This window comes from Biomphalaria glabrata, chromosome 9 (genome assembly GCF_947242115.1).
Source record: "Biomphalaria glabrata chromosome 9, xgBioGlab47.1, whole genome shotgun sequence".
Lineage (NCBI taxonomy): Eukaryota > Metazoa > Mollusca > Gastropoda > Planorbidae > Biomphalaria > Biomphalaria glabrata.
The window spans coordinates 6,428,108-6,482,990 of NC_074719.1; the positions used below are offsets into that span (position 1 = coordinate 6,428,108).

General features: G+C 33.9%; 3 protein-coding genes across 5 annotated transcripts; 1 reads left to right on the forward strand and 2 right to left on the reverse strand.

Annotated features, from left to right (window-relative positions):
- Nucleotides 1-3,185: 3,185 nt before the first annotated feature.
- On the reverse strand, nt 3,186-15,487 carry LOC106079032 (protein FAM78B-like). The gene is made up of 4 exons (XM_056042760.1): nt 15,258-15,487; nt 5,123-5,236; nt 3,858-4,158; nt 3,186-3,677 (listed from the first exon to the last, which is right to left on the reverse strand). Exons 1-4 carry the CDS (start codon nt 15,485-15,487, stop codon nt 3,411-3,413), a joined length of 912 nt encoding a protein of 303 aa, XP_055898735.1. The 3' UTR covers nt 3,186-3,410.
- Nucleotides 9,864-23,021, forward strand: LOC106059353 (polyisoprenoid diphosphate/phosphate phosphohydrolase PLPP6-like). 3 transcript variants are annotated; one of them, XM_056042768.1, is made up of 3 exons: nt 9,864-9,884; nt 21,220-21,537; nt 22,203-23,021. In XM_056042768.1, exons 2-3 carry the CDS (start codon nt 21,234-21,236, stop codon nt 22,583-22,585), a joined length of 687 nt encoding a protein of 228 aa, XP_055898743.1. In that variant the 5' UTR covers nt 9,864-9,884; nt 21,220-21,233; the 3' UTR covers nt 22,586-23,021. The 3 variants fall into 3 exon arrangements, with proteins under 3 accessions (XP_055898743.1, XP_055898742.1, XP_055898741.1); XM_056042767.1 differs by lacking the exon at nt 9,864-9,884 and adding an exon at nt 15,535-15,660; XM_056042766.1 differs by lacking the exon at nt 9,864-9,884 and adding an exon at nt 15,731-15,892 and having other exon boundaries at nt 21,218-21,537.
- A 5,954-nt stretch (nt 23,022-28,975) lies between these two features.
- On the reverse strand, nt 28,976-48,694 carry LOC106059355 (alpha-tubulin N-acetyltransferase-like). The gene is made up of 12 exons (XM_056042769.1): nt 48,606-48,694; nt 43,258-43,379; nt 42,289-42,358; nt 40,762-40,853; nt 40,429-40,600; nt 39,225-39,372; nt 38,389-38,436; nt 37,650-37,741; nt 36,464-36,519; nt 35,464-35,894; nt 34,842-34,950; nt 28,976-31,500 (listed from the first exon to the last, which is right to left on the reverse strand). The coding sequence occupies exons 2-12, from the start codon at nt 43,350-43,352 to the stop codon at nt 31,344-31,346; spliced, it is 1,470 nt and encodes a 489-aa protein (XP_055898744.1). The 5' UTR covers nt 43,353-43,379; nt 48,606-48,694; the 3' UTR covers nt 28,976-31,343.
- Nucleotides 48,695-54,883: the final 6,189 nt, after the last annotated feature.

Here is a 54,883-nt window from a genome sequence, read left to right on the forward strand (position 1 = left end):
GTCTGGTCATTGTAGATGCCCGATCTGTGAACGCAGTTGTGTATCAATGGTTCACCTCTTTAGTCACACAGGAAGTTGTCACACTGGAAGTTGTCAAGGGAAAGAATTGTCTCTGCAAACGTATATGCCAGATTTCTTTGAGTTTATGTCTGAATTACTGAATGATGTCCAACTTGGTTGAAAAGAAAATGAATGCAAAACTTTTCTTTGTATCATCAGAAGCTTTCCCACTTTAAGATATGTGATAGTTTAGACATTACAGGCGTTATTATATAGTTTAGACATTACAGGCGTTATTATATAGTTTAGACATTACAGACGTTATTATATAGTTTATACATTACAGACGTTATTATATATAGTTTATACATTACAGACGTTATTATATATAGTTTATACATTACAGACGTTCCTTCACAAAAGAAGATAATTACGTTCTACGCGTTTAGTTTATCTAGTCGTGTTTGTTAATAAAAAGTTCCTTTCAGACCTCGTCTATAGGGCAGATGATGTAAAGGTAATCTGTTACTGAGGCCTACGGTTAACGAGGGTGTCATGTGGCCAGCACAACGACCAACCGCCTTTACTTTTCCCTAACTGATGTCAGGTACCCATTAGAGTCCAAAGATCCCGAAATTAAAAACCCCAGTCTTCACCAGGATTCGAACCCCGGCCACCGAGCCTCTGTGTTTGTAAATTAGAGACTTAAAACTTAAAAGTAGCTTGTTTTTTCTGGTCGATTCAGGCAACCCATTCCATGCTCCACGGAACTGAAAGAAGCAGCACTTGCATGAATTGGTCCTAGCATATGGAATAAGTAATGACTTTGAATAGTTAAGCTCTTTTTTTTTTCATGCATGCGCTTTGTTTACTTTTAATAATCACTGTTGACCTGGCCATCAGTCCTGGAATAACTATGGGTTGAGAGAACGGGTTGGAGTTCATGGTTGGAGCCTTGCCAACCACAAAGCAGCTCTCTAGCTCATCTACACAGGGTTAAATAAAGATAAGTATCTGGCTGCCTGGTCGTGCGGTTTGCGCGCTGGACTGTCGTTCAGATTTATCGATGGTCCAGGGTTCAAACTCTGCCCGCTCCCATCCCCCGTCGTCCTGCGGGAGGTTTGACTAGGAAGTAATTATCTTCAACTCTGAAGGAACATCCGAAACATGTAAAACATTTTACAAACATCTGTTTTAAGGTTTTTGTTAAGTCCTATCATTTTCTTTCAGATGATTTGTATAGTTAGATCTTAAAATAACAATATATTGGTATTTACCATTTTCTCAAAAATCAAACAAATCCAATACTAATGATTGCTATACTGAGATTTTATTTTTAAAAATAATCCAGACATAGTGGACGGATCTAGTAGACTGATTAAGACTATCACAGTTTCCTTGGGAAATGAACAACATAATACAGAGAATTATCATGGAGAAAACAATGTCCTATTTGTGAACACATGAGGCTTTTATGTTAGTCTGAAATAACTAACAAATTCAAAACTTGAAAGACAAGAATATTAAAATGTTGTTTTTTTAAAGTAAAGCTAATTTTGTTTAACAGAGCAACAGTTTTTTTTTATATCAAAATAATTCAAGGGAATAAAAAAAAAAACCTTGCATCATAATAAAAAAAAAATAAAAAAAATAAAGTTGCAAGGAAATGTGTTGACAAGGTACAACAATAGACAGACATGGGGGGGGGGGGGGCGGGGGGGGGGGAGATAAACACAAATGACAGAATAGATAGTCACAATAGTAGATCAGAAATGATAGACAGAAAAAGAGTGTAGGGCTAAATATACACAATATACTGAATAGATAAGAGGTCACAGAAACAAACACAGGACTACTTTCAATTTTTTCCACATAAAAACACAAAAAAAAAAAAAAAACACTCGGTTCAGATGTACCATTAGCAGACTGGGACAGACTATAAAAGGAAGGTTTACAACACAACTCCTGGCAATATATTCTAGGCATAGCAAGATGTTCATCTTATCAATTTCTTAAACAATATTTTGAAACATCTAGATATATTATGTTTACACAATATAATATAGTTTGAATTAGAAAAAACCTTTTAAGTTACAAATAACCCCTAGGACTAAAGTCAAAATAAACATTGAGTGACTTCCCCTTCTTTAATTCTACTAATGTTTCTAGGTTCACAGCTGACAGAATACTTCCATAGGATGGACACATCATGCACAATAAGTCATCACTGATATATATATATAGATCTCTCTTTGAAAACATAAGGCATCACTGACATATATATATATATATATAGATAGATAGATCTCTCTTTGAAAACATAAGGCATCACTGATACATAGATCTTTCTTTAAAAACATTTCAAAAATGAAACTAAAAAAAAAAAGCTATTCATCTTTGTCTCACAAGTATGCGTAGTTATAAATCTCTTAAATGCAAAAGTGTAGAAAAATGGAATAATATAAATATCTAAAAGAAATACTCGGGTAGAAAAATTCTTACAGAAAAATGCCCAAAAATGTGTATATAAAAGTTGAATTACCTCGTAAAAAATGAATACAATTCAACTCTCAATTCAGTTGATAACCCGTTTCAAAAGGCAAAGGCAGGTAATAAATAAAGATCAACTGAATAGAATGTATATAAGATAAGGCCATACAAATTTAAAGTACATGCATACAAATACTCAAATTAAATCTGTGCAATAGCTTAAAATAAACAAACCCTCGATAAATACACACGATTGGTTTCAAACATTTTTTTTTTTACAAAATGGCTGGTTAACAATGGCCTTGATCTTAACAATACATAAATTTTCTTTTTTTTTTTCAATACAGATTTATACACTATTGAGATGGCAAAGACATGTATATAGTTAAACATAAGACAAGACATAGTGCTCAATACAAGTGAATGTCAATTCTCAATTTGCTATTTAAAAGAGATGTTATAGCTTGTAAACTCTAAAATGTCAAGATTATTTTTGAATGATGATGGTGGACTGACATTGAATCTTTTTTTTTTTTTTAATAATACTACAAATGAAAAAAAGAAGAAAAAAAACAAAACAAAGAGAACATAGTACTTATACAATTCAGTTTTAAAACTATTTCCTTACTAAATATTTCAAGCATATTAAAAACAAGTACACAATTTTTGAAATATTTAACTAGTTCTCATTATACTGTTTATATTTTAGCAACTTACTAAATATATTATTTTTCTATTGTTCACATATTTAATCATTTCTTCACATCTAAATGTATAGGGCCTTGTTATGCTCAATGGTAGGTCTTGTGCTAAAAAAAAGAAGTTACCGAAAAGATTCTGACATTCATGCTCAGTATCACCATTACAATATGTAAGAACAATGTTACCCTTTCCTTCAAGACAACATGTGACAGGTTCTATCACAACTTGCTGTCCCGCTTTGGACTGCGGCTCTGGCTCTTCCAAACTGGAGGAATGACACACACAGGCTTTCCTCTGCGTGGGTGCCAGACCAGCATTTGTGCAGAGTTGGCACAGGGCGGTGTCAGAGCACAGCGGGGGATAGGCACATTGTAGTCCAGGATGATAGGCTGGCGAGGCACAGGGTTGCTGATCAAAGTAGCTCTCTCTCCTAGTTGCCGCCGTGGATCTATTGAGATCTCGAGCTGCATGCACCAAGATATTGTCTGAAATAAAAAAAAAAAGATTTTAAGGGTTTATTAGAATGACTAATATTGAACATTAATTACAGCAAAGATTTAGTAGGTTTTGATAAGAACAGTCCCGTTGAAAAGTAGCATAACCCTAAAGGACCTAATCATTACTGAAAGGTCTGTCCTATCAATCACAAGTATATCACCACACACCTGCATCACAAAGCTCTTCATTGTAACCATATTCCATGCCACAAGCCAGACATAAAAGCTTTGATCTCTTATGATGTGTGTGAGATTAGGCTCCAGCTGATGTCGATTAGCAGGATTCCTCCAGGTCACATGTGGATGGAAGTTGTCGTTCATATACACTGTTGCTGTTTGGTAACGATCGCAAGGCCCTTTAAAAATCACAGTCTCGTTACGGGAACCATACCAAGGGTAATGTCGACCATCACAATCAGATATCATTGTCTGCTTCCCTGAAGTAAGTTCAGGAAACTCCCAACTTGTGCTGTGAAAAATGAAACCAACAAAATAAGTAGTGAAAATAAAAAAATAGTAGACAATGCATATAAAATCAATAATGGTTCTTATATGGACCTTTTTCTTTATAATTTACTAAGCCAAAAAAAGGTTTACAAATCTTTGTTAAATGGGTATATTTATTATAAAGGTGTTTGTTTTGTCCACACAATGATCATTGCTTCTACTTTACCAAAATATGTGAAGTAGAGATACAACTGAAGTCTCCAACTGAAACATGAACAGAGAACTTCACACGACTGTCACCTTTTATTTACATTGAGAGAAGAAACCGAGGTCATCAGTCAAGGCCTTCAAACTTAAGAAAATATACACCTATTTTTTTTAACTGGATGTTTCAAACTGCTCAGTCACTGACCACTTCTATGCATTAAAATTAAAACTACAAATCTCACATAAGGACATCTCTGTACATACCATTATAATTGTCATCATATTTATACAAATTATTCTATACTATAATAATATTTATTAAATTAGATATATTTTAATTATTTAAATTCCAATAAAAATTTGATAATATCAAACTGCCTGAGAAAGAGTAAAAGAAAAATCAAAAACAATAAATTTTAATGTAAAGATTTACAATAGCTCTATGTCACTTAAAGCCAATAGAACTTAAAGCCTTCCAATGTTATATCTGTATGTTGTAACCAGACTCTTTAACAAGTCTTTCAATAGTATAGAGATGGCAAAAAAGATTAACAACCTTTACTGATAGCTAATAAGTCATTTTTTTTCCTTCAGAGAGCTACAGCTCTAAGTAAACTTTTAAGTAATTTGTAACAAACAAAATGCAAAATTTCAACAAGTAAAAGACACATAACCAAAGTTTATCTTTTGGAAAAATATACTATAAAAATAAACTGAAACTTGGAGCCATCAAAATTTCAATTTGTTTAGAACTTCAAATGTTCAGGCTTTGAACTCACTATCCCTCTTTCCCGTAAGTATTGTGAAATGTCATATCGGTACATGCTTGAATCCAGCCCACTTTCCATGCTTCATTGTCGGAAAATGGTGAAATTTCCACAGTGGCACTTGCCCTAAACAAATGTCAATAAATAGTGAAGACAAACAAGTCGCAAAACTACGAAGCAGGACGTTTTGGCGACGCCGTTTTGGCGCGAAGGTCGTTTTGGCGCGAGCCGTTTTGGCGACGGGACGTTTTGGCGCGAAATACATTATGTACGTTGATTGTATTATTTCTTTTAAAGAATTATTCATATCTATGTTTTGCATGAGTGTTTGTGTTAAGACATATTTTTCAAGTACTAAATGTAAATGTGTGTTTGTGTTTCACATCATTTTCTTTAATAAACATTTTGGCTTGTGTATGTGTGTTTATTTAGAGTCACACTTTTTTTTTCAATAAAAAGGTTTTTAAGATATTACTTTAAAATTAAAAACAAAATGAAACGATGATAGACTAAAAATTGATGCAATTATTTGTTTACATTAACATTGGTTTATTTAATGACTGTATGGTATCTCCAGCTATACATACCAAACACTTGCTAATAATAAGTAAAAATATAATACATGTACTATGTTTATCAAAATACTTTAAGTTAAGTATACATAGACACCATGGTTATTTGCCTAAGTCGCTGGAATTCAAGCGTTCATTAAAAAAAAGCTACGTGCTTATTAAATTATCGTCAAATGATATCTCGCGCCAAAACGTCCCGTCGCCAGAACGGCTCGCGCCAAAACGTCCCGTCGCCAAAACGGCGGCGCCAAAACGTCACGTACCGGCAAAACTAGAATGATAAAGCTTTGTGTAAGTTTGAGTAATTTGACTCTTTCAATATTTTTTTTTTAAGCACAGAAATTCGAAAGACATGGGATGCCAATGGCATTTGAAGATATTTGATACTGAAAATGAATTGCCTTTCAAATGCTATATTAACTCCAGACCTGCCTACCAAAAAAAGTCCAAATGCGTAAGGTCAAAATGCGTATTTTGTTTTGGCACCAGAATGCGTAACACTTACGTGATCCTCTATTTTGTCATATATATATATATATATATATATATATATATATATATATATATATATATATATATATATATATACATGTCATGATTAGATCTACAATCTAAATCTAGATCAATAGAGATGATATCTAGACTAGATCTGGATCTGTGTCTATATAATGAATATAATCTACTCTAGATCTGGGCTCAAAAAGTGTTACCGATGCCGTGGATCCACTATATATACACACGTAGGTCTACTCCAAACTTTCGTAGGCCTACCTTCATACCACTGGCGGATCCAGGGGGGGGGGCGGTAGGGGCGATCGCCCCCCCCCCCCACTCGGCCGACCCCCCCCCCCCCCCGAAGGGGGGGGGCGGACGAACTTTAGTATAGCATTCACACAATTTGTATACGAATTTATTACTTATGTTAAAAATATATACTAATTATTTATATTTCAACCTATTTTTAGATTATTTCGCCCCCCTCTCTAGTATGTTGGCCGATTTTGTGGGGTCGGGAGGGGGCGATAATATCAATCCCGCCCCCCCCCCTTAAATTTCGAGTGGGGGGGGGGGCGGTCCAATTTATTGGTAGAAATCACAGCCTGCTAACAAAATCAATTAAATATCTATATCCTTGTAACTTGTTATTGATATTTTAACCGATCTTTATATTATGTCGTTCCCTGTTTGCCGATTGGTGGGGGGAGGGGACGAATACCTCTTCTGCCCTTCCCACCTAAACCCTTTGAGTGGGGGGGGGGGGCGGTCCGTTTTTATTGAGAAATCATAGTTTGTGAACAAAATTAGTTGAATTAATATATAAATTTTATATTATGTCGCTCCCTTTCTGGTATTTTGCCGATTCGGTGGGGTGAGGGGGGGGCAATTGCATGTACTGCCCTCCCCACTCTAGCCCTTTGAGTGCTGGGGGGGGGGGCGGTCCTATTTTTGTGGAGAATCATAGTTTGTGAATAAAATTAGTTGAATATCTAAATAATATAAACTACGTATTGATATGTGACCCATTGTAAATATGTCGTACCACACTCTAATCTCAAATTGTATCATTAGAAAATTTAAATGAAAAAGGGTTGTACCAGGTGGGAGGGGCGATACATGCAATCGCATTTCCCCCATCGGACAAATCAATACTTTTTCTTTTTGTATTATAGTTAAGAAATTACAAAATTAAAAAAATCTGTCACTAATATAATTTATATATACTATAAATTAAATTCTTATATCGAGTCGCCCCATACCTATTCTTTAATGCCAAATGCAATCTTTAGCAGAAATTAGTAAAGGAGCGAGGATTAATCGTTTTCACTCTACCGTCATTCCCATTTCCAGACAGAGTTTTTGTAATTTCACATGAAGTTATCATAAGTATTTTAAGAAAAACTTTGCATTGGAAAAGTTAGAATTCAAACGAAATTTTTCAGTATAAGAGTCATGATTGAGATGAGTTCTAAACCGAAAAAAATGCATTTATAGTCGCCTTTTCCCAACCTTTACTCAATCTGATATTTTTCTAGCTAAATAAATTTGGGACTATAACTCACAATTTATGCTAGAGTTTTCGTGAATACTATTTATCGAATAAGTTTTTTTTCGGCGGCGATCCTCAAAGCAAAAATCTAAATACGTGGGGTATCCTATCTTTTCAAGGAACAAATCGGTTTTATTTGCAATGTATTATGGGTCTATAAATTCAAATTAGAATATTTTTCAAGTACAACATTATTCGAAAGGTCGTTTTTTAATAGTATGAATAATGAGCTTTAGGTCAGGAGAATGCGTTTCTGCAGTGAAGAATGCAAGAAAACGCTTTTGGCGTCGGGGCTTCGCCCCGAACTACATTTATGAGTAATGAGTTGTAGATGTCAGGAGAATACGTTTCTGCAGAGAAGAATGCAAGAAAACGCTTTTGGCGTCGGGGCTTCGCCCCGAACTTCATTTATGGGTAATGAGTTGTAGATGTCAGGAGAATGCGTATCTGCAGTCAAAAAAGCAAGAAAACGCTTATGGCGTGGGGGCTTCACCCCGAACTCCATTGATGAATAATGAGATGTACTTGTCAGGAGAATGCGTTTCTGCAGTCAAAAAAGCAAGAAAACGCTTATGGCGTCGGGGCTTCGCCCCGAACTCCATTGATGAATAATGAGCTGTACTTGTCAGGAGAATGCGTTTCTGCAGTGAAAAAAAGCAAGAAAACGCTTTTGGCGTCAGGGCTTCGCCCCGAACTACATTGTGAAGAATGAGCTGTACTTGTCAGGAGAATGCGTATCTGCATTCAAAAAAGCAAGAAAACGCTTATGGCGTTGGGGCTTCGCCCCGAACTCCATTGATGAATAATGAGCTGTACTTGTCAGGAGAATGCGTTTCTGCAGTGAAAAAAGCAAGAAAACGCTTATGGCGTCGGGGCTTCGCCCCGAACTCCATTGATGAATAATGAGCTGTACTTGTCAGGAGAATGCGTTTCTGCAGTCAAAAAAGCAAGAAAACGCTTATGGCGTCGGGGCTTCGCCCCGAACTCCATTGATGAATAATGAGCTGTACTTGTCAGGAGAATGCGTTTCTGCAGTGAAAAAAGCAAGAAAACGCTTTTGGCGTCGGGGCTTCGCCCCGAACTTCACCAGAGAACCTTATAGCGCTGCGCCAGTTGTTTTGGTTTTCGCCGAAGGTTGAGAAATGCTGCTTTTTTTATTCTCATATTTATATATATATATATATATATATATATATATATATATATATATATATATATATATATATATATATATATATTTATATATATATATATATATATATATATATATATATATATATACATATATATGTGTGTGCGTGTGTGTGTGCGTGTGTGTGTGTGCGCGCGCGCGCTGTATGCACGTTTATGCGTAGGGTTAGGGTTTACTGGGCGTTAGGGTTAGGGTTTGGAAAAAAATCGCCCCCCCCCCACTCCAAAGTTCTGGATCCGCTAGTGCTTCATACTTGATCTATTCTATACTAAGACTAAGAATCTAGTCTAGATCTAGACTAGATGGTAGTAGATGTTATCGATCTAGATCTAGTCAATCTAAATTCTAAATCATACTAGATCTATACTACTATAACTAGATTGTAGGGTAATGTAGAGAATCATAACGTAATGACTAGCTAGACTCCTATTCCTGTTATCTAGATTCTAGAATCCAGATCTAGATCTAGACTAGATATATAGGCCTACAATGTCACTCAATGTGTTTTGAATCGATAGCTCTTCGATTTTTTTTTCTATACAAATGAATACGAGAATCAGGAATGCACCAACAGTTGAGACCAACATAATTAATTTCTACTCATGAACTTACACAAAAAAAAAGTCACGTTGGTGAATCAGCTAACTGACGGTACCAAACTGGTACCAGCCCGCCACTCCCTCACTCACGCATTCTTCATTTCTAGATATCTAATTGCTATTAAGTACCAATCAACGTATAGATCTGGGCACATTGTGTTCACCCCACCTTTTCTGTTTCGCCCCTCTCCCCACAGGTGGGCTTAGCGTGACCTCCGTGACCGCTTGTAAGCTAGTCTAGAGAGGAGAAAAAAAAAGCATACGAAATGCGTAACGCGACGGGTTAAATGCGTATTTGCGTACTGGCGGTCATTTTTTGGGAGATTTTGCGTAACGAATACGCATTTTGCGTAACGGTAGGCAGGTCTGTAACTCTATATAGTAATATAGTTAGACAAGTTATCTAAATCAGATTTTTTCTAATGATCTAAATCTCTATGTCTTAGACATCTGTATTATCTGTATATGACTGATGATCTTAATTAAGATTTCTTCTGCTAATTTTGTACTCCTAATACAAACCTTATAACTAGATATAGAGTACTTTATTTATTCTGGACATTACATGAATCCGTACAACTCGCTGTTTTTTTGTGTTTTTTTTTTGTGGCCATTACATCATTATTTTGATATTTAATATGAAACTAGTGAGCTGTATAATGTGCAGGGCCGGTCTAGAAATTGCGGGGCCCTATGCGAAACGGATTGCGCGGGGCCTAATCTGGGTAGGGATAAGGATAATAAGTGAAAATCAAGATTTTGTATTAAAAAATAAATTCGTCTTTGCATTTGATACATTCTTAACTAAGTACAAAATCACGATCAAATAAACTTTACTTTACGAGCCTTGTGTGTAGCGAAGTCATAGAGTAGATAATCGAAATTCTGTTTCCTACATAGATCACGCTCAATAGCAAGAATTGCCACAAAGTTCAATCTCTCTTCGTGAATTGTTGACCTTAAGTAATTCTTGATTAGTTTAAGACGCGAGAAACTTCTTTCACAAGATGTTACAGTTCACATCTCAGCTGCAAGGAGTAAATTGCTGTGGTCACAATTCTGCTGAAGCATTTTATCCTGTAGCCATCTTCAGCTTTTCGATGTGTGAAGTTTTCCACAGATTAATCATACTGCCTTTTCCTTTGACGTTTGGCTGGAAAGATTGCAACTACATCCATTTTTCCAGCCAACTTCTTTTTGCTGTCACAAGAAGAAACAACAGGAAGAAACTTAAAAGGTGCATACACAACCACAAGCTCTTTCACATTAACCCTTATCTGAGAGATACCGATAACATCTGCTCGTTGTGACTTATGTCTAGAGTACAATCCAATATCACTGCATTCTTAATGTCTCGAAGGATAGAATTCACAACAGCATCAGCTACTACAGTAATGAGTTTTGTTTTGAATCTTCTTTCCCAGGTAACGATCATGAATTTCTGCATTGGTAAAACGTCGAAGATGTTCCCATTAATTGGCTCTTTAAGTCTTTCAATGGTCCCTCTGAAAGCTAAATTGTGCTCCGCTAGAAATTGTACAATTGCAGCTAGTCCAACGTTTAGTTTCAGAATAAAGCATCTCCTGGTGAACTTTGTCAATGCCTGTTGTTGTTTTTTTTACTTAGTCTTGCTCCAGCTTCACAGCAACTGGTCATGGCGTCTTTTTTCATGCTCTGCTAGCCTTGTGGTACAGCTTTGCCACTGGTCAAATCCTTCATTTAAAAAGGATTTTTTTTGTTTTTCCAGTAGACGACAGTAGAAACAATAGATCTTGTCTGCTGACACAGAATATATCAGCCAAGGACGCAAAACACTTTCACCATTACTCAGGTTTGGTTTGCAATGCACTTAAGAGAAATGTCTACCATCCTTATTTTTCGGAAAATTCTCCAAAGTAATCTCAGGTGGACCTTTTGTAATAAATAGTCAATACAAGATCTTTCCATTTTTTCTAGACACATGGCAAGATAATCCAGATTTCTCAATGAATCGACCACATTTAGCTCATTATCTATAACTACATGTTGATCAGTTATTACATTATTGCCTTCATTCCTTACGACATTCCCCACGGCACTTTTTGCATTCTTCATAGAATCTGTTTCAGCTGTCTCACTAAAAGTGATTATGTTCTCATTTTCGGGTTTTGATGGTTTTAAAAACGTATTCTAATTCTATTGGAACTTTCGTTTCGGTTAAAATTCGCACTATTATAATATTTTTATTTAAATATGAAAGCTGACAATGCTTTTTTTTTCTTCGCGTAAGATTTGTGTTTTCCATATAACAATTTTGTCTAACTTTCAGGAGATTTTAAAAATAATTACCACGACTTTTTCGTATATTTTGCATCATTATGCAATTACAGATATTCTTAGCGCGGGGCCTATGAAAGCGCGGCCGCATAGGTTGCAGTGGCTTAAGACCGGCCCTGATAATGTGCTTGTCCAATGATTCTGACCCAATTTCCTTCCATTTAGCTGTCTTTTTATGTAAGAAAAAAGAATATGTAAGTCCGGTTGTTGTTTTTTCCCTATGTTACTTTACCACTTCCTAGGGTTAAGATTATATTTTTTGGTTGATGAAGTCTATTCTAATGAGCCGGCCAACATTTATTCTGTTTTTGAAGCTGATTTATTTGATTCATAAGCCAAGTTGTTTGACTTCATAGAAAAAAAAATTACTAGGGTGTTTGTAATAAATTACGATTTTCTTACCAAAATTTATTCCAAACAACCAGTTTTGACATGAATATAAATGATCTTATATTATATTTGTTTGTTGGTTGTTGTTGTTTTTATAGAGAATATATGGGCAAATGTTTGGAGTGAGCTTGATACATTGAATGAAGTTAAATGCCTAGATCTAGAGTTATATAGAGAGAATATAGAGGATTCAGCTATTAAGCAAGAATGGCCATCCTAGCCTGTACTATACTGCAAGAGACCATCTGAATTAGAAATTTATTAAATGAATAAACAAATAAACACAAACATTTAACACAAATCTAATCATGCAAGCATAAAATAAGTCTGAAAGTAGGTGTAGAAGTCACTATCCCAGTGACCTAATTTTGGTAGAATAAGTGTGTTCAGATTTTTATTTTCTGTGTTCCTATTTATGAATAATTTGAAAACATCTCTATGATTTCATGTGAGGGGCTATGCTTGGGGATCTTAAAATTTAGTTAATATTTATATAGAATTAAAATCTGAGTTTATTGATGCCAAAATATAGAGACTGTTTGGAATAAATTTTGGTGTTTAGAATCAAATAATAAAGTGTGAAAAATTTGTTTTGAATTAAATGACACACTGCCTCTTTGACCTTAAATATAATAACAAATATAGGTTAGGGGTACAAACATAAGTAGTCATTCTTATTCTCTTTAAACTAAAGAAGATTTTGATACTTCATTTTCTTTTCTATGTCAAACCATTATCAAATAATGCACTGTCAAAGTCTAACTTTGAATTTAGGCCAATTGGTGTTAAAATATTATAAATTTCTCTATATAGATCTAGAGTCTAGATTAGATAGAATGTTTGAATAATCTATAAAGTATAATACTAGATCTAGTAAAATAAAATAGATGAAATGTAGAAATCTATAGACTATAGTGTCTATAGACATAGTCAACTAGTCTTGATTCTAGATCTAGATTCTAGCTAGATCTATATCTACTAGTACTATTATCTAGTAGTAAACATAAGTGACCTGACAGATACTTAAGTTAAGTAGTTAGAACTTAGATCTAGTGGATCTACTCATTCTACTGATTACTGATCTATCATCTAGGACTAGATTCTAGAACTACTTCAACTAGTATCTAATCTAGACAAAGAAAAGAAATATTAGTTACAATTTTGAATTAGTAGAATCCACTAGATCTAGTAAAGATATATGAGAGCTGATAGCTAATATAATGATAATAATCTAATCTATATCTAGACCTAGATTATATATCTACATCTATATCTAAAATCAACATTCAATGGTACTTTTTGTAGCATTTGGTTGGCTAGGACTCTAAACATCTGGCCAGATTTTGGGTTGTTGTTAAGGCTCTGAATTAAGACCAAAAAAAGATAATAATATTTTTTTTTTTTTTTGAGTAAATACGTTATAACCAACAAGGCTGGGTGAAGGATATGGGTAGAGTAAAAATAACATTATAAATATTTCACAGTTAATTTAGAACTAGATCTAGTTTCCTTTCTAGATCTATATATCTAGATAATTTAGACCTAGATCTAGAATAGATTAAAAAAAAAGATTCATCTAGATTAGGTAGTTGCACCAAAAAATTTAAATTAGTCCTATACCAACAAATGTGTAATAGAATGAAAGAGGATGAAAAATGCTTTCCAACAACACCAAATTTATTATGCTAGCATTATTGGTTCAAAAGTTATTGTGATTTTAAGTTTGTCCGAGGCGTCCTGACATCTTATGGACTTTATATAGAGAAATAAAAAAAAAAGTGAAGCAAATTTTTTTTAATGTGAATATTTCAAAAACTATTGTGAATACATATACAAAGGTATATATCAAATTGTACAGTTTTAAAGGAGGAATTTTAATTTATAAGTGGCAAATCAAAATGAAATTAAAATTTAAAAATATCATTAGTAAATTACGAAAAAATAAAATTTTTTCTAATTTTCTTAAAATAGTCTATAAAAAGAAACAATGCTCCTGGTTGTCAAGTTTTCAACACAATAAGCTTCTAAATTGATCTAGATCTATCTAGTTATAAAACAATAGTGTAGATTAGAAAAAGAATCTTTAGATTTAAGATTTAGATCTATTTAAGTATATTTATTTGAAAGAATATTTTAGATACCTAGATTTACAGATTTTAGCATCGACATCGACTGACCAAAAGAACTCCCAAGAATACAGATATTTATTATATTTTATGTTAATAAGTAATGATATAGGTATAAAGAAGTGATTCATTCAATTTGACATGTTTTAGTGTACAGTAATTTTATTTTTCTTATGTAAAAAACGGATATTAATGATAAAAGGTCATCCCGACCTTAGTGAAATTCTAGTACCTGAAAAAAGTGTGCTAAGTTTTAAAATATCGTTGACTCGTTTAATCTTAATAAATTTGGTATCATTGGAAAGCTGAATGAATTTTCTAAGTGTATGGTTTAAAACTAAAGATGTACAGAGACCTATATTTTTTTCCTTGTTAATTGAAAATTTCAAATTTTTCAGATTAAAATATTTTGGACATAGTAAGAGAAAAAAAAATTTTTTTTCTCACTAGCCGTTAGAGGAACCTCTTATCTTTAGAATAAACATAAGAAAATGTCATAAAAACACTTAGTTATAAAGCAATGTCTTTTCTTAGGACATGCTTAATTTCAGTTTTGTAAAACCTGAACAGGAAATTGTTTTGATGTCAAATGGGTTTTTAGATCCAAAATGGCCGCCTGTGAGAGTACCTAATCTAGATGTACAAATCTACATATAATACAACATTTAGAATCTATAGATTTAATAGATCTAATGAATTAATTATAGCTGGATCCAGATCTAGATAGATCTATATAATCTAGATCTCAAGATAATATATACAGATTACAGATCTTCCTAAGAAACTCTAGAAAATAAAACGATTTTTAAAGTTAAAATAATTGGGTCATTTCATTGGGCTCTATTACAGATTTAGAATCTAGATCTAGTTCTTATCTATTATCAATATTTCGATTCTTACTGTACCTGAAATTAGGGGTTCTGTACTTCAAAACTGCGGATGAGCTTTCATCTATTTGAGTTGGTTCTTTGTCTATTTTTGCCTCTATTTCGAGAATTCTGATGACCGGCCCAACGTTGTCATTACTGGTAGATATATTTTCATTACTATTGTTATTTTCCTTATTCAAGGCCCCGTTCCAAACCACTAAGGATCCGTGTCCCATTCCATCCGTAGAGTGAACGGAACGATCCATCTGAAACCAGTTAAGGCCTCCGTGATTTTTATTTTAAGCTATTGCAGCATTTGGTACTTCCACAATCTTTACACGAAGGCCTTAGAGATTCTGTTACCATGTGCTTTTTGTTTACGTCATAATAATCTTAGCACCATCGCTACCCAAGAAATGCTGCGAATCTTTTTAGAATTGTAATTACATTATTGTTACATAATAATATTTACTATTACGCTAGATATAAATAAATGAAATCTAATATCAAATGGTCTTACAACCGAGATGAAAAAATAAAATAGGATGCCCGGTTTAAGAGTAGATTCTTTATTTTTCTGTTGCACCGGAAACAGCTGTGATTTCAATATGGCTATGTAAACTTCCTGAAACTAGATCTAACTCGGTGAAACTTCTTGACAAAATTGAATTAGGACAATTAGGTAGTAGACCTCTAGATTAGATCTATATACTAATATATCTATAGACTAAATCTAGATCATTATACAATCTAAAAATACCTTTTAAGTAGATCTAGTAGATTATCTTTTAATTAGATCTAGAGTCTAGATTTCCGAACTTTACACTTTATTCTTTATTAAAGTTAAAGCTTTATCTTTACACTAAGACTTAATGTTATAAAATAAGTAATAATAATATAAGTGCGTCTTCACTTAGATTCTATAATGTAGACTTTAGTCAGATTTAGAATTAGATCTAGATCTAAAGTGACTAAAGATAATATAATTTTTATTGATATTGATCCAATCAAATGGAAATTCAGTTTGACTACAATTGACAACCTCAGCAAACTACTGTACAATAACAATATAGATCTAGATTCTAGATCTAGATGAAAAATTCAAACAACATTCACACATCATGATCATGATGAGTGACATGCATGAAACACAATTACACATACTATGATACACATTCACATTATTCACAACCAGCGCTATAGGGTAGTATATGAATTAAACTTCTATGTACTCCTCGATGATGACAGATGATCTTGTAATACTCTGACCAAAAGTGGGATAATGGAGTTTTAAAATCTTTCTGTTTTAGTCCTAATGGAAAGGTTACGACCACTTCGTTCATATCTTATGTAACAGTGGTTTAATGGGTGCAGGTTGTCTTAAAGAATCGTGAGTGTTTTGGAAAGGCATCTTTCATGAAAAAGCTCTTCAGAACAAGAGATGGTAGCTGTGTTCGAGTGATATTCGATGCTATTTTAATTAGTCTATTTAGTCTTTAGAAGTAGAAGTCTTTGTGCCAGTGAAGTATTACCATACCAGCAGGTGATGGCAAAGTTAATTACACTAAATTAATCTAAGTAAACTAAGTAAGAGTGAGTATTTAGAGTACTAAGACTGGTAAGTAGTCATAAGTAGTGTAAGAGACAATAATAATTATTTAGAGTTTAGACTAGATGTCACTAGTGACTAGAGTAGTGTTAGATCTAGATTCTAGATAAGTAGTAAGTAGATCTACATATTATTTTTTTTATGTCGTATTTAATGATATTAATATTACATTAAATTAGATCTAGAATTTCTAGAGAGTAAAGATCTATTAACTATCTGTATCTATTCAAAATCTAGTATAGACAGTACTAGACTCTTGGCCTACATTAAATAAATCTATATAGATCTAGACACAATCCAGTGAAATCATTGACAGTCATCTAATAAAAAAATATAGATCTAGTAGCATTCATAGAGTAGAGCCATCTAGATCTAGACATCACTAGTGAATGACTAGTGACTAAACACAGTGTCACAGGTTAAAACTAGATATAGATATCTAGATCTAGAATATTCTAGAAATCTACATCTAGAGCTAGACCTAGAGTCCTAGAGATCTATACCATTATTAATAACTTAATAAATATATATAATATATATATATATATATATATATATATATATATATATATATATATATATATATATATAGAGAGAGAGAGAGAGAGAGAGAATGAACTACAGATGTATCTCTTCAAAAAAGAACATGATTATGTCCTACAGTCTTTTATGCATGTTTCTGGGTCAAACTAGCAACTAGTCATGCATGTTAATCAATGACTTATATTCTGCCCAGTCATTGGTTTTCCTGGCTCAGGCAACCCATTCCATGCTCTAATAGTGCTAGGGAAGAAGGAGCTTTTGTACAAATTTGTCCTAGTGTATGGAACAAGGGATGTGCCTTTATCAGCTTTGTTTCTTTCTGATTATTTTATTAGATTTTGTTATTGTATTTGAAAATAATGGTTTAATGTAAAAATGTTTGTATAATCTAGTCTAGATCTTATCTTATAAAATACAGACTCTAGTATAAATCTCTCTCTCTCTCTCTCTCTATATATATATATATATATATATATAGATAATTATGTGGATATGAAAAATAATAGTAGGCTTAATTAGACTATATGGTAGTTTATACATATAGATCTTCTTCTTCTTTGTTCTCATTGTTATGTTGGAGCGTTCAGATGACTAGACCAATACATGAGATGAACTGCGCAGTGGTTTCCAAATCAGGGAGCTCTCCATATAGTATATATAGATCTATATCTATATGTAGATTTACTAAATTAGAATAGATAATTTTATATATAATTTTATAATATAAATTATAAAATAATCAAGATGGATCTAGATCTTATAATCTATATATCTAGCTGAAGATAGTTTAGATAGATCTTGATTTCTAGAGTCTAGACTTCATCTATAGAAGAATTTAGGGAGTGTTAACAATGTGTTTTAAAAAGTTACAATATATTTTTTTTATCCATTTTAAAAATCAAATTTATAAACTCTTTCACAGGAAGCGCAAACTTTTTTTGTTACAAATGCTGTTACTAAAAAGCAAGTGTAGTAGCATTCACTCAGAGATCTCTTTCCCCCACCCTCCTACTAATTTTCCTAACTGATCCAGATATGTGATACATGGTTCCTAGCGCTCCTAAAATATCCTGATATCTCCTAAAAATGAAAAGTATCCTAAAATGTGCCAGAATTCTACTAAAATTTTTACCCAATATTTTTTTTTAAGATAAATATTTTGGTTATAATTTTCTTAATAAACAATATAAAAAAAAAAGTAGCATATCTAGGCATTCTGATTACATGACAGGCTTGTTGTGTCTATGGGCTGACCAGTCACTCCTCTACACCACCTTTCACCAATTGTGCGCTATGATAGGATCATAGAGTATTGAGAAAGCTAAAAACATGAAATAGAAATAAACAAAACAAAATTGGTAATAATTTTGTTTACGTTGTCTTTTTCAAAATCTCTCTCTAATTCTTTATTTGTTTTCATATATTTTTATTTTGGTTTTCCTTATATAACTATCGCCTTTTCCATATTTTATTGCTTAAAGAGTGTAAGCCAAATTGAAACAATATAGTGCTAAAACGTAGAGATGATTATCTTGTTGAAAATTTATTTGTGAAATCCCCAATGATTCTGAACTACATAAAATAAGATACACAATTCCAGCACAGAGAATGCGCTCAAGACTCTCTATTATTGTCAATGAGACATTTTATGAAAAGGTGTTTCAAATAATAGAACAGGAAATATTATGTATAACCTAGAAGACTATGAAATAGAACTAGGTGGCATTTTTTTTTTTTTACTGTTTATAATCATTTTTCCTTCTCTCTCTCTCCCCTTTCTCCCCCCCCCCCCCCCCATTTTAATTTTATATACTAAAAAAAATTGTTTTAAAATTTTGTTTCAACTCATAACTAAGTTGAGTTTTCAAAGCTGGCTGAATTATTTCTGTTTTTTTTTATAACCCCATTGCCATCCAGCAATATCCTACATTGTGAGCTGCCTGTCACTATTCAGAGTCCAGTCTGATCAGCATAAATGTTTTATTAATGAACTCATAAATTGTCTTTTAATGCGAGCTTCTTTATAATTGGAAAACAAACCCAAGACCGAACTTACATATATAAATTTGCTTTTTGTCATGTGAGAGTCACATTTAGATCAGTGATTTGTTCTGTGTTCAGAAACATCCTTGTGTTAACAATGTTATGCAACAGTAAAGGTAATCCTATTAAAAATTAGATTGTAGCCAGATTTCTCCACAGTTATATTTCACTTAATAAAATATCTAAGTATCTGTAAGTTTCTCTACTTTTAACAAAAAAATATGCCACCATCCAATTCTTGTATCTTTATATTTCTGTTTTGAAAATTTTATTAACAAGGAAATAATGGAATGCTTTTTGAGGAATCCATATAATAGCTAAGGAGAACTCTATGTAAAAAGTATCTTCCATTTTCAAACCCACCAAGAAGCTTAGATTATCTGATTATCATATGGGTCTATTGAATAATTTCAATACAATTTAGGGCTGTCAGATTACTGTCTAGATTAAAATGATGTGTGCAAATAAAACTAGACAATTTAATCATGGCTTAAATAATTCATCTAGAAATTATGTGGAGTTAGAATGAGGCCTAAAAAAGATTTGTGTTTTATTTTGTTTTTGTTTTTTAATATGTTGTAATGACTCAACAGTAAGATGCATAGAAGGTGGGTATTTTCTTAGTGACACGATAGTACATTAAAAAGTTAGAACGGAAATAGATTAGAGACAGAGTAATGGACGAGAGAGACCTCTTGTAGTAACACTTAGGAAAGGATGTGTTTTCTGTAGCTGTAATAAATCATTGTGTTCTAAAAAGTTGGATTAATTGACTTGATTCTATCTGTTGTCTAAGTATTTATATTTTATATCATTTCAAGTGAGCAGACTCACAACTTGTTTAACCTTCACCCTTCAGCAATGTGTAGATTTACCTAACCTTAGCAGGAATGTCTGTCTGGTCCTGATAGTTCCAAATTTGAAACCTGGTCCAATCAAATGCTACAGAAAAATGCTGTCTATCAGACACCAGGAAAAGAAAAAGAAAGCTGAGCTGGTTTGGTTATATTGTAAGACATGACTCACTATCATAAGTGGACTAGACATGGCCTGAATTGTGCAGATGTGCCAAAAACCCAAAATATCACAAATATCACTATGAAAATTCATTCTTCAAGGTACAGTGAAGGGAGCATGAAGTAAAGGGTCGTCTAAAGAAAAGCTGCTGGATAGCGTAAAAGAATGGACCAGCCTCTCTAGTGATATCTTGCTAAGAACAGCTGCTGACCGGGAAAAGTGGATTTGGTTATGTGAACTGTCACAGCACCCCTACAATGAAAGTCAAGGGACAGATGATGAGATGATGATGGTTATTGTAATCCCCTGATGTCCTGCAGTGCTTTGGGCTTGGGTTTAATTATTTTTAATTAATGAAGGAATGTCATGCCATTCGTGTGTATTTCCTTTTTTTTTTTTTTGTATTTTAGAGATTTTTTTTTTCAAAACAGAAACTTTAATTTTTGATCCTTTAAAAAATGTAGAGTCCTGGTACTTTAAACTTTGCTCAGGCATGTAACAAGAAAGTCACTTCAATTTGTTTCATAAATAGATAGATCTTTATAGAGTCTAGTTGCATCAAGGAGGCTTTTAGTTTTGTTCCTTCTTGTTTTGTGTAGTTTTTAACATAGTTAACTTGATTCAATAAATTGTTTACTGGTTAAAGGGGGGGTAGTTTAGTATTTTTACCACTTTCTTTGAGAACCGTCACTATAGTTCTCTGGCTCTTGAAAGTACTCTTTGTTAAAAGATTAATATTTTTGTATTTATTCAATCTTCAAATTATGTTTTTGTTTCTATCTCCAGCGAGTAGATCAAAGATGAGGAAGAGACCAATTGGCCAGAAAGTGGAGGAGAATGCCTCAGGGGAGGAGGAGACAGCCACCCAAGTTTGCAAGTCTGCCTGTCTCTCAGTGTGGGACTCGTTTCTTCTGCTAGACAGCCAGTACAGTGCACAGATGGCTGTCTGTGCCACAAAGGAGTCCACCTTGGCCGGTATGAGGCCCCTGATGAAGCTTTTGGAAATCAGCTGCCATGGAGTGCCTTGGATACTTGGTGCTTTGGTTCTTTTCTTTTGTTCTCACAAACCTTCAGACATTGAAGTGGCTTTTAATATGTTAATTGGTAAGCGCAAACTTGATTGTTAACAAAATAATCTTTTGTGAGTCCGAGTTGAGAGACGGCACATAAACTGATATTTATTAGGAAGGAAGATGTATGGTGCTATGTAGAAAGTTTGTGGTGCTATGTAGATAATTAATATACGTTTGTATCTCTGTATTTTGTGTGGTATTAAAAATGTCATCAGTCTGCATATTAATATAATAATATTGACAAAACTTTCAATAGAAAAAAGAAAATCCCCAATGATTCTGAACTACATAAAATAAGATACACAATTCCAGCACAGAGAATGCGCTCTAGACTCTCTATTATTGTCAATGCGACATTTTATGAAAAGGTGTTTCAAATAATAGAACAGGAAATATTATGTATAACCTAGAAGACTATGAAATAGAACTAGGTGGCATTTGTTTTTTGTTTTTTTTTCTCTCTCTCCCCTTTCTCTCTTTCTCCCCCCTCCTCTTCCCCCCCCCCCCCCCCCTCAATTTTAATTATAGACTAGAAAATATTTTTTTAAAATTTTGTTTCAACTCATATTTCTTTTTGTATTGTCGAAGATACTGTTGTGGTTGTTGATAGTTTTGGGGCTCGATTGCTAGTTTGTGTTTCCACATAAAATATTTTTGTAGCCTTGTTTAAATGTATTTTATTTTTATTTTTTTTAGCACTTCTGTTTGACTTGGTCATTGTAGGGGCATTGAAGATCATTTTCCAACGGAGTCGTCCAAGTCACAATGTGATGGATATGTTCATGGCACCATCTGTTGACAAGTTTTCATTCCCTTCAGGGCATGCTACACGGTCAGCCATGATGGGTCTTTTCCTCTGCATCCACATCATCTCAAATCGGTTGTTAATTGGTGTGACCTGTGTCTGGGCCCTGAGCGTCAGCATATCACGGATTCTTTTGGGAAGGCATCACATATTTGACGTCGTATGTGGTTTTTGTATAGGCTTGCTTTCATATTACATGTTTTTGAAAGCCTGGGTTTCCCAAGAAACAATACTGACATATCTGGACTCATACTTTGGTCATGTGCACCTCTGATACTTTATTGAACAATTCGTTTCAGACTATGTCATTTTAAATTACATAAATCAAATTTGTGTAGCTTTGGTCATATTTGGTGGTCTATTAATTTTTGCTCAACCTGTCTAGTTATTATAGGCGATCAGAAAGATGGAAATTTGTAATATAATTTGAGTTCTTACAAAAAAAAAATGTTCTGTTTAATATATTTATAAGCATAATTGTCTTGAATAGATTTTTTTTTGTATATACAGATTACCATTGTGTTAAACTGTGATAAATTATCCCAGTGACATGCAAGACTAATTTATATTATACACTTTTCTTTTGAACAACAATTGATTGATTGAACCACTATAATGTTCTAATGTGTGGCTTATACTTATCCTCAGTCTGACTTTATCTTGTGAGCTAACACTTTACTGGGAATGAAAACGTGTGTAATTGTGACTAACAATGCATACATAGCTTCTCAGTATATCAGGAGATTTCAATTATCAATTTTCTTGAGTTTTAATATTCAAATAAGTTTTAAAACATTCTCATTCAAATGAAACTTAGTGAGAGAATACTGTACAAAACAGTTTGAAAATAATGCTACTTTTATAATCAAATATCTGTAGAAAAGATTTATTCATCAATAAGCCTATAATAATAATATATGTTAACCTTCATTTAAGTTCAGTAATTAGAAAAAAACTTGTTTTTTTTTTATTAGATTTTTAAAAATCATTTTGGAAGATTATTGCACCCCCCTATATTCCCAAAACATATATTATATGTCCTCTTTTCTCAAAGCATTTCACACAACTTGGTTCTGTTCAATTATAATTCCTCTATTTCCAAAACATTTCACTTGCTTCTGTTTAATTATAATTCCTCTATTTCCAAAACATTTCACTTGCTTCTGTTCAATTATAATTCCTCTATTTCCAAAACATTTCACTTGCTTCTGTTTAATTATAATTCGTCTATTTCCAAAACATTTCACTTGCTTCTGTTTAATTATAATTCCTCTATTTCCAAAACATTTCACTTGCTTCTGTTTAATTATAATTCCTCTATTTCCAAAACATTTCACTTGCTTATGTTTAATTATAATTCCTCTATTTCCAAAACATTTCACTTGCTTCTGTTTAATTATAATTCCTCTATTTCCAAAACATTTCACTTGCTTCTGTTTAATTATAATTCCTCTATTTCCAAAACATTTCACTTGCTTCTGTTTAATGGGGTCAACCTGTCGCATCGATGCAACGATGGTCGGAATAAATGTTGCCCAGAATTCTTCTCAGGTACTTAAGTTTAGACACGCTTGATTGTTGAGCTTCTTTGTTTCTCTCCATGTCTTACTGTAGCCTGTTGGGTAATTGGGAGTACCCGGCATAAGACTTTTGTGAGTATGCGTAGTATGCGTCAAATCATCACTTTCAAGGTACATTTTTTTCTCAATTCACGAGGTCACGTTGAAAGGACAACCCTATTTTTCACCATGGCCCTTACCCTCCAATTCAGTGTGAATTCTAGCAGCTCTACAGGCCTTATTTTAAGGTCCAACAACCACAGTTTTTTTTTTCTCTTAAAAGTTATGATTTTTGGGGCACCTAACCTCAGTCCTAACAGTGTGTGTGATAAGAAATTTATTTATAAATTTTGTAGAGATAACCATCTTTATAATAAAACATCACTTGCAAGTGTGTGATAAGAAATTTATTTATACATTTTGTAGAGATAACCGTGACTAGAATAAAACTTCACTTGCTAGCAGGCTTCTGAGGCTCTAATCCTTCTTTTAAAAGCTCTGGATAGCAGCCCTGTGGTTGCACATGTGCTACAAAGCAAGAGTAGTGGCTTCCCCTAACCTGCAGAATTTGGGCGAGACTAGAGGTAGCAAAATGTTTAAGTACTTTCCATGTAGACAGTTCCTCTGTTAGATTAATTTACTTACCATTTAATATATATACATATTTGGCTATACTAGTACACAAAAGTTCTGATGATATTGGTACACTGTATTAGTATGTTTGCAGAGTTTGATCAATGTATTCATTTACTGTGATGTTACTATGAACAAACTATTAATTACAGTTGTAGAAATCTAATTCAGAATGCAATCTAAGCATAACATTAAAGCCCTATGATACCTCTAGAATTTATTGTAGTCTTGTTGCCACTATATTTATGCTCTGAGCAGCCAGTGATGCATAGAAACGTCTCTTTTGTTGGGATAAAGGCAGCAGTTTTATTTTCTAAACTATGTATTTGCATGTGCCTTCTTTTATCTCCCTTCCCTTTAAAATTGTTTCACTGTTAGCTTTTAAATAGTGTGCCCAATAGTTAGAGGATTTAATTTTAATTGCTGTTTTTTTTTTTTTTTTTGGTTGTGTTTTTGTCCATTTTTCTTATTACGACTTAAATACTATGTTTGGTCTCATTTTTCTAAGTTACTTTTTGTTGTAGTAATTAGAGCTTCTTTCTACTCAATTGTTTTCAGTTTCCATATTTGAGCATATTTCATAATCTTTTGATTGTACTGCCTGGTCTTGCGGTTTGCGCGCTGGATTGTCGTTTGAATTTATTGATGGTCCCGGTTTCAAACCCTGCCTGTTCCCATCCCCCGTCGTCCTGCGGGAGGTTTGGACTAGGAAGTAAACCATCTTCAACTCTGAAGGAACATCCGAAACATTTTACAAACACTTTTACTCATTTTCCTTCAATGAGTCTTAGAACTATTTAAGTTAATATGCATATGTTATATTCAAAAGATTTTAACGAGTTGACTAAACACTAAGATCTATAGCTAAGAATGTTCAAAGAATTACTTACATAAAATTTCTTTACTCTCTGTCTGTCAATATTCTAGGATGTTTAGTCATTTACTGTCATAAAGTTTTAAATATGATAGGATGTTTAGTCATTTGCTTTCTAGGTAAAGTTATGAATACAAATATTAATGTGATGAGATAAGATAATCATTTACTCCCTAGTTGTTTATGTACTTTTAAGTCACTGACTCTCTAAATTTGTTGTGGTGATAGATATTTAGTCATTATACTGTTAGACATAATGTTAGAAACTGATGACAATATTTGATTGCACATTCACTCTCTAAAAGTTGTCAAGTTATCTTTTAGTACTATGCATGCTTATAGTAGTGAAATACACAATTAAATAATGCCACTGTTAGTGTACATATCAAAATATGCTAAATGATACAGGACTGTCTTGATCTAATCCACTTTCTTAATTTTTGTTCTCATTACATCTCTCTGTAGCTATTCATATCAAGTTTTTCATTAGCAAGTCATAGTGTGCTTAGAGTCAAGAAACTGCAATCAAAGCTTTCTATAGTAAACTAAGAGTTTGGTTTTCTTATATTTCCATTGCTACATATATGTGTGTTTGACCACCTATTTGGATGACTTCAATTTTAAAACTGCGAATTTAAGTCCACGGAAGGCTTGGCTTTAGACATGTAAAGATTGTTTTTTTGTGTACATATATGCTAATATTTGACAAATATGCTATACCTAACTCTTACCCTTCATCTTATGTTACCTGTATGAATTGATAGTTGCCTTAAACAGTGCTAATAAATGACGTCATTCTATCAAATGACTGACATGTCTAGAGTTAATTAAACACTCACTTTGGACATACAAGTACTGACTTCGGTTTCTATTAATGGTCCTTGGTGTTGAATATTTAGAGTATAAAGTGATTCTACGTTCATTATTTCTATAGCATTTGTTGTGATCTAGTTTTGATTTCAGTGAGCCACGCAAGTTGAATCAAAAGTCATCCTCCTAATAGTTTCTTTCTACACAACCATTGTTGCTCTTACAATTTGTTCTTTCTATTTGTATTAGTAACACTGAAGTTTGTTGTGAAACTTTAAAGCTAATTTAAGGAAAAAAAAAGAAATTAAAAGACTACTAATAAATTGTTCTTACTGCAAATGTCATATCTCCTATTTAATTTCAGATTGATATCTGTTTATTGTCATAATTAAATTTGCCAATTGATTTCTGCACAGTTTTTTGTTGCTTTTATTTCTGTTGGGTTAAATTTAAACTACTTTTGAATAGCACAACAAATCAAATAAGAACATAGAACTAAAATGTACCTTGCTTAGGCCAATAATAGAATATGCATCCTGTGTTTGGGACCCCTCAACTCATTAGGGAAACATAAAGAAACTGGAACAGACACAAAATAGAGCAGTGAGATTCATAACAAATGAATGTTCACAGTCGACTAGAGTAACACCTTAGGTAAAGTCACTAAATTTAGAAAGCCTTCAGGAGAGAAGACTTTAAAGTAAAGTTGCAATTATACATAAAACACTGAACCATAATCTTTAAATACAAAAACAAAATCAATCTAAGTAAATACTCAAAAAGATAAAGGCACATTCATCATTCCATAGTAAAAAAAGTAAAGTTCCCCTTTCAGACCTAGTGGTCTATAGGGCAGATGATATAAAGGTTATCTGATTCTGTGGCTTACAGTCAACGAGGGTGTCATGTAGCCAGCACAACGACCAACCGCGTTTACTTTTCCCCAACTAACGTCAGGTACCCATCAGAACTGGGTGGACTCAGAGGCGCCTGAAGATCCTGAAATTAAAAATCTCAGACTTCACAAGGATTCGAACCCCTGACCCTGGTTCAGTAGCCAAGCGCTTTACCACTCAGCCACCGCGCCTCATCGTTTGATAACTTAGGTTAAATTTGTACAAATGATCCTTCTTCCCTAGTGCTATTAGAGCCTGGAATGGGTTGCCTGAGCCAACCAGAAAAACCAGTGAATTTAAGTCATTGGTTAACATGCATGACACATAGAACATAATCATCTTCTTTTTGGAAGTAAGGTCTGTATGATATAAGATAAGCATGCACTGTGGTCCAATCTCTTATGTGAACTTGAGGGTAGGGAATCTTGGAGAAGATTTCCATGCTATAGGCGCTTGCTTAGCAAACACAACTCAGCCCCTTGACTGGTAGGCACGCTATTTATGTCACTCAGCCATAGTTATAATTCTAAAAATCGTCAACATTCAAAATGAACAGTGGTATTTAAGCACATCGTATGACTCAAAGTGGCTAAAAAGTGTTCACAAATTTGGCAGTGGAGTCCAATTATGAGAAGCCTTTTAATTTAGATTTATGAAAACCCCTTTAGCATTATCATGATTATATTATTATGCCTTATAATTATTATTTTTTTTTTTATGGAGAAGAAGAAAAGTCACATTTATAATTAAGAAAATATAAACTATATTTATATCAGACATCAAGTTGGTACTTAGAGAATGTTAAGCTCACATTAACACAGCAATGTACTTCAACAGCAGTTAACTATTTTTAATAACACTATGTGCTGGTAATCATTTTATGTATTATTTCAGTATATTTTTTTTTCTGCCCTATTAATACAATCTTTATGCAAAAAAATATTAATGGATATTTTTTTAGCTCTATTGTTAGGTACTCAAATTAATATAAAATTTGATGTAAAATAAATAATTATAATGACGCGTAGGACGTAATCCTCTTCTATTTTGAAGTAACGTCTGTATGATATAAGATAAGAAGATTTATCATTCATGTAATGGTGAAATCTGTGTCATTTTACCTTTTGAGAAATGATCTTTTACCTTTGCAACTTCTCATGTGAAGTCAATCCTTGATACACAAGTTGGGCATATATAATCACCAGTCACTGTTGCACTTTCATCCTTCTTACTACTTCTGGTATTTCTGCAATGCAGGACCTTCCCATACGATTGTAATTCATTACTTGGATCTATCCAGTGCCTCTTTTACCCAACAAAATAGTGCGAACAAAAATAGAGCTGAAAAAAATATTTGTCCTAGCACCCAGCTCTTCGAAGCACTTCCTCATTGGTTATTTTATTTTGCCGTCTTATTTAAAAAATCCGCATTAAGCATCAGAGGTGGAAGACTTTTTTTCCTGCAAAAAGTAGGTTGACCATGTTTCACTACCGTATGGCACAGTCGTCATCACACAGGTCCAGTAGACTAAGGCTTTTGTATTGGTACTACTGGTAGTCATCAAGGTATTGTCCCACATTGTGACGATTGCCTTGGCTATTTTGTTGTTGATGTCTTTATCATAATTATCATCATTGGAGATGATGGAGCCAAAAATAGAAGAAATGATCAGCGAAATTCTAATGCATGGCCATTAATGGTCATGTGAGCAAAGGCGAAATAAATATCTTTTTATCATTAATGAAATTGGAAAAAATAGGGGGGGGAAAAATTTAGAGTTTCTGGCTAGACACTGAGAAAGGCAGACTGGACAATTTAAATTACAGCTTGTCTTAAGGGACTGCACAATATTCACTTGGAAAAACAAGACACTAAACACTAAAAAGCCAAAGTGTTTTACATTGTTTATTATTGAAATATCTCTTGATGGTTTATCAAAAATATTTTTGTTGATAAAATTAGATTAGTATTAGATGGAAAATTTCAAGTATGTTTTGTATGGACAAATATTTTTTTTTTACAGTTCAAAATGTGTAGGATGTTAAGTCAACATTTCTTAAAGGATATTTCTTTTACAGTTCAAAATGTGTAGGATGTGATGTCAACATTTCTTAAAGGATATTTTTTTTACAGTTCAAAATGTTTAGGATGTTATCAACATTTCTTAAAGGATATTTTTTTTACAGTTCAAAATGTTTAGGATGTTATCAACATTTCTTAAAGGATATTTACTTTTACAGTTCAAAATGTGTAGGATGTTAAGTCAACATTTCTTAAAGGATGTGATGCTAACATTTCTTAAAGGATGCTAACAAGTTCATATTGAAAATCTACATTCATATTGTCAATAAAAAAAATAATTATTGCAACTTTCTTTAGAAAGAAAGTTATCTAAAAGCAGCAGATAGAGAAATCTATTCGATGTCCATGGTTAAAATGAAAAACATAATGGGGAAGAGGGTGGTGGTGGTGGATAAAATATTTATATTATCGATAACCACTGACCACATCAATTATGTTTGTGTGCCTGAGAGAAAAGTCACTTGACCATTATAAAACATAAGTAGCTGGATGCCAACTTGATGGACCACATTAAGAAAAGCTATGGACAGCAGTAGATTATTCAACCAATTCAACTTCTACTAATGAACCTTCTACTTCAGTTTGTGAAAGAACTATGAAGGCAGGAAATGGTTAAGACACGGTAACAGTAATTTTGAAACAAAATTGAACAGCAACATTTCAGTCACATACAGTGATCTACTTGTCATAGAGGAAAATGCCTTTTGAGGATTGAACAAAAACAAACTTTAGTTCTTACAATTTTTAATGGCTTTTTTTTTCTTTCTAACAGTTTCAAAATTGAAAACTAACATTGCCAACTATTTATTCAATTCAACACTACTAATATAAACAGTAAATAATAGGAAAAAAATGTAATAAAAACCAAATACTAAGGGTAGGGTAACTTTGACCAACTTTGAACTTTTTGAAAATTACATATTTTGGCCAAAAAATCTATAAAAGTTATTAACTTTTTTACAAAACAAAAAACAATTATTAAATTACAAGGGAAAATAATAAGTAAAATTGAGAATATCATAAGTATTTTATGACAATACGCTAAGACCTGTAAGTGAAAGAAAAGATCCCTATAAAAGACAATAGTACAACAAAAAGTTTAACTATAAATGCAATCATCGCAATAGTATGTCTTACTGTTTTCCAATATGACAGTTAGTGTGTTTCTATTGATAACTTAGTGTTCAGGATGAAAATAGAAATCTCTAAATAGTATCCAGTTTCACTTACAGAACAAATAACAGCATTTGTCTTTTGTAATTCAAAGAATAAATACCAATACATTGTATCACAGATTTTATCATGAACTCATCAAGTCAACACAGGAAATCTAGCCACACTCACAAAGGACTAGCTGTTCAATAAAGGCACAGAAGTGTGTAGCTAAATTTTGTAGGCAATAAATGAACCAACAAACAAAGGTTGTCTTTATAACCAAGAAAACTGGCAAAGGATACACAAGTTATTCATAACTTGTCTTTTTAACAAAGAAAACTGGCAAAGGACATAGATGTCATCTGACAAGGATATAAATGGAAAAATAGTGTCCCAAACTTTACAAAAACATCATACACCTGTAATTGGTTACACTTTTTTTTTCTTTATAAATGACAAGGCATCCTGAGTGCTGGGACTATTCTGGGTATGCAAACAATAGATTAGTGGGTAGCAAGGATAGAAAACAGAAGAAAACAAACTTGGAGCTAATGCTAAGTTACATGGGTTTATCAACTCTGGCACCACATGCAATCAGCCTTGCATGGGTTTATCAACTCTGGCACCACATGCAATCAGCCTTGCATGGGTTTATAACTCTGGCACCACATGCAATCAGCCTTGCATGGGTTTATCAACTCTGGCACCACATGCAATCAGCCTATCAAGACAAAGATGAGATGATAATTGTTTAACTTGGTTTAAGAAGGAGGAGCTGATAGGATGGAAGGCAGTAGTACAGTTGTAGTAATAGTTGAAAAATGTAAGATACTTGGAGAAAATGGACTAGAAGTACATTTGAAGTGTAAGCCAGAGTGTGATAAGGTATGTGAAGTATTAGACGTCTATAAAAATATCAAATTGGCTTATTACAGTCACAGGATAATATCACAGCAGACTGGCCACAGCTTGTCACTTATATTTATATATATACACATGTGTCCGTACAAATGAGCTCATTATCACCACAACCTGTTGTTGTGTCTGGCTGCTAGTGGACTTGTCATCCTCTGGTCCCTCAGGACACCCATCACAGTCCATGAGCTGTTTTGGTTAGAAGGGTGAGCAATAAGTGTTGAAGCAGAGGGCACTGGTTCATGTGCTGGCACTGGTGAAGGTCTATTAGAGAAATGAAAAACAACAGTTAATTTATCTTATGCATTAATCACGTTCGAAATAGAAGATAATTATGTCCTAATTTGTTCATGTCAAGACTTAAACTCAGCTTAAGTCATCCATTTTCCTTGCTGATTCAGGCAAACTATTCCATGCTCTAATGGCACTACAGATTAAGGAATACTTGTAAGAATTTATCCTAGCATAAAGAATAAAAATGTGCCATAAATGTTGTGCCTTTATTTTATTAGGTTATGTTTTTGTATTTTTGTGAGTGATGGTTTAGTGTTTTACGTATTATTACTACTTAACTTCATAGTCTTCTGTCCTGAAGATATTTTGAGCTTTTAGTGAGTGTAACTGATTTACTCTGAATGAGATATTATAAGTTGTGTATACAATAGTTGATATAGTTCAATACAAAAATATCTTTTAAAAAAACTGGGCTAAGATAATTAAATCGGAAGAGTGTAATGATGCTCTAAAACACAGCAGTCACAAAAGAAGTAAAGTCCCCCTTTCAGACCATGTGGACTATAGGGTAGATGATGTAAAGGTTTCTGTGGCCCACAGTTAACAAAGGTGTCATGTGGCCAACATAATGATCAATAGCCTTTATAATAATGTCAGTTACCCATTTAGAGCTGGGTGGACTCAGAGGCGCCCTAAAGTTTTTGAAATTAAAAATCCCAGTCTTCCAAGGATTCCAACTTGGGACCCCTCCGTTTGGAAGAAACCAATAGCTTTAGCATTCAGCCACTGCCCCTCCTGACTTATTACAAATCTGGGAGATCAGTTTAATTCCAATTATCAGAAGCCAGGCATAATTTACACTTTTTTTAAAAAAAGGATAAAGAAGGAAAAAAAAAATAAAGCAAATTTAAATTAAACAGAATTTCACTGTGAGTAAGTTTGTATTATCTGCAGTTCATTGTATTAAATCAGTTGTACTGGTAAAGGCAGAGTTTTACATAAAATCCATCTTGCTGTTTAAACCTCTTATATAATTTTTGAGTGAAACATGAACATTCATTTTCTTTGCTATTGTTGTTTTAACATTCACAATTGTAATTAAAAATATTCCCAATGCTAATAAAGATATATTATTATATCAAAGGAAAGGAAAATTGAAAATGATAAATTTTAATATATCAAAGAAAATTATGATGTACATGGTATAGCAATAATGAAAGGATATTATTTAGCATGACTTAAAGATTTTTAACATCATTTCTTAGTACAAACACAAAGCCTACTCAACTTGGAACCAAATCGTGTTATGAAAGGTCAGTTAGAACAAATCAGGGATGTAAATTAAGTAAAGTTCTTCTTTCCGACCTTGTGATCTATAGAGCAGATGCTGTTAAGCTCATCTGTTTCTTTGGCCAATGGTTAATGAGCAGGGTGTCATGTGGCCAGCACAACGACCAACTGCCTTTACTTTCCACAACTAAAGTCAAGTAGTCATTAAAGTTGGGTGGACTCAGGCGCACCCTAAAAATCCTGAATTAAAAATCCCAGTCTTCACCGAGATTCAAACCCAGGACTCCAAGTTTGGAAGCAAAGCGCTTCCCACTTTTCATGGATGTCATGCTATTCAAAAGGTATAACCACTAAAAATAAGTAACTATGATGGCTTGTCGTAGTCTTTGAACACAAATTCATTTATTCAACCATTGTAGGCTCTCCAACATAACCCGCCTGCCTCTCCCCCAATCTCTATGTCTCAATCTCCAATCCAAACACATATTATACCACTGACCTATTTAAATATACCATGTGTAACGGACAAGTACACAAGGAAATAACTTACGGGTGAATGCAGGCACACACTCACAACATGATACCATTCACAACAATGGACATAAGCTGCAACCAGCATCAAATATGTTTCAAATAGAAAAGAAACTCAATTCTTCTAATATTACAATGATTTAACAAACCGGTGCGCATGATTTTAATTTTTAAAAATGGAGTTTTCTGGGAAGAACAAAAATTAGCTAGGGGGTACTGTTACTATAACTGATGTAACTTTTTTATTTTATTATCAGATCTAACATATTTGACCTTATTTTTAAGGAAAATAAATTGGCTACAAAAGTGTAAAAAAAAAATAATTTCTTTCAATCAGCTTAAACTGTGAGTATAGAAAAAAAATATATTAAAAAATTCAGTAAAAAATTGATATATGAAAAGATTTACGGTACGTGACGTTTTGGCGCCGCCATTTTGGCGCCGGGACGTTTTGGCGCGAGCCGTTTTTGCGACGGGACGTTTTGGCGCGAGATATCATTTGACGATAATTTAATAAGCACGTAGCTTTTTTTAATGAGCCCTTGAATTCCAGAGACTTAGGTAAATAACCATGGTGTCTATGTATACTTAACTGAAAGTATTTTGAGAAACATGGTACATGTATTTAGTTTTACTTATTATTAGCAAGTGTTTGGTATTGTTAACTGGAGATACCATACAGTCATTAAATAAACCAATGTTAATGTAAACAAATAATTGCATCAATTTTTAGTCTATCATCGATTCATTTTATTTTTAATTTTAAAGTAATATCTTAAAAAACTTTTTTTAAAATAAAAGTGTGCCTCTTAATAAACACACATTCACAAGTCAAAATGTTTATTAAAGAAAATGATGTGAAAAACAAACACACATTTACATTTAGTACATGAAAAATATGTCTTAACACAAACACTCATGCAAAACATAGAAATGAATAATTCTTTTAAAAGAAATAATACAATAAACGTACATAATGTATTTCGCACCAAAACGTCCCGTCGCCAAAACGGCTCGTGCCAAAACGACCTTCGCGCCAAAACGGCGGCGCCAAAACGTCCTGCTTCGAAAGATTTAAGCTTAGGATTCTACTTTTAATCCATAAATATTGACAAATCACAAACTTTAACACTATTTGTCACTTTAAATTTAATAAAAGATGAAAAAATGCACTAAGAAATTTAAGTATTATTTAAATATTTTGGGTCACGTGGTATAGACTAAAAAGCGGAACCAATAAGACAATTTTGTCAATTTAAAAAAAAGACTTGGTCCAATATTCTATTTACAACCAAATCAAAGAACAATCACTCTCACATGTGGGAAAAATAAAAAATAAAGAGAGAAATAAAAAGTTTAACATTAAAAAGATATATATATATATATATATATATATATACCGGTATATAGCGAAACTAATATTATATACCAAGTTACTTGCTAAGAGTAACTACACACTGAAAGTGTTAAAAAACCTTAAAGCTCCCTCCACCACTCCACCCCCCACCCCCACCTAATGTAAAGTATGATGTAAAAATATGAGATCTTACGGTAGGTTCAAATGTCCATTTCTGCCTTGATATGTGCTGTGCAAGTTTAGAAAGTTTTGGTATCTGGCTGGAGAACCGTCATGGTGTGGGAAAGACGGATCAAGTTTAGCTAAGAATAGATTTATATTATATAAATACATGAAAACAGGCGTAGCTTTTGATGAGTGTTACTATTGTTCAACATTAAGTAGCAAAAAAGTGAATGGTCATAATGTTTTAGTGTTGTTCTAGACTTACAACATTTAAATAGCATTAGGCTTACAGTTTAAAAATAAAATTACTAAGACTTTAATTTTCTGATGGTTACATTTTCTTGAAATCTTCATTTCCAGCTATAGTTATATAATGTCAGGATTTAAATATGGTAACATTTTGACTTGAACTTTTTAAAAATGTATGCTCAATAAATGTTTTTGGTCAGAGAATAATCAAGTTGGCCTCATAAGGGTGCTGTCAAATTATCTATTTTCTGGTCTTTACATTCTTTGGGCTTCTTTTAACATATCTTCAATAAATCATTATAATGAAACCATTTTAATAAGTTTATCTAAGATGCACAAACAAACAAAAAAATTGAGCTATGTTTCGGGATGGTTTGTTAATTCTAAATTTAAAAACTTACAGATGTAATTATTTTGACGACCACTAGGAGGTCTGTGAGTTACTGATGATATGTTTGGTAACTGGTGGGAGTTGACATCTTTGGGATAGCGAGGATCTACAATGGGTGTAGAAGAAGTATTACTGTTAGCCTCCTGGTAATTATAATTTACATTGCTAATTCCTGTTCTTGATACAGAAGTGTATGAATTTCCTCCCCTGTCATTTTGATATGGTATGTGGTCTTTAGGAAATCTTTGATCAGGGTGAGCATTTTGCTCTTGTAAAACGTCAGACCCTGCATCAAAGCCTCTGCTGAGATTAGGATTGTTTCCTTCGTTAGAAGTTGTGTGTTCCCTGGAGGGGGTGTAGCCCCTCGTTGGTCGAGAGTTGATGTTAGTCAATGAGCTCACTCCATGCCGACTGTACATCTGCTGTCCAGCTCCCATGTGACTTAAACAAAAAAGAAAGAAAACTTTTCCAATCAGTGTTCAAACATATGTAAGTCAGACACACAATCAGTGTTCAAACATATGTAAGTTAAACACACAATCAGTGTTCAAACATATGTAAGTTAGCACACAGTGTTCAAACATGTAAGTTAGCACACTATCAGTGTTCAAACATATGTAAGTTAAACATACAATCAGTGTTCAAACATATGTAAGTTAAACACTCAATGAGTATTCAAACATAAATAAGTTAAACATACAATCAGTGTTCAAACATATGTAAGTTAAACACTCAATGAGTATTCAAACATAAATAAGTTAAACATACAATCAGTGTTCAAACATATGTAAGTTAAACACACAATCAGTGTTGAAACATAGGTAAGTTAAACACACAACCAGTGTTCAAACATATGTAAGTTAAACACACAATCAGTGTTCAAAACATATGTGAGTTTAACATACAACTAGTCATAAATGCAAGTGAAAGAGAGAAATTTAAATATTGCTTTCATCAGAATATTAATTGCTAAAATGGCAAAAACTGTGTTCAATGAACTAAGGAAGTACCTCTGTAACTGAGGACGAGAAGATAACCCTGACACTGTCCAGCTGTAATCACCATTCTGTATAAAAGAAGAGAATTGACTAGAAGAATAGGGCATTTTATCTTAGCTTTTCGAATTAAAATGTTAGCAAAAAGGTATCTTAAACTAAAATAAGATGTAATGTTTTGGTCATTGATCATTACAATTGATCATTACAAAGCATACATATCAAATCTATATTAACAATTACAATCCTTATGGAATTTTATTGCATAAACGACTTAACAAAGGAACACAATCCACTTTTTTTTTGTTATCATATCTAAGGCCTTTTTTTTTTCAAGCATAGTTTACTCTTGACAGTCCGACAGTTACAGGACCAAAAGAGTGTGAGATTTTTAAAAAATGTTGGATTACCAGAGGTTAGATGTACTTTAAACAATGTAACCATATAGCAAGAAAATTTTTATTTAAGATGTAATACTGTATTCTTTCATGTGTACAAGTGTAAGCCAAAAAATTTATTGATCTAAGAAAATACAAAACATATAATTTTAATTTTTGAAAAACTGTACATTCTCATATATATAAAAAAAAAAAAAAAAAAAAAAAAAAGTAAAGCACCCCTTTTAATCTATGGGGCAGATGATATAAAGGTCATCTGTTTCTATAGCCAACAGTTAATAAGTGTGTCATGTGGGCAGCACAAAGAACCAACAGCCTTTACGTACCCCAAGCCAAGTGACTTACTACTCAGCCACCATGCCCTGTTTCACATGCTGTACTTAAATATTTAAACCTACTACAATAAAAAAATCTACAACAGACGTAAATTACATGAATTTACTTGTGTCCTAAGTCAGATGACTGAGTGTATCAGATGACTGAGTGTGTCAGATGACTGAGTGTGTCAGATGACTGAGTATGTCAGATGACTGAGTGTGTCAGATGACTGAGTGTTTCAGATTACCGAATAATTCAGATTACTGAGTGTGTCAGATTACTGAATAATTCAGATGACTGAGTGTGTCAGATGACTGAGTGTCAGATGACTGAGTGTGTCAGATGACTGAGTGTGTCAGATGACTGAGTGTGTCAGATGACTGATGTGTTGGACTATCTAGAACAAAACTGTATTGATTGCATGATTAATTGAGTCTAAAACAATAACAATTACAAGTCATAGATAAAACTCAATAAATACTTACTGTTTGTTCTTTGAACATATTTCTGTTCAGTGTTTGATTCAAGTACTGGTTCTGATGAGGAGAACTAGATATCCTAGGTTGACTTCTGTGACCTTTAAAAATATAATACATTGAGTTTATTTCAAATTCATGGAAAGTTACAGTTTAATAAGATAATTTCCAACCAGCATAATTATACTAATTCATACTAGTAAAAAAAAATGTATAAGGTGATAAGTCAAATTTAAGATTCTCTATAGACATGCTTTCACTATCCCACTTTTCTGTCAACAAGCAAACATTTGTACCATTCAACAGACCAAACATGCTTTCACTATCCCACTTTTCTGTCAACAAGCAAACATTTGTACCATTCAAAAGACCAAACATGCTTTCACTATCCCACTTTTCTGTCAACAAGCAAACATTTGTACCATTCAACAGACCAAACATGCTTTCACTATCCCACTTTTCTGTCAACAAGCAAACATTTGTACCATTCAACAGACCAAACATACTTTCACTATCCCACTTTTCTGTCAACAAGTAAACATTTGTACCATTCAGCAGACCAAACATACTTTCACTATCCCACTTTTCTGTCAACAAGCAAACATTTGTACCATTCAGCAGCTCTTTCGTCCAGCTTGTCAGTACAATAAGAAAACATTGCTGGCCAGACAAAACAAACACTTATACTATCACAAAAAGTGTTTACTCTGTTGTCTTGACAAATTTAAGATTCTCTATAGTAGCCTACCTGATGGTGGCCTGGAAATTATGCTGCTTGGTCTCCCATTTTTGGTTCCTAAATAAAAAAACAGGTAATACTTCAAAGTAAGGTTTGAGTGCAGCTATGGTATGAACATATTTAATTACTATCATTTTAATGTTTTGGTATTTGTAATGTATGGTACAATTGTAAGACGAATTTTTGCAAAGATCATAAAGTTATATAATTATCATAATTTTTAAAAAATACTTGTCTCTAACAGGCTAAGAAATACAAGAATACAAACATTTTGTTATCAGCATTGATTATCTGACTTTTTAGTTTAACAACAACTATGGACAAAGTGAATTATGTCAAGGAATGTTACAAAAGGCTGACTGATGCGCTCCATGGTCATGGCAACTTGTGAGCATGTGAATCAATGACTCTCTCTAACTGCAGAATTAAAGACAAGGATCCTAAACATGGAGTCAAAATACTACATTCTAGATATCATCTACAATTTTAAAGACAGCATCACAAATGGAGGATATCCGAAACAGGATCACAATGGCGATGGGACCCAATGATGACCTCTGACCATTGTCAAAAAATGCAAGCCAAGTATGTATGGTCATATTACAAGATCCACAGGGCTCACAAAGACCCTGTGACAGGGAACAGTGCCAGAGAACAGAATTAGAAGCAGAAAAAAAAGGCAATGGAAAGACAATATCAAGTAATGGACAGAAAAAGACTACTCCTAGAAAGACAGTGAAATGTAGAGATCATGTGTGGTGCCCCAACAATCCTAAAGACTTAGAGACAGGTGAATATCAAGTGAAGTTATACAATCATCCTAAATAAATGAAGTAGACATCTACCTGATCTGTTGTTAAAGAATCCTTCAAAAATAACAAAATTATTGACTTGAGGTATAATATTCTGGAGGCCATAGTGTCGGCTTAAGAAAGATAAAAACTTAGTGGAAGGTCTGTCTATTGCCAAATGTTGCACTGGAATTCCTTCATTCTGTAAATAATTGTAAAACTATTACAAAAAAAAACAAAACAAAAAACAATGTTGGCATGTATAAGATCTATGCCTTTTATTTTATTCCCTACTGTTAAACTTCACAGCAGGTGGGATTTCTAAAATAGCTCTCATGATTTTCCTAGTAGTTTGACAGTTAGTCTATATCTTTGGGAAAAAAATACCTAACTGGCCACACAGGGAAAACTCTGGTTTAAAAACTCTGGTTTGACCATTAAAATTGTTCAATATATAAAGGTCATCTGTTTCTGTTACCCACTTTTAACCCTTAAAGTGCTGAGCTGTTTTACAATGAGCGCATAACAAATGGAATTACAATTCTGATGTTTAGAGGCTAATATACCACACGCATTTTAAGGGTTAACAAAGGTGTCATGAGGCCACCACAATGACCAACTCCCTTTTTATTTTTCTCAAACTAATCTCAGGTACACATTCTTGTTGAGTGGACTCAGGGGCCCCCTAAAATCCTGAAATTCCAAATGCCCTCTTCACCAGGACTTAACTTGAGACCCCTCAACTTGAAAGCCAAGCACTTTACCACTCAGCCACTATGCCCCCATTGCCTTAATATTAACATAACCTATTAATAATAGTTTTAACAATCATAGCAAAAGAATCATTTCAATAATTCATTTTATCAGACATAATTTTAAAAAGGAGTCTTTTTTGCTAAGGGAGATCAATTCACAGAGGACATGACGAAAGCAACTTTCAAATTAACAAAAAAAAAAAGAATTTTTAATATTATCCTCAACATAAAGAAAATTATATATGTGTGATAATGTACTAATTAATTTTTTTTAGAAATCACTTTTATTATTCAAAAGACAGATTTTGTTTTGGTTGACCAAAATTTTTTAATTATTATTTTTTTTTTAGAAGATTTATAAAATTGTTATTAGATAAGCAGCGTAATTGATACAATTTAGAATATATAATTGCGGCTCATATTGACCACTCAGAAATTGATGCCAGTGAAAAAATATTCAGTAAAGGGAAAAAAAACTTAAACTCTAAGCACTCATAACCTACCATCAGCATGTATTCAAAAAGTTTTTTCCCACAGCCTATCCTCTGACGAGACTCATGGACATAGAAGTCAAGAACACAGAGAGGCTCCATTTCTTGTTGAATTTTACTGTGGTTATAGACAAACAATTTCTTGCATCCCATCTTTAGAAAACCCACCACCAACCCGTGACTGCTGCAGGAAGATATAAAAAAAAAAATATAATAAGATGTTCTTTTCTAAAAGTGAATTTTGCTAGACTAATTTGTTAAAATTGTAATATCAAAAAATTTATAACTATAAATGACTGTATTTAGATACTTTATAATCATTTGCAATAATTTGTGATGGCCTACTTATTGCTCTGCACATCTTTCATTATATAGAGTCTATGGTTTGAAATTTCCATTTTTTTCCCGGTAGTGATTGGGCCATGCAAGCCTTGAGCCTATAAAAACAAACAAAAAGTATTAAATGTGGTTTAATACATCAGCTGAACAAATTTGACTTAAAATTAATACAATAATGAAAATAATAAAAGTTATAGCATATTTTATAGAGATCATAGATGTATGGTGCATTCATAACAGATGCCTTTATGCATTTTATTCATTTTTCTTTTTTTTTTTTTTTTAAAACTAAGACTAAGAATGCATTATTGATCTTTTTTTGGAAATTTATAGACATTCACACTTATAGAACAAACACAACATAAAAAGTTCATTGAGTGACTACAGATATCTTGATCCTTTCTCATATCCTAGTCAATGAGTAGCATCAATACAGTCTGCCAGAGCAAGGAACGAGTTTTTATACTGTTCAGTTTAAGTTTGGCTGTTGTCTTCTAAGATTTGTCCAACTTTGCTGAGACATTTTGTTCAAAAAGTTTGTCTAAATATGATAGTGTTGAGTGTGTGTGTGTTGTTTTTTTCCTCTTTTTATAAGGTGTCTATGAAGAACAAGGCACAAAAGTTTAGATGAAACATTGTTTTGCCAAGTTATTTCATATGTTAGCAGATTTAGCATTCTCACGAAGTCAAAATTGAACAAGATCTTATGTAGTTTAATTAAAGCTGTTAAGTTTGTATAGAAAAAATAGTCAATGTGCGATTTTCTTTGCCAGAGTTTCAGGATAGACTTGCCAAGAAAGCTTGTTGTTTCTAAGACTGTACAATTCAAGTGATGACTAAAGTTTTCAGCAGAAAATAACTTGAAGCAAAGGATGAATCCTACTAGAAGTCCATATCACTAACTTTTATGAATTGTTTGTTTTAAGCAACAGAAAGATATAACAGAAACTATAATTAATCTTCTACATCTAGTGTTTGGTTAAAAATTTGTGTTTATTCAAGATTTCAATAGAGACATTTACAAATCTGATAAGTATTTTAACTTGTTATAGATTACAGATATAAGGTTAGGGTTAGATATCTCAGATATCCACCTTCACCCATTTACTTGTCGGTAGAGCCATTTTTCTCAGCCTTAGTATATCTAACGCTGGATGGCTGCCTGGTCCTGCGGTTTGCACACTGGACTGTTGTTGGGACTTATCGATGGTCCAGGGCTCAAACCCTGCCCGCTCCCATCCCCGGTCGTCCTGCGGGTGGTTTGGACTAGGAAGTAATTATCTTCAACTCCGAAGGAACATCCGAAATTAGTAAAACATTTTACAACATTTTTTACAACGCTCTAAATTTATACCATTTAATAGAGTTCATGGCAGAAAAAAGTCCTTCATTTTTAGTCCAAAATAGAACTACATCAAGAACAAGTAAATCTAAATCAGATAACGATGTTGAAATAGTTTTCATAAAATGCTTACAAATCAAGACATTGCTCCTTCATTAGATACTAATTGGCAGTTATTTCAAGAAACTTACTTTGGCAGAAGCTTCTCCCATTCTGTCTATGACCTCATACAGCATACTTTGAAGTTGCCTGAATCCAAACCTGAGAAATGACCAAAAAATTAGTTTAAGAATTGCAGGCCCTTGTAAGAATTATGGTACATTATATTTTGCACAATAAAATATATTAAAGCATAGTAATTAATTGTTCTTCGTTGCCAAATACAATTTATAATAATGTCCCCCTTACAGTATTTGTGATTTATGTACTTCTTCTTCTTCTTCTTCGTTCTCATTGTTATGTTGGAGTGTTCAGATGACTAGACCAATACATGAGATGAACTGCGCAGTGGTTTCCAAATCAGGGAGCTCTCCATATAGTTTTCTTTCTATTGGGGTGATTTGGGGCCAATGTCTTATACGGGCCTCTTGGTAAAGAGAGCAGTTTTGGAGGACGTGGTCGGCATTCTCTGGTGATACTCCACATGGGCAGATTTCACTGGTTCCAATTTTGAGCTTCTGTGATTTAAGTACAATTTTGGTTAAGTTTCAGACATTCTATTCATTCAGAAATGCACAGGATGGATGCAGGCAGGGTTGGAACTTGAGATTATCATGATTACTGTCTGAAGCACATACCACACGAGCATGGTACGGAAGAGTAGAAAAAAAATCATGCTTGTTAACGATTGCATCTCAAAGCAGCTTCAATCAAGCAGAGACATTTTGTTTTTTCATCTTTCATGCCTGTAGCATGGGAAGTGCGCTATGGTCCAATTTCTTTTATGGACTAGTGGGGGGTATCTGGGAGAAGGTCTCTATGCTGCTTTTAGGTGCTTAGCTAACACAACTCTGCTCGAGTTGGGATTCAAACTCAAGCCCCCTTTATTAGGTGACCAAATAGCCAAGTGGTTTAAGCCTCTCAGCCATACATCCCACCAATATCACAACAGTGCCTAGCACTGAAAGTTTTTGTTGCGTAGTTGAAAACGAATGACTTACCTGTCACTGACATTTTGTCTGCATATTTTGAGGCTGCTGTCCACCTCTGTTATCTCTTCAGGAAGAATGCTATTGACATTAAAGGAAAAATCCATTCCACATAAAGTTGGGCTTCACCACATCTAGAGAGCAAGAATGTTTTGTATTGCATTCATAAATACTTTGTGTTGAATACGCAAGAAATAAATATATTCTGTTCATCTTAAGCAGATGTAGTCAATCCATAATAATTATATCATAAAAAGTTAGCAGTTATTACAAAGTTTATATAAAACTATAGCTAGTTAATTAACTATTGGTACGGGTGATTAATTATTTTGTTTGGTATCTTGAATAAAGGAAAGAAATCATATTTGACAAATGTGGTGGTATAAATTGAATTAGTTCCCTTGAGGACTCGAGCCCTGAGTGGATATGTAAACATTCACCATTGTTTCCTTCCCATTTTACTAGTGGTCCAAACAAGTGATAGGATCATAGCACATTGAGAAAGTGATAGGATCATAGCACATTGAGAATGCTAAAACCTTAAACAAAAGTAATTGGTAAAAATATTTCTATTGCACAGATTTATATGTCTAGGTCATTTATACATATAATTACATGATTGATCCAAACTAACTGATACAATTACACTTAATATAAGCTTTGTTAAAATGTATAAAAAGTATTTTTTTTAAATGTTTTTCTTGTTTGAAGATTTGTTTTCAGTCTTAACATCAATCATATACTTTTTAAAATTAACATCCTACAACTTGCTACAACAACTTGCTACCACATACTGTCTTTCTACCCCTATTATACTTAACCAACTTACTATACCTTTACTAGCTCTCCTAACTGACTAATCTCTCTCTCTCTCTCATATGAGAAGCGTGGTCGAGAGGCCAAGTGCACTTGAACTTGGTTTGGCTACCTAGAAGGGGGCTCGAGGTTCGACACCCGACTCGGGCAGAGTTGTGTTTACTGAGTGCCTAAAGGCAGCACGGAAAACCAACTCCTAGATACCCCCTTCCCTCCCCCCCCCCCCCCCCCACTGGTCCACAAATGAGATTGGACCAAAAAGCGCTCTGAGCATGCTATAAGCATGAAAGTAGCGCTATATAAAAGCTATAATAATAATAATAATATGATCTCACCTCCTGTCATACCAAACTCATGTTCACTATTTACATTTTCACACTCTGTGTTCATAAAATTCACCAAAGAACAATAAGGTGCAATAAGTTATAACTATTTTGACTGTGACACCAACCTTAGCGTTTACAATGTAAGAAAAGGACTTTTAAAACAGTAAATTAAAACACTATTCAAACTAATTCAGGGCTCACAAAGATCTTCCTTCAAGGGACAGTATCAAGAAGAAGAGGAAGACAGAGGAAGTGATGGGAAGACAACATCAAAGAATGGACAGGCCTGTCAATGAATGAAATTCTTACCAAGGCAAAGGCCAGAGAGGAGTGGACAGTTGACAGATCTTGTGTGGTTCCCCGATGGTTCAACAGACTAAGGGATAGCTGAGGTGGTTGAGGTGAATCAAAATAAAACAACTATAGCTAGGTGACTTTTCGTCATTCAAACCCATAACCATTATGAAAACATTCTGAAGCGCATTCCAGAGGTCTAAGTGTAATCCATCCTTTTGTCTAATACATCTAAGTACTACAGGATTATAGTTCCTAGCTTTGGACTTAATTTCACAAGAAGATTATTAAACTAGCATTAATTACAGATGCATCACACTTAACTGTCCTTTATTAATTGTAAATTTAAACCATTTATGTAACCAATAGTCTAATCCTACAACTCCATTATTATTTATATATCATATAAGTGTTTCCCAAACAGGGTTCTGCGGAACACTAGTTTTCCATGAGGCCTCATTAGCTATTCCATCAACTATTGGAGTAATTAACTAGTAGGCCTGCATTGAGAATTAGATCTAAATGTTTTGTTCATTTTTTTTTGTTGCTTTACATGTTTTGGATGTTCTTCAGAGTTGAAGATAATTTACTTCCTAGTCCAAACCTCCCACAGGATGATGGGGGATGGCAGCAGGCAGGGTATGAACCAAGGATCCACAAGACGGTCCAGTGCCTATACCACATGACCAGGCAGCCATCCATTTCTTAAGTAATAGCAAATAATAAAATAAAAAATGATTTTATTAGCGCTTCTTAGTTATGGAAAAACTTTTTGAACATCAATAAAAACTTTGCAATGATGTAGAATCTGACTCTGATTTAAAACAAAGATACACAGATCAACTATTCCATAAATTCTAGTCAAGCTTGTCTGAAGCATACACTACCACAAAATTTGATACTTTACTTCAGCTTCCTACAACCTATTTGTGTGGAGCAGGATTTAATATAGAAACAGGTTTGGCAGCATTACAGATATTAGAATTCAGCTAATCAATATCATCCCTCATATCAAGAAGTTATGCTCTTCAAGAACACAATACTATCATAGTCATTACACTTTATTTTAATGTTTATGCCTGTATTTCAGTATATTTTTATTATAATTTTATATTTCAATATAAATACTATAATGCTAAATTTAAGTCCAGTCAAGACTTTCATGTTAATTTGAGACGTAAAGTGATTGGCTGATTCAGGCAACCTATTTCTTCTTAAAAGAAGATAACTAAATTTTATACATATTGTTATAAACCTGGTGGTGGCACAGATGGGGGTAGTGGTGTGAGTGTAGTTAGACGACGCAAATCGCCCCAGGCCAGCGCTAGACGAGCGGTCAACCGTGACGAGTTACGACGGTCAGCCGAGTCGTGTGTCAACAGGATGGTTCGGGAAGGATCGACGTCGTGAACAGAGCTCAGTAGCGTCACGAGAGTTGTAGTCATCTGACCACCTAGAAACATCGAGCGGCGTTCTGTCCGGTTCTAGAAGGCCAGTAGGGACCCTATATAAAGAGCGGCGGTGTCGCAGTCAAGTCGGTTCAGAAAGGAGGTTCACGACAAGAGTTCAGAACACGGTCGACTACAGCACAGTTCAGCGGTGTGATTCTGTACGGAGCATTACGACGGTTCAGTGCGGAGTACTATCAAGTACAGTTGAGACGAACGGCGTCTTGATCTTGGTTTGTGATCGAGTCCAACACAACGAGCCTAGTGTGTGAAGTCAGTCCTGAACTGTTGAACCCAGTGCAAGTCCGGAATGAGACGGAGAGGCCGGTGCAAGAGTTGATACGGCGGTACGGCTATTAACGGAGAAATATTTGTACAGATTACGTGTTGCCAATTGTACAGTATTGGCTGTTATTTATTCAACTATTAAAGTGTTACGTTACTTTGGAGCCCTGAGTTGTCAAGTTCTTTAAGTTGGTGGTGTATGGTGCAGTTTACAGAGAGCCTGGATAGTGAGATTCGTAACAATATCTATATGTCAATCTGGTGTGCATGTTTATTAGAGATTGAGTCATTGATTTTCCTGGCTGATTCAGCCAATCTGATCCATGATCAAATATGGCACTAGGGAAGAAGGAAACAAATAGTATAATAGTGCCTTTGTACAGAGGCATAGTAAGGAAGCCAGGGGCCTGGGTTCAAGAATATGTTGATTGTCACCTCCCCTCCTCCATATGACGAATTAGTGTGTGAGAAGAAAATTCTAGTACCTTAGTTTGTATATAATAGTCACGATAGTAGCACAAAAGTTCAACATTTTAGGGCCCCTAAGCTATAGCTTATTGTTACCTATAGGTTAATGCTCCCTGGCACCATGGTTGTTACACCAAAGGCTATAGGCCCTTAAATGGTCGTGGGCCCTTCGCACTCTGAATGCTACGCCACTTTGTATACACCACCACATTAACTTTGCCCCTAGGGAGCATGACCTAAAAACTTTAAATGTCTGTCTAGATCTATTCTATAGATTAGGGCCTATATATATATATATATATATATATATATATATACATATATATATATAGAGAGAGAGAGAGAGAGAGAGATCCATATCGAACTACAAGTTATAAATCTAGCAGTAGATGATGGCTGTCCCATTCCAAATTTAAGACTTTTGCTTATTCTCTCATACATATAAATTATTATATAGTTATATTGACATTCACATTGTCAGACCTTGAATTAATGAATTGTATCTATTTAATTTACAACAATACTGGAATACTGACTTGTTCACACTTATTCAAAACTTATTGTACAGCTACATTTTTTCATCTTACTATCACTAGATTTAGATCTAAACATCTAAATCAGTGGTTCCCAAACTTTTTTGTCTCGTTTTCGGTAGACCCCCATGTTTAACTTGCAAATTTTTTCAAATTCATCAATATTTTTAAAAAACTGATTTCTATCCGTAGTGAGTTGAAAAGTGAAAAAGTAATTTAAAACTACATACTTAGTTCTATAGATCTATCTTTTTTTTTTATTGATAAAATTCAAATTGAAACCAATTAAAATAAAAATTAATATGTATTGCTGGAATCACCAACCACACTGGAAATGTCATTTTTCAGATTTATGATCCGTTGCTATGGATGTAATAATGTAATAAATGACCCCTGTAATAATTTTTGCTAAACATTACTTACAAAATTATTATTTAAATAATTATTGAAATTAAATACAATAATTTTTCATTTGAATAGCAGTATAAATATTTTAAGGATTAACTAAGTAAGATACTATTCATTAGTGTATGAAAGTATTGAAAGACAAGCTTAAATGATATCTATTATCGTAGACCCCCGTGGACATCTCATAGACCCCCAATTTGTTTTTTCACTTTCGTAGACCCCTTGGAAGTCTTTGTAGACCCCTGGGGGTCTATTATATAGACCACTTTGGGAATCACTGATCTAAATGATATCTAATTTAGTAATCTAGACTCTATAGAGACGTGAACCATAAGTATACTACTATATTATAATAATATTGCATTTTGTCATAGTCACATATGGTAAGATTAAAGATAATCTCTAGATAGTAGATCTAATTTTACTTTTTCTAGTATAATTTTTACTTAAACTAGTGTCTAGATCTATAACTTATAGTTAAAGTGATAAAAATATCATTATCATGTGCAGTGTTCTGGAGTCGAACAACAATTGAATGGTTGTTAGATTTATCTAGATCTATAAAATATATTAGAATAAACTCATCATTACAAATTAGATTCATTTCAGTAAACTATTTTCAGAATCAATGATTTATCATTTTTAATTTATGATTTCATTTTCGAATAGTCAATAATTCAATTGGCCTACACATTTCAATGAAAGAATTATGAATAAAATAGATTTAGGATTTATATCAAAACCTAGATCAAGATTTTAAATTATTGAATTATATTATTGACCTAGAACTTTTTTTTTTTTTTTTAGATCTCTAGTCAGTTAGCATCAGATTTCGTAGGTCGACAAACACAGCCATGTTTACTTCACCAAGGAAAACAAAGTAGGATCGCAGCAAAGGTTTTGAATCATCGAATCAAAGATTTATATAATTATAAAAAAAACTGTTAGATATATTGACGAAATAGATCATGCAAATAAAATATACATTTTTAGTCATAAAACAGTTAACAATGACTATATCTTTGATACATTTTATACATCAAGCCTTATTGTTTGAAACACAACTCGGGAGCAAATTTAAAGGGAGATAATAAGACTAAATTTATGACCCATTTTGTTTGTTTGTCTTCTGCTGTTAATATTACATACAATGATCTTTTCTAGATTTAGATTTAGATAAAGATTGTGTTACCAGGCACCTATATATATACCCAAAGGAGGACAAACCCTTACAAAGAAGGGAATAAAAAAAGTACACTTAAAATCTGGAATATATACATACGCCTATTGAAACGTCCTTGCGAACGCCGGAATGGAAAGAATTGAGGGACTTCTTATGGTCCGACAGTTTCGCTGGGCAGGGCACGTATCCCGTATGGGAGACGAACGTACGCCAAAGGCAGTCTTTTTTTGGTGAACTCTCTGTCTGTCTGGTTAAAAGTTTGTACACGTTATTTCTTTAACACCCAATCTCGGATCAAATTGAAATTTTGCACAATTATTGCTTTTAATTGACACCTCAAGAATCAATAAAAAAAAAAAAAAACAGTTAGTTAACCATTGGTAATTAATAATTTTGTTTGGTATCTCGAAAAAATTGTTGTGGTGGTATAAGTTGAATTGTTAACTTTGTAGGTTGCCGCTTTAATGTAACAAACAATACATAACTATACATTCTCCTATAGCCATAAGCACATCAGAGTGGTTAGTATGTAAAATTCATCCAGATTTCCCCAAATTGATGAAATTATTTTAAAAAAAATCAAGCAAAACATTAGGGTTTATTAAAAGATTTTTTAAAAAATCAAACAAGAACTTACACTTAAAATGCTATTTAACTTAAGTTAGGCCAATTTTAGAATATGCATCCTTAGTTTGAGATCCCTCAACTCAAGAAAACATTAAGAAACTGGAACAGACTCAAAAAAAGAGCTGTGAGATTTACAGCAAACAAATATTAAAATTTGATTAAAGTAACATCACTAAACTTAGAGACACTTCAGGACAAAAGAATAAAAAGTAAAGTAGCTATAATACATAAAACATTGAACCATAATTTACAAATAAAAAGAACTAAATCTCATTAAATACTCAGAAAGACACAAAGATATAGGCAAAGTTCTTATTACATATGCTAGAACAAATTTGTATAGGTGCTCCTTCTTCTCTAGTGTCTTTTTTTTTTCTTTTGACGGATGCCTCGTAACCCTAGATATAGATCTAGATCAAGAATTTATGTGCTTTGCGATTCATTTATTTTTTTAAACAAAGAATTGTGATAAACAATATAACAAAGATCCTGAGAGTTTGCTATGTTACATAAACTCGCACGCAATGCACCAGGTCATACTTGTCTCCACTCACACCTAATGCACCAGGTCCTATTTGTCACCACTCAGACTTAATGCATCAGGTCCTATTTATCACCACTCACACCTAATGCATCAGGTCCTATTTGTCACCACTCACACCTAATGCATCAGATCCTATTTGTCGCCACTCATACCTAATGCATCAGGTCCTATTTATCTCTACTCACACCTAATGCACCAGGTCCTACTTGTCACCACTCACACTTAATGCACCAGGTTTTTGTCAACACTCACACCTAATACATTAGGTCTTACTTGTCACTACTCACACCTCAAGCACCAAGTCCTACTTGTCACCACTAACACCTAATGCATCAGGTCCTACCTGTCACCACTCACAGCTAATGCACCAAGTCCTACTTGTCAACACTCACACCTTATGCATCAGGTCCTACTTGTCACCACTCACACCTAATGCATCAGGTCCTACTTGTCACCACTCACACCTAATACATCAGGTCCTACCTGTCACCACTCACACCTAAAGCACCAGGTCCTACTTGTCACCACTCACACCTAATGCACCAAGTCCTACTTGTCACCACTAACACCTAATGCATCAAGTCCTACCTGTCACAACTCACACCTTATGCACCAAGTCGCCAACCATAGAAGACATAAAATGTGTCCGCCGTGGTCGATTTAGATTTTCTTTTCGTCATCTATGTCTGTCTTCAGCAATTTTATTTCAGTCTCAAATGTGCATCCCGCGGCCTTTGTAAGTGATTTCCACTTGTCTAGGTCTGAAGCCGCCTGCAACCAGCTGCTCCCTTTTGTCAGTTGAAGTAAGCTGGGGCCTAAGATGGTCTTTAAAGCGTTTCCGTGGGGGTAATTCTGTTACGTCGACCACCTTTCAACTCACCAAAAAAGACTGCTTTTGGCATGCGTTCGTCCTCCGTACGGATATGTGCCCTGCCCAGCGTAACTGTCGGACCATAAAAAGTCCCTCTTTACCAGTGATGGGCAAATCTTTTTAAAGAGGGCCAAAAACTCATTTAGAACATTGGCGGACCCCGGGCTCGGAAGCCAAGCGCTTTACCACGCAGCCACCGCACCTCCTCCCTTATATGTACTTTATGTATACAAGGTAACTTGGGTTTATATATGATACCATGGGTTTATATATATACATGGTAACTTGGGTTTATACAAGATACCATGGGTTTATATATATACATGGTAACTTGGGTTTATATACATGATACCATGGGTTTATATATATGGTAACTTGGGTTTATATCTGATATCATGGGAACATGTTCCTATGTGATTTTATTTATAATATTGTTCATTGTGAATATTAGAACTAATTACCGGAAGACTTGTTTTTTTCTTTCTTGTTATGATTTGCTGTTTCCAATCGACTAGGATTTGAGTAAAATTGTGATCAAATCCAAAAAAAAAAAGAAAAAGAGATATAGAAAAGTAGTGAAACTGTTCTGAATGAGACAAGTTTCCTATAGAAAAGTAGTGAAACTGTTCTGAATGAGACAAGTTTCCTATAGAAAAGTAGTGAAACTGTTCTGAATGAGACAAGTTTCCTATAGAAAAGTAGTGAAACTGTTCTGAATGAGACAAGTTTCCTATAGAAAAGTAGTGAAACTGTTCTGAATGAGACAAGTTTCCTATAGAAAAGTAGTGAAACTGTTCTGAATGAGACAAGTTTCCTATAGAAAAGTAGTGAAACTGTTCTGAATGAGACAAGTTTCCTATAGAAAAGTAGTGAAACTGTTCTGAATGAGACAAGTTTCCTATAGAAAAGTAGTGAAACTGTTCTGAATGAGACAAGTTCCCTATAGAAAAGTAGTGAAACTGTTCTGAATGAGACAAGTTTCCTATAGAAAAGTAGTGAAACTGTTCTGAATGAGACAAGTTTCCTATAGAAAAGTAGTGAAACTGTTCTGAATGAGACAAGTTTCCTATAGAAAAGTAGTGAAACTGATCTGAATGAGACAAGTTTCCTATAGAAAAGTAGTGAAACTGATCTGAATGAGACAAGTTCCCTATAGAAAAAATTTGCTACAACTTCAAAGTGTTGAAATAATCCAGTTTGTTATCTCACTCTCAAAAGTCATCCTGCAAGGTACAGTGGAGGGAGCACGACGGACGCCTAAAGAAAAGCTGGCTGGACAAGATGAACAGAGCAGCTGCTGACCAGGAAGAATGGAGGGCTTTGGTCACGGCACAAGGTCCCTATGATGGAAAGCAAGAGACAAATGAATGATGACGTTTTTGTTACATTTGAATCTTCTCTTTAGCCCTCTCTTTTGTTGTTGTTGTTGACACATCTCTAACAGCGACTGAATGTTGGGTTAAAACAGCTTATTTATATGGAATGTTTTCATCATTTTATTTCACAATAAAGCCAAGTTATATATGTATATATACCATGGGCGTAGCCAGGATTATTTTCGGTGGGAGGGGGGGAGTGGGGGGATTTTTTCTCCCCCCCCCCCGCAAAAAAATTGTATGTATGTATGTGTGTGTGTGTACATAATCTTTATTACATTCTGACCCTTTATTCTTTCGGAACACGTTTATTGTGCCCTAGAATAGGTTCTTCCTGTAGTTAGTGGAAAAATTGTTGACTCCCAGCCATTGCTAGCAAAGGGGCCTGGGAGCGCGTTAGGAGCTCTCCCCCCATCGCGGGGCGGAGCTCCGCCACCAAGAGCACTATTTCTGGTATTGAATGCTAACAAAATGCATATTCTGAGGTATCTACAGTGCATTTTCCTGCTATTGAAAAGTCTTATTTCAAAAACCTAGTGTGCTATTCTTACTGTATTAGACCCTCCCGCACCGTTCGGCGCATTTGCCGTCAAGCTGTTTCCACAAAAAGCTGTTACTGGTAACGTCTGAAGCCTCTTTCCATCTGCTCTGAGGACCTCCATGAATGTCTGGCACCAAGTTGTACTAGGATATCATCGCAACTCTCTTATGCCTAATTCATTTTGTCGGAGAACATGTCCCGCAAACCTCGTGTGACGCTCTGTCACAATCTTACTAAGGGTCGACTTCCAGTTCGGCATAGGATTTGCTTGATTTAGACCCGATCTCTATAACTGACTCCTAAAATCTGTCTTATCCATCTTTGTTGAGCCACATTTAGTGTTTTTCAATTTCGGCAGATGACTATTCATTGCACCTTATTAATGGAGCCCAGCCACTGGTAGAAATGTGTAACCTCTCTTGAAATTAGGTGACTGTAGTTTGCTTTAGATTTTATATCGAAAAGGGAAGCTTTATCGTCAAAATCATCTGTTGGGTGTTTTAAACTAAAAAATCTCAGGACTTAGTTTGTTGTTTTTTTAATTCAAAACCACATTTAGCTACGATCATAGAATTTGGTAACTGTAGTTTGCTTTAGAATAATATTGAAGATAGAGGTTTTCCACCTGAAAACGCTCTGTAGGGGGATTTTTAACTCAAAACCATCTGGAGGAGAGGAGTTTAAACTCCAACCCCCCCCCCCCTTCCTTGGCTTGGCTACGCTACGCTCAAATAATTTTAGTGTGTAATTTGCTTTTTTTATATTGAAGAGTTATTTTTTAGCATCAAACCCTTCTGAAGGGGGATTTAAACTCAAAATCTTTTTTGGCAACGCTCATAGTATTTTGAGTGCGTAATTTGCTTTTTTTTTTTTTTTTTACATTGAAGATGTATTTTTTAGCTTCAAATCCTGCTGGCGTGGGTTTTAAACTCAAAACCACTTTGGCTACGCTCATAGATTTTAGAGTGTGTAAATTGCTTTTTTTATTTATTGAAGATTTTTTCTTAGCTTTAAACTCCCCTGGAGGGGAGTTTAAACTTAAAACTGAATCAAAACCCATTTAGCTAGGCTCATAGTATTTTAAGTGCATAATTTGCTTTTTTTTTCATATTGAAGAGGGGATTTATTGTAATTTTGGAGGGGTTTTTAAAATCAAAATCTTCCTTAACTGTGCTCTTGGAATTTGGGGATTGTCGTTTGCATTTTTTATAAAAGAGGGGGATTTAACTGCAAAAAACCCTGGTAGGGGGTTTGAAACTCAAAACCCTCTGGTAGGGGTTTTAAAATCAAAACCCCCTTGGCTGTGCTGGGGCAAGTGATGGCTTAGTATTAAAATCTCACCTAAAATAAACAAAAATCAAAGCAAAAAATCAGTCACTAAAGTCAGTCCTCTGTGGGGGGGGGATTTCATTTCGGGGGGGGGGGGGGGGGGGGGGGGGGGGGGTGTTGAACCGCGCCCCCCCCCCCCCCCCCTTGGCTATGCACATGCCATATACATATAACTTGTGTTCATTCACTGCATATGTGTTTTCATGTTAATTTGGAGTTTAAGGTCTAATTAGTTTTCTTGCTGATTCAGACAACCAATTCAATTCTGTACCTGCACTGTACACTGAAAGAAGTCTGTGAATCTAAAGGTGTCACTAAATTAAATGACCTGAGATGATGTTTGCTAAAAACAAGAAAATAGAACAAGACAATGCAATAAAAATGAGAACATGTCTATAACAAATCAATATCAAATTTAATGCAATAATTATAACTGGTAGGTATCTTACATTGTTCATGTCACAAAACTAAGTTTAAAAACAAATCATTAAGTTGCTTACTTAGTCTTTTAAAACATTGAAAAAAAAAAAGCTTAAAAAAAAATGGATGAACATTTGTTCAACACTTTGAAACAATAAAATATCAACTT

What these genes read in the sequence shown, in the direction of transcription:
- LOC106079032 (XM_056042760.1), bottom strand. Translation starts at nt 15,487, where the DNA reads ATGGATCGTTCCGTTCACTCTACGGATGGAATGGGACACGGATCCTTA. An exon ending in TACAGAACCCCTAATTTCAG is followed by an intron (nt 5,237 to 15,257) that starts GTACAGTAAGAA and finishes ACATTTGTTTAG; the next exon opens with GGCAAGTGCCACTGTGGAAA. An exon ending in TGAAGAGCTTTGTGATGCAG is followed by an intron (nt 3,678 to 3,857) that starts GTGTGTGGTGAT and finishes TTTTTATTTCAG; the next exon opens with ACAATATCTTGGTGCATGCA.
- LOC106059353 (XM_056042768.1), top strand. Translation starts at nt 21,234, where the DNA reads ATGAGGAAGAGACCAATTGGCCAGAAAGTGGAGGAGAATGCCTCAGGG. An exon ending in GGCTTTTAATATGTTAATTG is followed by an intron (nt 21,538 to 22,202) that starts GTAAGCGCAAAC and finishes TATTTTTTTTAG; the next exon opens with CACTTCTGTTTGACTTGGTC.
- LOC106059355 (XM_056042769.1), bottom strand. Translation starts at nt 43,352, where the DNA reads ATGGATTTTTCCTTTAATGTCAATAGCATTCTTCCTGAAGAGATAACA. An exon ending in AAAGATGTGCAGAGCAATAA is followed by an intron (nt 40,601 to 40,761) that starts GTAGGCCATCAC and finishes ATCTTCCTGCAG; the next exon opens with CAGTCACGGGTTGGTGGTGG. An exon ending in ATTCTTTAACAACAGATCAG is followed by an intron (nt 38,437 to 39,224) that starts GTAGATGTCTAC and finishes TTTTTTATTTAG; the next exon opens with GAACCAAAAATGGGAGACCA.